Source organism: Eucalyptus grandis, chromosome 11, assembly GCF_016545825.1.
Source record: "Eucalyptus grandis isolate ANBG69807.140 chromosome 11, ASM1654582v1, whole genome shotgun sequence".
Lineage (NCBI taxonomy): Eukaryota > Viridiplantae > Streptophyta > Magnoliopsida > Myrtales > Myrtaceae > Eucalyptus > Eucalyptus grandis.
This window is the reverse complement of record NC_052622.1, coordinates 48,870,101-48,941,585: the sequence shown is the minus strand read 5'-3', so window position 1 is coordinate 48,941,585 and position 71,485 is coordinate 48,870,101. Positions and strand designations below refer to the sequence as shown.

At 39.1% G+C, this 71,485-nt stretch overlaps 5 protein-coding genes and 2 long non-coding RNA genes across 9 annotated transcripts; 4 read left to right on the top strand and 3 right to left on the bottom strand.

Annotated features, from left to right (window-relative positions):
* The first annotated feature begins 7,976 nt into the window (after window positions 1-7,976).
* LOC108955926 lies at window positions 7,977-8,570 on the top strand. Its single transcript, XR_001982121.2, has 3 exons — window positions 7,977-8,210; window positions 8,291-8,391; window positions 8,511-8,570. It is a non-coding gene; the product is annotated as an uncharacterized LOC108955926 (long non-coding RNA).
* A 10,372-nt stretch (window positions 8,571-18,942) lies between these two features.
* LOC104426801 lies at window positions 18,943-20,760 on the top strand. 3 transcript variants are annotated; one of them, XR_005547554.1, is made up of 5 exons: window positions 18,943-19,003; window positions 19,366-19,482; window positions 19,570-19,827; window positions 19,933-20,189; window positions 20,353-20,760. It is a non-coding gene; the product is annotated as an uncharacterized LOC104426801 (long non-coding RNA). The 3 variants fall into 3 exon arrangements; XR_721895.3 differs by having other exon boundaries at window positions 19,933-20,091; window positions 20,353-20,756; XR_005547553.1 differs by having other exon boundaries at window positions 19,933-20,760.
* Window positions 20,761-27,116: 6,356 nt separating this feature from the next.
* LOC104426800 lies at window positions 27,117-27,680 on the bottom strand. Its single transcript, XM_010039963.3, has one exon. The coding sequence runs from the start codon at window positions 27,678-27,680 to the stop codon at window positions 27,117-27,119; it is 564 nt and encodes a 187-aa protein (XP_010038265.2).
* Window positions 27,681-37,980: 10,300 nt separating this feature from the next.
* On the top strand, window positions 37,981-39,033 carry LOC104426799. The gene has a single exon (XM_039304104.1). It carries the CDS (start codon window positions 38,057-38,059, stop codon window positions 38,672-38,674), a length of 618 nt encoding a protein of 205 aa, XP_039160038.1. The 5' UTR covers window positions 37,981-38,056; the 3' UTR covers window positions 38,675-39,033.
* Window positions 39,034-40,130: 1,097 nt separating this feature from the next.
* LOC104426798 (protein FAR1-RELATED SEQUENCE 11) lies at window positions 40,131-44,755 on the top strand. The gene is given in 6 exon segments (XM_010039960.3): window positions 40,131-40,368; window positions 41,426-42,283; window positions 42,286-42,408; window positions 42,411-42,427; window positions 43,100-43,543; window positions 43,631-44,755. Coding segments are annotated over 5 exon segments (2,247 nt in total). The 5' UTR covers window positions 40,131-40,368; window positions 41,426-41,457; the 3' UTR covers window positions 44,468-44,755.
* A 1,537-nt stretch (window positions 44,756-46,292) lies between these two features.
* Window positions 46,293-52,690, bottom strand: LOC104427979 (heparan-alpha-glucosaminide N-acetyltransferase). Its single transcript, XM_018865882.2, has 13 exons — window positions 52,386-52,690; window positions 51,739-51,876; window positions 51,130-51,211; window positions 50,956-51,032; window positions 50,364-50,470; window positions 49,220-49,340; window positions 48,229-48,345; window positions 48,039-48,130; window positions 47,875-47,941; window positions 47,655-47,733; window positions 47,491-47,582; window positions 46,959-47,102; window positions 46,293-46,526 (listed from the first exon to the last, which is right to left on the bottom strand). The coding sequence occupies exons 1-13, from the start codon at window positions 52,620-52,622 to the stop codon at window positions 46,386-46,388; spliced, it is 1,494 nt and encodes a 497-aa protein (XP_018721427.2). The 5' UTR covers window positions 52,623-52,690; the 3' UTR covers window positions 46,293-46,385.
* A 1,589-nt stretch (window positions 52,691-54,279) lies between these two features.
* Window positions 54,280-56,586, bottom strand: LOC104426797. The gene is made up of 3 exons (XM_010039957.3): window positions 55,909-56,586; window positions 54,957-55,334; window positions 54,280-54,860 (listed from the first exon to the last, which is right to left on the bottom strand). The coding sequence occupies exons 1-3, from the start codon at window positions 56,321-56,323 to the stop codon at window positions 54,496-54,498; spliced, it is 1,158 nt and encodes a 385-aa protein (XP_010038259.2). The 5' UTR covers window positions 56,324-56,586; the 3' UTR covers window positions 54,280-54,495.
* Between the last annotated feature and the right edge of the window lie 14,899 nt (window positions 56,587-71,485).

The following is a 71,485-nucleotide window of genomic DNA, read 5'->3' as shown; positions in this document are numbered from 1 at the left end:
GGAGTAAAAAACAAAATGTGATTGCTAAATCAAGTGATGAGACTAAATTCAAGACAATGGCAAATGGGATATGTGAACTTTTGTGGCTCGGGATTGTCATTGAAGACCTCAAAGTGGAAAACGAAGGAACTGTGAGACTTTATCGTGATAACAAATCAAAAATCAACATTGCTAATAGTCCAGTTCAGCATGATCGAACCAAGCATATTGAGATAGATAGGCATCTTATAAAGGAAAAGCTTGAATCTAGTTTGATTAGTACTCCCTACACTCCTAGCAAAGATCAGCTAGCAAATGTATTGACCAAAGGTCTATCAATGTCAAGATTTTAGGAGACTATCAGCAAGTTGGGCATGGAAGATATTCACTCACCAACTTGAGGGGGAGTGTTGGAAAACCTCCTATAATCTCTCCCAAATCATTTGGGATATTATGTGATATTATTTGATTTGATTTGATTTGATTTGATTTGATTTTGTTAGGTGTAAATTAGCTACTGACAGAGATTGGGTCCTCTATTCTTGATTTCCTCACCTAATTTAGATCTTCTATTCCTATATATATACCGTGTACTCACTCGATGATGATATGAGAAAATTCTTTTCGACAATCTTTATATAGAATTTTTACCCATTTTCAATTCACATCAGTTTTGACCAATTATCAAATTTAAAAATGTTGAATTTCATGTATGAGGTTGAGTATGATGAAGTATTAAATTGGAGAGTATGTACATCTCACACGTGCATTTCATGAAGTGGCACATGAGATGCACAAAAGTGGCACAAGAGAGGCACAAAAGTGGCTCCAATGTAATCAAATAAATCATACATGCATGCATGTAAAAAAGATTAAAGAGATAACCACATACCACTCCAAGAGAAGCGTGAATAGGGTGGTGGCTATGTGGCGAAGATCTAGTAGTAGGTAATAAGCACAAGAGGGTCCATGCCGTCATCCATGGCTAGCTACAATGTGAGGCCCATCCTTGCTTATCCTATTTGCAGCGGCACCATCGCCAAGAATGGCATTTGAACAGAGCACGCCATTTCTTCTATCTTCGCTCTCGATCTCGAGTTTTATTGATCTTCTTCAATTGAAAGGGATAAGAAGAGAGACACGACAGAGGCTTAAATTTAAAATTGACCCCTAATTTTCTATGCAATAAATAAATGATCGGATCGCCAAAATTTAGGTGTCAACAGTATATCCCTTTGCAACCAACCTTGCTTTATACCTCTCCAAGGTGTCATCAGCTTTGTACTTAAGGGTATAAACCCATTTACATCCCACTAGTTGCTTGCCTTTGGGTAAAGTCACAACTTCCCAAGTATCATTCTTCTTCCATGCATTCATTTCCTCCGTCATAGCTTGTATCCATTTCTTATCCTCAAAAGCTTCATGTACCGAGTTAGGAATAGTAATTGAATCAAGAGCAATAATAAAGGCTTTATGTTGAGTAGATAGTCTATGGTATGACACAAATTGAGAGATATGGTGTTGGGTACATTTCTTGGTAGCTTTTCTCAAGGCAATAGGTAAATCCAAATCACTTAACTCAGGTTCATTAGAAGAAGGGTGAGTGATTTCATTACTTGATAATGGTTCGAATAACAGGACTTGATTCAGTTCTGGATTGAGCTTCATCCATCTTGAGTAAACTTGCAGGTTGGTTGGTTCATTCTTAGAAGGACTAGATGAAGATGATGATGAACTAGGCAGAGGACTTGACAGGAAACTAGGACCAGTCAAAGGACTCAATGGACTTGATGAAGGACTAGGTGGACTAAGAGTGCTAGGGCTTGATAGAAATGGTGAAGGAGATGAAGTTGGATTGGATGAAGTGGGGTTGAACAACGCACTAGGTAGTGAAGGCAGTGGTTCAAACCCACTATCTTCATTAGGAGTCTCCCCTTGGAGATAGTGGTGGGAAGTAAAAAACGATTATTTTTAATTAAAATGACATCCATAGAGATAAAAATTCGATGTGTTAAAGGGTCGTAATATTTATAACTTTTTTGAGTATTAGAGTACCCAATAAAGACGCACTTCAGAGCATGAGGGTCGAGTTTGTTTCTGTTGTGATTATGAATATGCACAAATGCAACACAACTAAAGACACGAGGGGAAATGTGATATTTATGGGAGACATCGGATAAAAGGTGGACATGAACTATAAGGGACTTCTATTTCCTAAGGTTTTGGAAGGAATCCGATTAATAAGATATGCTGAAGTTAAAACAGCTTCCCCCAAAAATGCTTTGGAATAGACATTTGAAAGAGAAGAGCTTGAGTAACATTTAGGAGGTGCTTATTTTTCCTTTCGGCTACTCCATTTTGTTGAGGGGTATCAACACAAGAAGACTCATGAATAATACCTTGAGTTTGGAAAAAAATGGTCAAGATACTAATTGAAATATTCTTTCTCATTATCAAACCTAAGTCTTCTAATTGACACCCAAAATTGATTGACTATCATTTTATGAAAGTTTTGAAAAATAGATTGAACATTAGATTTGTCTTTCATAAGATATAGCCATGTAGTTTGAGTACAATCATCAATAAACCACTTAGCACTGTAAAATTAGCAATTCTAGATGGACCCCACACATCAGTATGGATAAGAGGGAATGGTGTTGAAACTCTAGCATCATTATTCAAAGGAAATGAAGGGATAAGTACACTAATGGTGCCATAAGTTGTGTACGGCGCTCACTTTGGTGCCATAAGTTGTGTACGGCGCTCACTTTGGTGCCAAAAGTTTCCGTCGGATCACTTAAGTGCCAAATCGGAGGAAAAACGCTCACTTTGGTGCCACCGGCGAAAGATTCCGGCCACCGACGAAAGATTCCGGCCAAAATAATTACGTGGCTTTCTTTTTTTTTTTTTTTTTTTTTTAAATCGACAAGGCCTTAAACGACGTTGTTTTGCCGTCCTACATGGATGGCCTCACAAAAACGACGCCGTTTAACTCATTGGGGAAGAAATTAGGGTTTCGACGGGGTCGAAGCCGTGGCCGTCGTCGGGGTTGGGGTCGGAGTCGGGGTCGAAGCTGCGGCCGCCGAGTGGCCATCATCAAGGTCGGGGTCGGGGTCAAAGCTACGGCCGTCGAGTGGCCATCGTCGGGGTCGGGGTCGGGGTCGGGGTTTGAGCCGCGGCCGTCGAGTGGCCATCGTCGCGGTCGGGGTCGAGGTCGGGGTCGGAGCTACGGTCGCTGAGTGGCCATCGTCGGGGTCGGGGTCGGGGTCGAGGTTAGAGCCGTTGTCGTTGAGTGGCCATCGTCGAGGTTGGGGTCGAGGTCGGGGTCGAAGCCGTGGCCGTCGAGCGCAAGGACCGTCGAGGACGGCGACGGCCGGAGATTAGGGTTTTGAATTGGGGGAGACACCAAACGGCGTCGTTTTGGTGTTTGGATGCTGACTCAACTCTCCGACGAGCCATGTCGGCGTCAAAAATTAATAAAAAAAGGACACGTCGGATTTCCGGCCAATCGGATCGGAGTTGGCACCAAAGTGAGCGTTTTTCAATTTTTTTGGCACTTAAGTGATCCGACGGAAACTTTTGGCACCAAAGTGAGCGCCGTACACAACTTATGGCACCATTAGTGTACTTATCCCAGGAAATGAAACACGATGATATTTTGCAAGTTCACAAACTACACAATAAAGATTTTCAACAACAACGTCTTTAAAAATGAAAGGAAACATAGTCCTAAGAAGACTAAACGGCGGATGTCCTAATCGAAAATGGTGAAGCCAAATATGAGATAAGTGGATAGGATTACAAGAGTTGTAAGAGGTATTATATCCCACAAGAGACCAACCACTTTGCTCGAATCCTCAAGGTAGTAGAGCCCATTTCGTTCCTTAGCAAATCCAATAGTCCTCCTGGTTTTCAGGTCATGCAAAATGCAATGATCAGTAGAGAAAAACACCTTACAATTCATATCTTTGGTAAGTTGATGAATGGAAAGAAGATTGGTGGACAGGTTAGGAACATGAAGGACATTGTTAAGTTGAAGTGAGGGATTTAGAATTATAGTTCCTTGGCCAGCAATAGTAACAGGAGATCCATCTGCTATGGTAATATTCCTATTTCCTAGTGATGGTTTATAAGTTTTGAATTTAGTGGGATCATGTGTCATATGGTTGGTTGCTCCTGAATCAAGAATCCATGAATTAGGGTACTAAGAAGCTATTGAGGTTTTAGATATTAGACACGCACCCGATTGGACTAATGAACACATATCGGAAGACTTAGATAGGGAGTCAAGAAGAGCCCTAATTTTACCAACTTATTCTTTGTTAAATATCTCCTCATTGATAGGTTTGAATTGGACCATCAAGGCATCTTCACCTTCACTGGTCATGTGCGCTTGCGGCTGTCTTTTAGCTCTACTAAGCACTTGTGATCTTCCATGAAGCTTGAAGCAATTTTTTTTTTTGTATGGCGTGGTTTCTTGCAGAAACTGCATGATAAACCTTCATTGCCCGTTGTCTTAATCGGATTTGGTCTCTTGTTTTTGTAAGGATTTGTTTCCTCCTTAATTGCTTTCATGGTGGATTCTTTGATGTGTTGGTCTTCAAGCATCATAGTCTGTCGGCTTTCTTCTCCTTTTATGGTAGAAAAAACTTCATTCAAGGATGGTAGCCACTTCTTTCCGAGAATTTGAACTCGAATCTGGTCAAAGTTTGCATCCAGACCTGCCAAAAACTCAAAGATCCTATCTCTCTCCATATGGTTTTGGAGAGTATTAATGTCTTCAGGACACCTCATCTGGATATTCATATTGTGATCTATTTCAAGCCAAAGACCTCTCATGAGATTGTAGTATTCCGTAACGGAACGATTACCTTGTTTTGTTGTTGAAGCCTTCGTCTTGAGTTCATATATTACTGCTGCATCTTGGACTTTTGAATAGGATTGACGAATAGCCTCCCATATGTCCTTTGCAGTAGGGAGAAACATGTAGTTTTTGCTGATTTCAGGTTGCGTTGAGCTCCACAACTATGACATAATTGAGGAATCTTCTTCATCCCATGTCTGAAACTTGGGATCACCTTGTCCTGGACTAGTGCCTTCTAGATGGTTGAGCTTCTCTTTTCCTTTAAGAAATGTCTTCACAATCTATGCCCACCGAAGATAATTTTTTCCATCCAATCGGTACTCTTTCATGTTGGAAAAAAATCTCCAATCAATGAGTTGGATTGATTCTGAATAGAGGACCTAGTTTGGTCGAAGATAGCCTTCCATGAATCTTCCATTCTAGCAACTTTAAGGACATATTATAGGAGGAGACAAAGAAGGGATCGAGAGACAAGGGTGGTTATCACACAATTGAAGGCCTGCAATAAGGCTGGTTAAGTCAGCAATAAGGTTGAAACAGAACAACAGTGATAAGGCTGAAAAAAAGGGAAGTAGCAGTAGTGGAAAAGAAATAGAGGCAGGAAATATAGATAAGAAAACTAGACTTTGATACCATGTAGAAAATAATTTGTATTTTCTTGTATCATCATCAAATGATTATATGGTATATATATACATGAATAGATGATCTAAACTAGGTGAGAAAATCAAGAATATAGGATTTAGTCTTTGTCAGTAGCTAATTTATAGCTAACAAAATCAAATCAAATCAAATAATATCACATAATATCCCAAATGATTTGGGAGAGATTATAGGAGACTTTCCAACAAAGATAAATGGTGGCATTTTTTGATAAAGACAAAATTGATAAATTCTCTCTACTTAAGCTTCTCTCACGTCTCTCTTCTTATCCCTCTTAGTCGAAAAAGATCAACAAAACTTGAGATCGAGAGAGAGAAGATAGAAGAAATGGGGTGTCAGGTCTAGTGCCGTTTTTGGCGATGGTGCTGGTGCAAATGGGATGCGGGGCTGGGCCTCGCGTCTAAATTGGCCATGGATGACGGCATGGACCCTCTCGTGCTTGTTACCTACCTCTAGATTGTCGCCACCATCACCGCCACTCCATTTGTGCTTCTCTTGGAGTGGTACATAGTTAGTGTTTAATCATAATCAAGAACTTAGGGTATTAGCTTTACTAATTGAAGCCGTCAATTTAGTACATTGTGAGACTGTTACACGTTGAATGAATATGTTCTCTCCTTGAATTCTATAATAAGAGATAGTCCTATCCTATGAAATATGGTTAACATTGTCCAAAAGTTCCTTGAAGGTAGGAATATGCAGCTTCTTGCATATTACATTATGTAGATAGGGCCGACTAAATCGTCACCAAGGTACACTGCCCTTAATTTGTGTTTCCCCAATATTGTCGCACAACACAAATGGGATATATTGATATGGCCAGATTTCATCATTTTCATTGGGCCTAAGCCCGTCTCGTCAAGCCTAGAAAATGAACAACCTGGTTGCTCTTACCTATACATCCCAAATACCTTTATATTACAATAAGCGGTCATAATAATTTATATACCACTTCCATACAAGAAGAACCTCATATTTTAAGATCAATCTTAAATTTCTTTCATTTCATCGCCGCCTAAATTTATTTCAAAAGTAATTCTTCAAACTTATTCTCTGTCCAATTGGAACATTTCTTTTCATTTTATTAAAACCCACATGCTGTGCTTTTTTGCTAGTGTAAAAGATAATGTCACCTAGGCTGATCGGTTTTAAAGTGGATTAGCTCCCAGTCTAGAATCAAGAACTGACACTTGGATTCCTGATTCCAACAGATTGAAATTGGGAACAGAACAATGCCAGTCATTGAATTGGCCCCATTTTATGTATTCGGCCAAATTCTTAATATGAAATACAAAAGTTGCACCATACCACTGTAAAGCATTTGCTTGTTAAGTGATTATGTTGTTCTTTGCTCATATTGAAGACCATAGTTCAATTCTTGATGCTTATACAAGTTTTTTTTTTTTTTTAAAGACTTCAAAATTGATTAAACTCAAGAACTTCGTGAGACACACGAAAGTGGCATGTGAGATGCACATTCTCCCAACTAATGAAGATCTAGCCAGCCAACAAGTTTGGGGCTTTATTTCATACTAAATTAGTTGCTTCAAGGTCTTATTTGAATAAGGTTCACTCTGAACCTCTTTTAAGAAAACAATCGCACTTCATACCCCTTTTATTTGTCATTAGAAATGTTGCGACACTTGTACAATACTCCATTTATGTAAACTAGTTGTGGTTGCAGGATCAAGTTAGATAAGATTAGGGTTTAGTAGAATCCAAACGAAGATCTCTGATTTACATTACTTATTAATAATAATAAATACATCTTATTAAGTTTCATATGCGTGTTTTTAGACTCTTTCCTTAAGTAAAAGAGTCCTGTCAGTAGCCATACGTGGCTTCTTGTAAAAATTAGTCTGATAAGGAGAGACCTACTCAGTTTTTTAATACGTAAGAACTTTCTCTTCTTTGGCAAATTGAATCCATAAATACCCTTATACAGATTATTATACTATAATCGAAATTTGACTTCGAGATTATCTAATATTCTCTATAATTGTCCATTGCAGGAAGACAACCAAAGATCACATTACCAATCCTATTCCATATTTTTCTTTGTTCCATCACTGGGTAATTATGCTCCCATCTCTTGAACTTACTTTTTTTGTAATTTTTTTGGGGTCTAATATGATGCTTTCCTTCATTCATAATCAACGAGGATTACAAGAAGACAATAGATAAGTTTCCGAACATAAAATTTCCGAGAGAGGTAAAGGAGGAAAAGACATCCAATTTTGAGGGAGCGTTTTAGTCCAGTGAGCCTTTGCGAGCCAATCTGCGGCCTTGTTGACTTCCCGAGAACAATGGACCAGCTTCGTTGAATTTAATTGGGCTAAAAGTCCTTGACAATTCTCTATTATAGTCTTCACATTCCATGGGTTTTCAGCCCAGCCCAATATACTGTCCACCACGGTCAAGCTATCAGTCTCGCACTCCACTTTTTGACTTAGTACCTGTGTAGCTTCAACTCCTCCCATGTGCAACTCCTTTCTTTTCTTCAGAAACTCCAACCCATGCAGAATAGCTAGAGCTTCGGCTTGAATAGAGGATGAAGCTTGAACTTCTCACATGAAGCCATCGACGACTAGTTCGGCTTGATATCGCAGGATTCCAGCTACCGATCCGACGTATTCTCCTTGCACCCATGAGCAATCAACGTTTAATTTCATCTCCCCTCTTCCCGGTGGTGTCCATTTTCTTGGTGAGTTCAAATCTGTGGTTTTCTTTGCCCCCTTTTTTCTACTGCCATCTACTAAAGTTTTGTTGTTTTACTTGCGCTAGATCAATGATGGAGTGCGGATCTGGTGGTTTAGCTTGAAATATGAAGTTGTTTCGAGTTTTTCATACAACCCAGAGCAGCATCCCAACCAACTCGTTCTCGGGTAAGTCGTTGCTCCCTTCGAATCTCTCTGACAGCCACTTAACAAACCTGGAAGTAGTGTTGGGGTTGCATCTTAAATTGATTCGTGGGTCTTCCCATATATGTTTTGTCCATTTGTAGAGCAAGAACAGGTGTTCGGTTGTCTTCGGATGGGCATTGCAGAGCGAACAGATCGGGTCAAGTAACACCTTTCTTCTGTATAGGTTCTCTCTTGTTGGAATAGCATTTTGATAGATGTTCCAAATTAAGATTCTCATTTTCGGGGGGATAGTTAAAGCCCAGCTCTTAGTCCACAGTGTTCGAGAAGGTTGGAACGAACTTGATGTTCTGTTTAGTTTTGTTTCTGTGGTCTGGGCACAAACTCTATTATAGTTGCTCTTAACTGTGTACATTCCTGATCTGTTGCCTTTCCATATTAGAGTATTTGTCTTAGGGGTAGGGCTAATTGGGATGACAATGATTTCGTTGGCTAGACGGTCTTCAAAGAGGTTCTAAACCTCTGTTTCTTTCCATTCCCGGCTTTCTTCATTGATAAGTTCAGCCACCATTATAGGGTCATCTTTATTTGCCGGGCTGCTTGTCACTCCTGATGTAAGCCATTGTCCTCTCGTATTCATATTTGCTTCCATCACCCACCCTCCATTCTACCTCCGCTTCAATGGCCTCTCTCCCTACTAAAATGCTTTGCCAACCCCATGATGGACGTTGTCCTTTTCTTGCCTTCCACAGATCTCCATTTGGGAAGTAAACACCTTTCAGAATTCTACTCCATAGAGCTGAAGGGGATTGAGATAACCTCCAAGCTTGTTTGCCGAGCATTACTTTATTGAATTTTGTCAAGTCTTTGAATCCAAGCCCCCCTTCATCCTCCCTAGTTTTCATGACCTCCCACTTTTTCCAATGCAGTCCACTCCTTGTATCATTTTGTTTCCACCAAAAAGATGCGATTCTTCGTTCAATAGCTTTGCATATTGAGATAGGTATTTTAAAGATCAACATTGCATATTGAGGAAGGGCTTGTAGTACACTTTTTATCAGCATTTCTTTGCCTGCTTTAGAAAGTAGCTTCTCCTTCCAGCCCTCTAGCTTCATGTTTACTCTTGCTAGGATCCAGGCAAATATCTCTTTTTTTTACTGGCCCTAATTAGTCGGAATGCTGAGATATTTTCCCGTCTTGTCTATGATCGGTGCTCTGAGTTCTTGTGCCATGTTCCTCTACAGTTCATAAGGTAGCCTCTGCTGAAACATACTCTGAATTTGTTTAAATTTATGGCTTGACTTGTTGCAAAACAATATTGGTTTAAAACAGCTACTAGATTCTAACATTCTCTAATAGTCCCATCCAAGAAAAAAATGGCATCATCGGCAAAGAGTAAGTGTGATAGGGTAGGGCAATATGTGTTCAAAGTTATTCCTTTAAGGCTCCCATCTTCCATGGCTTTGTGCATTAACCATTGTTGACACCTAAATTTTGACGATTTAATTAATTAATTTATTGCATAGGAAATTATGGGTTAATTTTATAGCATATAGATTTATATTTGCATTTATTTTGGCATTTTATTTATTGACCAGTGCGAATGGGGTCAAATTAGTTGGACTAAGCCCACAAAGCGAGCTGGTTGGCCCAAGCCCATGTTTTCTAATTATCTCGTGAAAAATAAAAATTTTGAAATTTTTCCGGGATATGAATCTTTTGGATAAAGCACATGTGTGAAAAAATATTGCGATTTATCTTTGCGAGATTTGGATTTCGAGATCTTGAATTTTTATCAATAGTGATCAGTTGGTGAAAAAGTATCGCGGATGTAGATTTGAAGGGGAAATCTAAAACTTATCTCCTACCCCTATAAAAGCAATAAAGTGTACGAAGGGGGCTGGGAGAGGTTTTTCTTTTGATCGAAAAAGGAGAAAAAGTTAAAAAGAGAGAGAGAAACCGTGAAAAACAAAAGCACTGCAACAAGTGACGTAAGAGGGAGAGAGAAGGGGGCCCGCATCGTCTTCTTCGCGGAGATCCCAACACGCCGGCCGTGCGTTGCAGCACCGCGATGCCAGCCTCCACCGCGCCTCCGCCACCGTTGCGTCGGCCACCGATCTTCGAGTATTGCTTTTACAGTGTGGCTTGTACGATAATTTAAAGTGCCTTAGGACGACGAAGAGCAGTTCTTTCTCTATCCTATACACTTTATCCATTGCATAGCCCCATTGAGCCAAAGAATTCATTTCACATTAAACCTAGTTGGTGATCATCCCCCACACTGGGGCAAGGCAAGAAAAATCAAACCACTCAAGTAGCATGATTTACAATGCTGATAAAAATGGAGACTTTGTAAAAAAAAAAAAAAAAAGAGTGCAAAAGTGGGGCATGAAAAAGCAAAGTGTGTCTCAGTAAAAGTAAGGCCAATACCCAAAAAGAGAAAAATCAAACACTTGATGTAATGAGTCGTATCCCCAACAAGGTGATACTAAAAAAAAAACTCAAATGTTGAGATGTTGCAATCAATGGAGTTGTGATGTGAAGAAAATCTTCGACGATGGGGAGGAAAATTGTTGGAAATGTCAAGACGATCACCAACTTTGACCCCCTAAACACCTTTTGAGCCTAATCATCATTTTGTTTCTCAACCCATGAACTTAGCCTACGTTACGTCCCTCACAAAGTCTCTTCAGATTGGTGCACTTGAATTAACGTAAAGTTCATATGTTTGAAAGTATCGCTTGAAGAAGTGTGAGTAAGATAATTTCTGCTTCATTTCTCATGTTTCTTGATTTGTAAACCCCAAAGATGATTGTGAAATATCACTCATTTTTCAATAGCCTCGACTCAAAGGGTCTCATTTGTTAAGCCGTTGACCAAGCTCACATTACGGTCCCTGTTAAAGACCTCTCAGATTGGTGAGATCGTACCACTTGCGAAATTGCTCAGACCCTTGTTTGGCATGACGATGGTGAGATAGAGTGATTGATAAAATCCTGCATCAAAGGTCAGGATGAAATTGCCATGAGGATGAGAGAAAAAGTCCTTTCAGACCAAATGATCCCTCATTTGACACATTCATGACACTCATGTGTTCATAATGGAAATTAGGTGATGCATGATTGATAGAAATCATCATGAACCTCCATTAAATTAATGCACGTTTGTGATTACAAATGCATGTTGCCTCTCCTACGACCATACTTTGTAGGACATATCCTCGATGATCAGAAATGTTACTGGGTAAGTGTATCTCTATCCATACCTTGAATATTTGTCATCGCACAGGTATTCCCTTTTAAACATACCGACACTCGATTGAGTTGTCCCCTAAAAATTTCTCTCCAGATTCAATCTGATTAAGGCGACCGAAGAATGGTTCGGGTCCTGGTCAGTTGATCTCTGTTCGCAAGGCTGGGCGACCGAAGAATGGTTCGGGTCCTAGCCAAGCAAAACCTCAATCTAGGCGACCGTAGAATGGTATGGGTCCTAGACAACATTTATTGCTCTAACAGGCGACCGTAGAATGGTACGGGTCCTTGAAAATCAATTTTCCGTCAAGGCGACCGTAGAATGGTACGGGTCCTAAACAAAACCTATTTCCCTATTCAAGCGACCGTAGAATGGTACGGGTCTTGGAAGGTAAATCCTCGTTTAGGCGACCGTAGAATGGTACGGGTCCTAGACAAAACCTAAACACAATCAAACACTGTCATACTAGGCGACCGTAGAATGGTACGGGTCCTAGGAAGCATCTCTTTGCAAAGTCATGTTACTATTCTGGGGGCGACCGTAGAATGGTACGAGTCCTGGACATGTAATACCAACTATCTTGAATCTTTGTACCCTTCTTAAAGGTAAGTCATTCCGATAAGTCTTTTATCATCTGCATTAGCATTTCCATACATCATATAAATTGCATAAAAAAAAATGGAATTCATTTTCCAACAAAAATCATTCAATGCATGTGCATAGTCAAAATTTAGGTCTAAATTTGTTTTTGAAGGCAACCTCTACGAGCTCACCTTCAAAGAGGGGCAACTGTTGACACCTAAATTTTGACGATTTAATTAATTAATTTATTGCATAGGAAATTAGGGGTTAATTTTATAGCATATAGATTTATATTTGCATTTATTTTGGCATTTCATTTATTGGACCAAAGGCGAATGGGGTCAAATTAGTTGGACTAAGCCCACAAAGCGAGCTGGTTGGCCCAAGCCCATGTTTTCTAATTATCTCGTGAAAAATAAAAATTTTGAAATTTTTCCGGGATATTAATCTTTTGGATAAAGCACATGTGTGAAAAAATATTGCGATTTATCTTTGCGAGATTTGGATTTCGAGATCTCGAATTTTTATCAATAGTGATTAGTTGGTGAAAAAGTATCGCGAATGTAGATTTGAAGGGGAAATCTAAAACTTATCTCCTGCCCCTGTAAAAGCAACAGTGTACGAAGGGGGCTGGGAGAGGTTTTTCTTTTGATCGAAAAAAGGAGAAAAAGTTAAAAAGTGAGAGAGAGAAACCTGTGAAAAACAAAAGCACTGCAACAAGTGACGTAAGAGGGAGAGAGAAGGGGGCCCGCATCGTCTTCTTCGCGGAGATCCCAACACGCCGGCCGTGCGTTGCAGCACCGCGATGCCAGCCTCCACCGCGCCTCCGCCACCGTTGCGCCGGCACCGTTGATGAATGAGTCGTATCCCCAACAAGGTGGTACCAAAAAAAAAAAAACTCAAATGTTGAGATGTTGCAATCAATGGAGTTGTGATGTGAAGAAAATCTTCGACGATGGGGAGGAAAATTGTTGGAAATGTCAAGATGATCACCAACTTTGACCCCATAAACACTTTTGAGCCTAATCATCTTTTTGTTTCTCAACCCATGAATTTAGCCTACGTTACGTCCCTTACAAAGTCTCTTCAGATTGGTGCACTTGAATTAACGTAAAAGTTCATATGTTTGAAAGTATCGCTTGAAGAAGTGTGAGTAAGATAATTTCTGCTTCATTTCTCATGTTTCTTGATTTGTAAACCCCAAAGATGATTGTGAAATATCACTCATTTTTCAATAGCCTCGACTCAAAGGGTCTCATTTGTTAAGCCGTTGACCAAGCTCACATTACGGTCCCTGTTAAAGACCCTCTCGATTGGTGAGATCGTACCACTTGCGAAATTGCTCAGACCCTTGTTTGGCATGACGATGGTGAGATAGAGTGATTGATAAAATCCTGCATCAAAGGTCAGGATGAAATTGCCATGAGGATGAGAGAAAAAGTCCTTTCGCACCAAATGATCCCTCATTTGACACATTCATGACACTCATGTGTTCATAATGGAAATTAGGTGATGCAAGATTAATGGAAATTATCATGAACCTCCATTAAATTGATGCATGTTTATGATTACTAATGCATGTTGTCTCTCCTACGACCATGTTTTTAGGGAGACATATCCCCGAAGATCGGAGATGTTACTGTGTAAGTGTATCTCTATCCATACCTTGAATATTTGTCATCGCATGGTATTCCCTTTTAAACATACCGACACTCGATTGAGTTGTCCCCCAAAAATTTCTCTCTAGATTCAATCGATTAAGGCGACCGAAGAATGGTTCGGGTCCCGGTCGCTGATCTCTGTTCGCAAGGCCGGGCGACCGAAGAATGGTTCGGGTCCTAGCCAAGCAAAACCTCAATCTAGGCGACCGTAGAATGGTATGGGTCCTAGACAACATTTATTGCTCTAACAGGCGACCGTAGAATGGTACGGGTCCTTGAAAAATCAATTTTCCGTCAAGGCGACCGTAGAATGGTACGGGTCCTAAACAAAACCTATTTCCCTATTCAAGCGACCGTAGAATGGTACGGGTCTTGGAAGGTAAATCCTCGTTTAGGCGACCGTAGAATGGTACGGGTCCTAGACAAAACCTAAACACAATCAAACACTGTCATACTAGGCGACCGTAGAATGGTACGGGTCCTAGGAAGCAGTCTCTTTGCAAAGTCATGTTACTATTCTGGGCGACCGTAGAATGGTACGAGTCCTGGACATGTAATACCAACTATCTTGAATCACTGTACCCTTCTTAAAGGTAAGTCATTCCAGATAAGTCTTTTATCATCTGCATTAGCATTTCCATACATCATATAAATTGCATAAAAAAATGGAATTCATTTTCCAACAAAAATCATTCAATGCATGTGCATAGTCAAAATTTAGGTCTAAATTTGTTTTTGAAGGCAACCTCTACGAGCTCACCTTCAAAGAGGGGCAACCGTTGACACCTAAATTTTGACGATTTAATTAATTAATTTATTGCATAGGAAATTAGGGGTTAATTTTATAGCATATAGATTTATATTTGCATTTATTTTGGCATTTCATTTATTGGACCAAGTGCGAATGGGGTCAAATTAGTTGACTAAGCCCACAAAGCGAGCTGGTTGGCCCAAGCCCATGTTTTCTAATTATCTCGTGAAAAATAAAAATTTTGAAATTTTTCCCGGATATTAATCTTTTGGATAAAGCACATGTGTGAAAAATATTGCGATTTATCTTTGCGAGATTTGGATTTCGAGATCTCGAATTTTTATCAATAGTGATTAGTTGGTGAAAAAGTATCGCGAATGTAGATTTGAAGGGGAAATCTAAAACTTATCTCCTGCCCCTGTAAAAGCAACAGTGTACGAAGGGGGCTGGGAGAGGTTTTTCTTTTGATCGAAAAAAGGAGAAAAAGTTAAAAAGTGAGAGAGAGAAACCGTGAAAACAAAAGCACCGCAACAAGTGACGTAAGAGGGAGAGAGAAGGGGCCCGCATCGTCTTCTTCGCGGAGATCCCAACACGCCGGCCGTGCGTTGCAAAGACCGCGATGCCGGCCTCCACCGCGCTCCGCCACCGTTGCGCCGCCACCGATCGCCCCCACCCCCCGCTTGTCACCGCCATCACACGACACACGACTCTCGACCGGAACCGAGCTCGAGCCGGTCGCCGTACCTCCGAAGCCCGCGACCGCAGATCTCTCGCTCGCCATCACTGAGCATCACCGACGCTGCTCCTGCTCCGTTCGCTTCTACTCCCGCCGCCCGCTTGAAGCCACCGCCGCGCCGCCTCCGGTCCGACGCCTAGCGTTCCCCCTCCATCCGGAGCAAGACCCGACAGACCAGAATCGCATGCACCCGAGTCCTTCGCCCGGCGCCCTTGCTCCACGAGTCCTTGCTTCCCGAGCGCCGCCGCCGCTGCCCGCGACGAGCCACGCCTCCCGGTCCGAGCCGCTACTTCGCCTACCTTCCCGGCCCCCGCAGCCCGCATTACCTCTCGCTCCGCCTTCAAGGCTGCTGCCGTTGCCGATCCGATTGCCGCCTTGCTCCGAGTCCCCTTCCCGAGCTCCGCCACCGCCGCCGAATTTCTTCCCCGCGAGACCTCGATCGTCGCCCTCACCGGAGCCGGTGACCAGCCGCACGAACGAAAGCTTGAAAGGGAAAAAGAAAGAAAGGGAATCAATTAGGTAGTTCTTTTTTTTTTATTTACTTTATTTTATTTTTTAATGTTATTCTCACTTATTTACTTTTTTTTTCTTTAGTGGGATTATTCCTAAATATATGATTGATGTTCCAACATGAAAGTCCCCCTCAAGCAAGGGATTGATAGTCCGATTTTCGCGCCCGAAATCCGACTCGCAATCCCTTATAAAAATCGACAATCCAATCTCAAGCCCGAGATTTGATTTGCGATTTAAAATTAAAATTGGTCAACCCGATCTCATGCGCGAGATACGGTTAGCCAATTTTTGGATATCAATATTGTCTTGCTTGATTTGATATCGTGTGTTTGGATCAATTTTATTTTCATAAGAGAAAAAATAAAAATAAAATCAAATTAGGATTAAGTATGTTTTAGAATATTCTTAGTTTTAGGTTAAAATCGCAATCGATTTCGAATTTTTTAAATAAGAAAATAAAAAAGAAAAATCTGAATAAGGACTAGGTTTGTTTTTGTTATCTTGCATATTAGGATTGCAATCTTATTATGAATTTTTAAATAAAAAATCCAAAAAAAGTGCATTCATTTAGGTTGTTAGTTTTTTATTTGAATTGCATGTTAATTAGGTATTAATTTTAATTTCGAGATTAAAGAAAAACATAAAAAAATCATTGTGCATATTAGATTAGAATTGCATGTTTCATTTTAAATTTAGATAATGTTTTTTAGATAAATGGCATTTTAGATTTAGATAATGTCTTAGTTTAAATTAGGATTTAATATGACTTAATCCCTAGTTTAAATTAGATAGAATCTTAATCTAGCTAGATCATTTGAAATTTCATAAAATTTGTCTTAGGATAAATTAGTTGCAATTTCTAGGATAGATTGCATTTTTTTTTAAAATAAAAAAATGTCATTTGCATGTCATATAGATTTAGGTTAATGAAATGCACGTCATTTAGTGATTATTGTTAGGTTCATTTCTAATTAGAAATTGCCCATCATTAGATTATGTCATTTAATAAATGTCGCGTGACATATACCTCGCATATTAAATTGCACGTTGCATGTCATTTTAGTTGAAATAATTTTGTACGTCATTGCACGTCATTAGAATTAAGTCATTTTGGTTAATGTAGATTGCATATTTAATTATTGCATGTTCATTAAGAAATCACAAAAATTCTTATTCATTCATATAGTTTATGACATATTGTCATGCCATATCATTTCATATTAGATTAGAAGCATTGCATTGCATATGGACTATATTTTCATTGAAAAAGAGGAAATAAAAATTGAGTAATTGCTTGTTAATTAGCAACCATATCTAGGGTTCTTGATATGGATTTTAATTTAACATTGCAGATGCTTTCGTAGCTTTGGAGGTAAGTCCTGCATTATTTAATTGCTTTCTTGGGTGTTAAATTGGTGGTTTGCGCACCTGCATGAACACCTCACATGTTAGGGAAATAGGTTTAAAATCAATTCAAATTGCTTGCCAAACATTTTTTCAAAATAAAAAGAAAGGTACCAAAAGGGCGTTAGAGAAATCTAACGTAACCAAGTCCCCGTACCCTTAGTCTCTGGTTCGTAGGAGTAAAGTAATTCTCAAATTATTTTACTTAGGTGTCTAATCGACCTACCATAAACTGATTAGTGGCGACTCCTAAATAAAATCAATTTGCATGTTAAGAAATTTGAATCTAAGTCGCGAATTGGTATGGGCTTGGGAGAGTCCGAGCTAAGCTTAAAGACTTAGTAATCCATTAACCTAGTTTTAGGTGGTCACCCCGAAAAAAATTGGTCGCGACAACCATGATAGAACATTTGCCACTAGAATAAAAAGGTAAGGGGAGAGAGGATCACCTTGTTTGATTCCCTTTGATGGTGTGAAGTATTGCATAGGCTTCCCATTTACCTTTACACTAAAAGATACTGTTGAGACACATTACATGATCAATGCTACCCACCTTTTATAAAATCCCATTTTCAGCAAGCATTCTCTCAAGAAATCCCACTCGACTATATCATAAGCTTTTTGCATATCCAGTTTCAGAATAGCTTGAAACTTCTTTTTTCTCTTCTTAATTCTGAGCTGATGGATAACATCCTAAACTATTAATATATTGTCTTGTATTTGCCGGCTTTGTACAAAGGTACTTTGTTCAGGAGTAACAATTTCTGGGAGCCACTTCAGCCTATTAGCCAACAGTTTTGATAAAATTTTGTAGTTGAAGTTGCATAGGCTAATAGGTCTAAACTGGCTTATATTTTTTGGATTTTTGACTTTTGGTATTAGAGAGATATGCATTTGGTTTAGGATAGGGTCAAGAGTACCTGTCTCAAAGAAGTTTTGTACTAGTTGAAACACTTCGTGCTTTAAGTCCTCCCAATAATGCCGGTAAAATTGCCCATTTAGTTCATCGGGGCCTGGAGCTTTAAGTGAATCCAATGGGAAGACCGCTTCTTTTACTTCTTCAATGGATACTTATGCCATCAGCTGTGCATTAATTGTCTCATTTACTAGAATGGGACACTCATCTAGGACTAGCTGAAAATTCCTCGGACCCACAGATTCATAAAGTGTTCGGTAAAAGTCCCCAATGTGTTTCTTGAGTGCATTTGGCTCCCTACACCAAGTTACTTCGTCCACCTTCAGTATCGTGATTCTGTTTCTCTGCCTTCTTTGCATTGTTGTGGCATGGAAATACTTTGTGTTTCTATCTCCCCACTGAAGCCAGTTGATGTGCGATCTTAGCCCCCAATATTTTTCCTCCTGTCTCCATAGTTTGTCAAGTTGGTTGACGATATTTTGAGGTTCCTCCTTGCTGAAGCTACCTAAAGTTCTATTAGTAATCTCTGTTAGTGTTCTCTTCAGCTCCCATATGCGAATAGATGCGTTGGGGAACTTATCTTTACTCCAGGTTGCTAGTTCTTTAGAGACTTCTTGAATTTTGTCTGAGAAGCTGTTTTCATTTAAGAGATTTCCATTCCATATTCTCTTTATGATCTCCCTGCACTCTTTATCTTCCATCCAATAAACTTTGAACTTGAATTCTTTTTTCCTTTTCTTACTTTCGGGATGCAAAACAAGAAGAAGCAGACTGAGGTCTGAGTCGAAGCTGGTACAACCTGAATTTCAGCATTTGGGAAGGTAACCTGCTAGTCCATTGTGCATAGAACTCTATCTAATCTTTTTTTAACCAATTCCTCTCCTTCTCTATTCTTCGCCCAAGTATAGGCACACCCTTTACTGTCTATATCCATTAGTGGTCAGCTTCCCTCTTTCCTACCTTCTCCCAAGCGTATAAAATTCCGTTGAAATCTCCCATACAAATCCATGGGAGTAGGTTATGTGATTGAATATCCCTCAATTTCTGCCGTAAGAGAAGTCTCTCCCCATAATTCGTAGGAGCCACCATGACTTTTTTTGTAATTGATTATGTTGCCATTGTGTTCTCACTTCAAACTCCTAGCGCCTAAAGAATCTTATATGGGCTCAACCGAATTGTGCAGGGCTTTTGTGAATCCAGCTTTCATTTATATGGACCTGAACGTTTCAAGTACCGTGATCTTGAACGCAATGACAAATATCCTCCCAGCCCTGACATTTGTGTTCGCCCTGATCTTCAGGTATTGTACCATTGGTATCCTTAGTTTATTTGTTCGAACGTGTTCGGGTTCTACTTTTCTGACTATGCCCTGTTTTTGTATGATCAGTGAAATAATTTTGGATGGGGCAGAATCACTCGATATCAAGACAAAGATGGGGCAAACCAAAGTGATCGGAACATTGCTGTGTGTGGGCGGAGCGATGCTGCTCTCCTTTTTTCATGGGCACACCATTGCTGGTAGTAGCACTCACATTCACTAGAGATATGGAAAGAACGTGACGCCCACCCACCAAAGCCACTCCATCTTGGGCCTTGCCTTCTCCTTTGTGGCGTTTCTGGCTCAGCATTTTGGTTCATTATACAAGTAAGTGAAGCATTTCGTTCTTTTTGCTTCTATCGTTGTCTTTTATATCCTTCTTTTCTGAGAGTTCGCTTCGATCTCCTAACGCTTGTTTTGTATCAAATTTAGGCGAAGTTGAGCCCTATATTTAAAGCTTCTTACACTGCCACGATGCCAATGTCTCTCATGGCCAACATCAAGTGTGCGATCATTGGTGCTGCTTTAGAACACGATCTTGCAGCATGGTCACTGAGATCCAAGATTTGGCTCATTACAGTTGTCTATGCGGTATGTATACTAGAAAATTAAATAAACTTTACATATAGTGGAGTTGCCTTATTGTGGCTTTTCAAGCATCAATAGCGTGGGAAATGTTTTGTACGAAGGTAATGCTGATGGTTATTCAATTTCAGGGTGTTGTGTGTTTTATGCTAGCGTTCAGCATTATGACTTGATGTGTAAATAAAAAGGCGCACTCTACACCTCTGTCTTCAGTCCTTGTTTCATGGCGCTTTCATTGACAGTTCTTCGTTTCCTTTGGAATTCCAGATTGATGGTGGCCGTGTTGATCATTGCCAGGCTCTACTCTGTTATGTGGGCGAAGGGCAGAAGAGAGGAAGAGCAGGCAAGAATTACTGTGCAAGCAAGAATCACCGAGGAGATGGAAGGTGGCCAACCCTAACTCTTCAAAATCATGGGCTCTACTAACCTATTCACTAGTTTATCTTGCTTTTTTTCTTTTTCAAAGGACAGTAGGAATCAGCTTCCTTTTCATTCGAGTGACCCTCGTGATAGATTGATATCTTAATTATACTTATCAAAAATGCGAATTCGAAGTGCCTTCATGGGATTGCGAGTAATTGCTCGCTTATTAGTTAATATATGTATGACCCTTCTCTAAGAGAGGCAAAGAGAGAAGTGTGCTTATTAGTTATTCATGGCTACCACATCTTAATTTATTAGTTATCTATACTTAATCTCAAATAAGACAAGGAACTCATTGACCAAATAAATCATCACGAGTTGGAGAGTATGTGCATCTCACAAAGTGGCACGTGAGGTGCATGTTTTCCCAAAATTAATGAAGATTTGGGCAGCCAAATCTCAAATTATAATGTTGATATGACATCAATCAATCAACGTCTAGTACTCATTTAACCAAATCTTGTAAAGGAACATAAAACCAGTTCTGCATCGTATCACCTCGTCAAACGAACTCCTCGGACCATATAAGATAGTCTTCCGAAATTGAATTCCACATTGATTAATTTCATATCGGCATTGCAAATTAATAAATAACTTCATCCTTCCTTAATTGCTACAAACGTCTTAGGGAAGAACTTATTCGACTCTAGCTGTAAAATAATTCCTTTTGCCCCTCTTCACAAGTCGAAAAATGATCAAGTATATACGATGATTCTAACTACGGATCTCATGGAGTATCTTCATGGCTTGTCTTTGTTCTTTTTAGGGTGTTAATGGAATGTTGAATTTCATACACACAGTGAAGTATGATTAAGTGCTAAATTGTAACTTCATCAGGAAATATATGGGGTTTCTTACTTCCAAGACGCTCAAGCATTATTTATAGATAAATTTTAAGTTAATTAGTGTGTTGTACGTGAATCTATCATATTTACAATTTCAATGGAATTTTTTTTTTTGAATAACAAAAAGTCAAGACTAATCTTATCTAAATTAATGTAGCTAGATCTAACATCTAGAGATAGGGTGAATAGGTGTTTAAAGAAATTTTACCAAACTGTTGCGGAATAAAATTAAATTTCCAGTTAAGTTTGAAAGAGGAATAGAAATAGTTTCAAGAGATACCAGACTTCTAATCAGTAAGTAAGCAACATACTTGAAATAAATAGAGTTGAAGGAAGAGAAAATTGCACACAAATTTTATAATGATTTGGCTTAAATTAAACTTACGTCCACTCTTCCACACGGACAGCATACTAATTGGATTTCACTATAGAATCAATAGAAGATTACAACTTATTATGATGGCAAATATCTTGCTATTTTGGAAGGATATTGTGATGCCGATTGGATTTTGGATCTAATTAATCGAAATCAACTAGCGAATATGTGTTCATGCTAGGAGGTGCTGCAGTATCTTGGAAATCTTTAAAGAAAACTCTAGTAGCATGCTCTACAATGGAATAAGAGTTTGTTACTTTGGATAAAGCTACTAAAGTAGTAGAGTGGTTTTGACAGTTTTTAGAGGATGCTTTGTTTGGGCCAAAACCTATGCCTATAGTATGCATTTACTGTGACAATCAAGCAATGATTGCAAAGGCATCTAATGTAATATAAAACGGTAAGTCTAGACACATTCATTGTAAACATAATATCATCAGACATTTGTTCTTGAATGGAATAATTTATTTAGATTTTGTAAAATCAAAAGAAAATATTGCGAATCTGCCGACAAAAGTTTTGTCAAGAGAGCAAGTATGCATTGAGGGAAATATGGTTAAAAGCCTTAATTAAATAAAGAGATTCCAAGGTGGAAACCCAACCTTGTGATTGGAGAACCCTTGGACTAAGTTCAATAGGACAATGCAAATTTTGGATACTCTAGTGTGAACACTATCCTCCACTCCTATGATGCAACAGTGACTCCTACAAAATTTTAAGGGTACGTTATGCATTTAATCATTCCCATAGCTTGGATTTTAAAATCCTAGTAAGATAAGGTAGGATACCTTTAATAAGAATGCACCTATATGGGTAGAGCTGACCAACTTTATGAAAATCTTTAAAGGAGAGATTTTTTGAAGCACACATGAATCTTGAGAGGTTCAAGACCGAAAGAATGAATACAACCGAGAACCAATCTTGATTCGGTGATACTTTGTGTACGGCCTATTGTTTGGGCTTATATCAACAACTGACAATTCAAGGCTTAGTCCATCGACTAGTTAAGTAAGATAGGCTTTCACTAAACAAGATTCAAAGTGAAAGCTACTTATCTTGATGTTGTTTATCTCCATAGGCACACTTGGAATTCTTCGAGAAAAAAAAATGTTTTGTTGAACCATTAATGTGGGGTACTATTGAAATTAATGATATTAATGGCTCAACATAAGTTTGTACATTTCTTATTCAACCTTCGGTGTTAATGGACGATTTTGTGGATGCATTCCTTCAGCAACCCTAGTGCATCCGTGAAACAGTTTTATGGACGAATTAATTGATGCATTAATAGACATATTTCTTTTACCCAATGCAGCAATTTTGCGATGCAATTGTTTTATGACGCAATTATGGACGAATTAATGGATGGACGGGGACGAATCCCTTCATCTTCGTGTAGCAGATTTTCTTCTCATTAAGGGACGTGTTGATGATGGATCTTCGAGACTCTCTCTACATCAATTCTCAATAATCATCAGCTTGCGAAAATCTTTTTTTTTTTCCGAGTCTTCTTTAATTCATGGCAGATAATGTCATTCAAATATTAGAATTCCTCTTCGAAAAAACACTCCTCCAAGTGTGCCGGTTTCTAGAAATGTTCGACAAAGTCCTATTTTGTATAGTGTTAATATAAACAAGTTCGAAATATTATATCTTGGGATGCATAGTTCATGAAGCTACTTAATATCGTTGGCATGAACTAATCGCCTTAAGGAGATTTGGTTAGCTGTACCTCATTTCCTATTTAATTTCCTATATATTTTATTACAATCAAACAGTTTTGTATTTTGGGTTGTGATTCAACATCTTTATGTGTAAAGATTATATAAACATTGGTTTGATCGTTATTATATTATTGATATCATTCTTTCAGATTTGCTATTTTTCTGATTCCTGCAAACAGTGTTACATATTTTTCCCGATACGTGAATTTTTTTTTTTCAATACGTGATAATTATTTTTCCAACAGTCCCAAGCCCTGTGGGCGACGCTGGAGTCCCCGCTTGCCATTTTCGGACACAGAACGTGTTACAAGGACGGTGAGGATGGTGAATCGCAAGGATGCGGAAGCCCAACGGCGGAGAAGATGCTCTCTTGGCAATGGCCTATATAAGCAAATGCGAGATGCGAAGGAGATGGGGAAGTACTGGGTAGCCGTAGCGACGAGTGGAGTTGCGAGTCGAAAGAGCAGTGTTTAGCTTCTTTTGAACTTCTCACTTAGGGAAATGGCAAGCGTGCGATGCTGTCGTTATGCGATGACTGTGAAGTGAAGAGGAAGCGAACCCGCCCTCACGCGGATTAACAAGCTGGAGTCCAGCTCACTGGCCTCCCATGTTTTTCCTTCAGCGTGGACCCCATCCCTTGATTTATCTTGGGCTTTCTTATATCATTAGCTGTGAAATCATGTGAGGCTTCGCCTGATTTTCAGGAGATACCGGTGTACATCCCCGCGCGTGCGTGCGTTGAGATTACTCCGGTCTGCCGAGTCGAGCAGCAGATTAGGAACAGCTATGTGATGTTGGGGGTAGAATTTATATTCCCATCGATGGGGAGGCATGGATCCTGATCCCTAATGAGTAGGCGGGGTCTGGGCCACCGAGTCGCAGGGCAATGTTCAGACCATTTAAAGAATTTTTATAGTGCGAGTACATATTTTATTGGAAATTTGAATTTGGATTTTTTGGATAAACTAAGTATATGTATCATCTCTTAGCAAAGTATTAATTATAATGTAATTCTCTGTTAGATGTAACTCTAATTTAAAAACAAACAAAGGTAAATTTTATGTCTAGATTTTTCTTCCTCACTTTTACTCCCTATTTCGTTGTATTTGAACTCGTAATTCTAACACGTGGTTGGGTCATTTGAATTCTACAGCTAATGTGAGGGATCGAGCATGTCCCATGCGCCAGATGTGCACAAGGCAATTGGGGATCCATCCGTATCGACATCATTCGAGGTCCGAGGGCCTACCCCCGGACGACCCATGCACTGTACAATTACTAAATTGAATTTTATAACATGTATGAAAGCAAACCCTCTAGGTCAAGGTCCGGAAACTTCGTTTGTCTGGCTTTGGCACGTCGCTATGTTTTCACCTTACCCACTGAAACGCGACAAAACATCTTCCAAAAGCTTTCAACACGGAAACAATTTAACACACAAATTCAAAAGTAACTTTCATACCATTGACCGCCGCATCGCTGAAAATGAATTTCCTTGAAGAGCGCGCTCATTAGCTGTAATGCACCGATCATTCCCGTGACATGTGTAATCAGTACCTTGAATATTGAAGACTTTCAATTATGCTAAACAAGTATTTCGGATCTATATGAATTGAGAAATACGATATAATCTATCACATTAGTGACGCTCAGGTGTCCGAGGGAATGTGATTATTAAGTACCTGAGATCTTTTCATATGTACAATTTTATCATTGTGTCATTACCAATTTTTTATCTTAAATTCTGGTTTAATATAAATAAGGACATGGTTTAGTTTTTGAGTACTCATGACCCTAGGAAAAGATATTAATTGGATCATAGATGACCCCTCGATAGACACCTGGATAGCTTTTGCCATCTTTCTAACATGAAATTTGTCCAAGTAAACGTCTGGTCGTCTTTTTAATCCAATTAATCAATTTTTAATCGGGTCATTATATGATTCTATAGAATTATTTTCTCTTTTTATTTATTTCATTTTGATATTTTATAGATCAATCAGCTTCAATTTTCACCGATAATAATAGAGGTCACCGCAAGGAGCAATCAAATATCATTTATAAAATAGTATCCCGAAAGTTAAGAGCCAAAAAATTAGATTATATATTGTCAATTTTAGAGATATTTTTGCACAAATTATCTAGTTCATTATCGATTCGAGAGTTTTAACTATGTGAGTTTAGCACTTCCTGCATAATTTGTGCGCGTATGTGGATTTTGTTGGAGAAATGCGGAGTGATGACTGTTTTTAGGTCCCGGCAAATAGAGTATGAACATTACAGAGGCATCGCTGTGGATGCAATCCATGTGAGCCTCATCTTCTCTTCTTGGCAAATTTTGTGTTTTGCTGCATTTTCCATTTTCTTGTCAGGTGCTGACTCCATGCGTAAGATTTCTATTCTATGTTTTCACGTACATTCACATCAGATCATTGCCCGAGTATTAAACTTCTGATCTGCGATCGGATAGTATTTCACAGTTCGTCAAAAAATGTATAATAGCCTAGAGGGGTTTCTTAATTCATTCGGCAACGGCATAGGTATCTTGAGAGTATTTCACCTATTCATGTAACGCATCTCACATTGAAGCGGGTAGTATCAAGCCAATAAGCCTTTCATTTCATGACTCGATAACTGCAAAGTTTCTAAATTTTAAAACATGGGATGATATAATTGATTTGGTGATATCATGCTAGCTGACATGTAACATTAGATACATGATATATATTTAACGGAAAATTTCAAACAATGGTTTGAAGTGTCGTCATTTTTTCAAATAAGAGCTTAAAGAGAACCTTAATTTAAATAAGGGTTTGAAATGATCTCATTTTCTCAAATGAAGATCCAAAGTGGTTATAGCTATTTCAAATAAGGGCCTTACATCGCCAGCTCGTCGATCGACTAAATATTTTGATCGATTAAGGGCATTTTTGTCTAAAGGCAATTTTAACCTAAATTTTAGTTAAATTAGATTAAAAATTTAAAAAGATAAAGTGTTTTTTTTAAAGCAAAAATATAGGTGGGAAGGTTGACATGGTGGGGCAGTGGTGATGATTGGCGACCCTCAACTAGATCAAAGAGAGGGTGAACCCTCTCTCGATTTTTAGGGAGGGCTAGGGCTCAGGCACCAGCCTACTGACCATCATTAACGTCCAAGGGACCGGTGGCCTCAAGCGAGGTTGTGTGTTTCTTTTTTAGCATTTTTTTTCTTTTTTGAATTTGTATAAAGGAAAAAATAAAATAAAAAGACAAAAATATTCTTAATTGATCGGTGAGATTAAGTCTTTTTTTGAGACTGATATGGTCACTTCAGACCTATATTTAAAATAAGGTCTATTTTAAGCTTTTTATTTGAGAAAATAATGGTGTTTCGGGTCTTTATTTGAAATTTTCCTCATATTCAAATGTATGGTATGATAAAATAACAAGCAAATAAGGATGGATAGTCAAAAATCGGAAATTGAATACATTGAGGTGAACGAGGAAAAGTAAAAACCGTGAGTAACCAGACTCAATGCCCAAGATTTGTTGAAGCTCTAGTATGTACAAAAGCGTCACGCGCTTGGCAAAATTATTACAACGCGAAACCGAAAAAACCGTGGTGCAGAGTGGGAAATTATTGCTGTCGGAAACAGAACGAGGGAGAGATTGGGGACTATTGATTCAGCTCGTGGCTCTGCTCAGCATCTCAGTGTACTGTAAGTAAGAAGTCTGCCTCTGCAGCTTCATCTGCTCATAGAACTTCCCTATGAACTCCTCTGCCCTCTCATCAATCCCTTCTTCCCTTTCTTCTTCGGACGATCCCGACGCCCTCTCGCCGTACACGCAGTCTCCTCCGTCTCGTACGGCGACCAGGCTCTTCCTCTCGCAGTTGCCATCCTTGTCGTCGTCAAAGAATCCGTACTCGAAATCGACGTCCGGGCTGATGCAGGGGATGCGAGGGAGGCGGAAGTGGGACCTCCTGGATCCTCTGGGACGGTGCATCTTGACGTGGAAGATTGGAGTCTCGTCGAACGAGAGCTCGCGCTCCTCGTAGCGGATTCGATCCCGGGCCATTGAGCTGCCGTAGCCACAGCCGCCGCCGATGGTCTCGACGAATCTAGCCACAGCGAGACGGAACTTGACTGCGAGGAGCTGCCTGAACGCGCCGCCTCTCCTCGGCCACAGCAGAGCTAGGTGGACCACGTCCCAAGCTCTGCGGCCAAGGCCCGAGTCCCCGCTCACCATTTCCGGACGTAGAACGTGCTACAGGGACGGTGAGGGCGGTGAACTGCAAGCGAGCGGAAGCCCAACGGCAGAGAAGATGCTCTCTTGGCAATGGCCTGTGCAAGCAAATGCGAGAAGGGAAGGAGATGGGGAAGTATCCGTGGTAGCCGTAGCGACGAGTGGAGTTGCGAGAGCAAAGAGCAGGTGTTAGCTTCTTTTGATCTTTCTTACTTGGGAAATGGCAGGCGTGCGATGCTCTTGTTATATAATGACTTTGAAGGGGAAACCAACACGGCCTCACGCGGATTTACAAGCTGGAGTTTACCTTACTGGCCTCCATTTTTTTTCTTAAGCGTGGACCCCATCCCTTGGAGTAATCTTGAGCTTTCTTATATCATAAACTGTGAAATTCTTCGCCTGATTTTCGAGAGATAGTGTTTTACATTACTATGGTCTGCCACGGAGGTAACAGTCACTCGTGTTGTTGGAATATAATACGTAAAAATGGCAGGAATTTGTAATTTATGTTAACGCGAAATCACTAGAAAAATAAATAAAAAATAATAAGGACACCGGCAAATAATCTATTATAATTGAAGAATTAGAGTTTACAATTGCACATACGCTCGAATATTTCTCATACCTAAATTTAAGCCTAAATCCAAAGTATTTATAATTAAATAACTCACTTGAACATAAACTCACAATACAAAATTAATATGCTTTCAAACTCAAAACAAAATACTCTACATATGCTAAAATTAAAAACTCTAGCGTTTGTCTTTGGTCCGCGTACGTACGGCTTTGCGTTCTTAATCAAGGCTTCACGCGGCTCAAAGGACTCAAGGACTTGCGGCTTCAGAGATCGTGGACGTGCGGCTTGGTAGGGTTTCGGCAGTCAAAAGAAACCTCCCGGAGACTTCCGCACTTTATATATGTGCGCCCAAGGAGAAGAGTTTGACTCCACTTTGGCTCTACGTGCAGCTCTCCTTTCTCGGCGTGGAATATGTGGGCCCAAAGTCAACCACCATGATAACGTGCGGAGGAATTCAGCAACTCCGGGGAAACTTTTGCTCCGTTTTATTTTATTTTTATTTCTTCCTTTTTTTTTTTTTTTTTTTTTTTTTAGAGTCCAAAAAAAAAAAAATTTACTTCTTTCTTCATATGATTTCCAATCCTTAGAAAAAAAAAAAACTTTATTGACAAATTTGATTTAACAAATCGTTATCCAAATTCAAACTTAAGACATTAATTTAACACATGTAATATAGAGATATAATTTACACTCCCTATCACACGTGATGTTGGAGTATGATTTATACTTTCATTGATAGAGAGGCACAAGTTCTCGCTCCCCATTAAGCGGGCGGGGATCTAGGGCCTACTGGCTGTGGTTTTGGAGCAACGTCCCCAACTCAACACTTTTATAGTCTGAACTCATATTTTATTCGTAATTTGATTTTGACCCATAAATAAACTTGATATTTATATAATTTCTCTCTTGTAATTAAGGATTATAATATAAAGATGCGTAGTGCTAATAATAATGGCATATTCTGTTGAATGTAATCCTAATTTATAGTTAAATGAGATAATTCTAATGTCTCGACTTTTTTTTTAGCTTATATTTTTTATTTTATTGTATTTGATCACCTAATCCTCACATGTGATCGGGTCATTTAAATTCTACGGCTAATGTGATGGATTGAAGCTGTCCCGTGTGTCGGATGTGCACGCGGCAGCTGGGGATCCATCCGTATCAACATTATTTGAGGCGTGAGCGCGTTCACCGGACTACGCCTGTACAGTTCCATCGCTTGATTGAATTTTATGTACGAAAGTAAACCCTCTAGGTCAAGCTTCGGAAGCTTCGTTAGTTTTGGCTTTGGCATGTCACCTATGTTGTCACCTTAATGTTCCCACTGAAACAAGACAAAACATCTTCCAAAAGTTTTCAACACAGAAACAATTTGATACGCAAATTTGAAAGTGACTTACCATCACTCCTTACTTTTAAGACAAAGTATCTTTCGTATCATTGACAGCGGGCACGGCTGAAAGTGGATTTCCTGTTGAAGCGTCGTCATTAGCTAGTACCAATCATCCTTGTGATATGTGTAATTAGTGCATTGAATATTGAAGACTTCCAAAAATGCTAAATAATGATAAGAATAGCACAAATACCATAATTTTCTTATGCCATTCACTAGAGTGTCACAACTTTTTTTTTTTCATTCACTTAAGTACACAATTTTAAAAAATTTATCACTTGTTTGCCATTGGTGATTTGTGTGGCTAGAAAATTCGACATGGATGCCAGTCGTTTTATGTGATTTCATCGACGTTGACGTGGACTATAAATAAAAAATTCAAAAATAAAAATACATGTTGAAATGATAAATTAATAAAAAAAAATCTATATAAGATGATTTGTTGGAAATAATACTTAAATAGTCGATTTTACTTTGATTTGATACTTAAACAAAAAGAAAAGTTATGACACCTAAGCGAACGTGTACAAATCCTTATCTTGAGCATTTTTATTTGTAAGTGGAAAGATTGGGGAGGGCCAATCAATGTAGCTGTCCCTTTCAACTTTACCAAAAAGGTCCCACGTAGACAAATGTCTTACATTAATTAACTCTTTATAAGACATATTAATAGATTTTTTTTTTAGCAAAGACATATCAATAGAAGTTGGCAACATATATATAAAACTAGATACTTCTCATGAACGATGCCCATTGAATATAAAATCCAAAATATTTTAAATTTAATTTTCAAAAAGTGTCCCGAGTCTATATAATTTGAGAAATATAAATGTAATCAGTGCATTGAATATAGAACTGCTTCGGGTCTATATGCTTTGAGAAACACAATAGTCTATCAAATTAGCGACCGCTGAAGCGTCCAAGGGAACGTGGATATTAAGTATCCAAGATCTTTTTTAAGTGCACAATTTTATCATTATGTCATTGCCATTTTTTATCTTAAATTCCGAGTAAGTGTAAATAGGAAGTAGTTTAGTTTTTGAGTACTCACGACTCTTAAGAAAAGATATTGATTGGATCATCAGATCACCCCTCGATAGACAACTAGACGGCTTTTGCCATCTTACTAACATGAAATTTGTCCAAGTAATAGACAATTTATTTCATTTTGATGTTTTATTGATCAATCACCTTTACTTTTCACCAAAAATAATAGAGATTACTACAAGAAGCAATCGGATATCATTTATATGATGGGAAAATTGTCTAAAAAGTTATACATCTATTACACTTTTATCTAATTAGTTATAAAATTTTCAGTTTTATTTAAATTCTAAATATTTTCACGTTTTGTTAATTGAGTTCATTTGGCCAATTTTGATTGGAAATTGCTAACATGGATAACACCCGTTCTACGTGGCGCTGTCGGCATTAACGTGAATAATTTTTCATAATATTTAAATTATTTATTTATTTATTTTTATCCTTTTCTTTTTCTTTTCCTTTTTTCTCCCCTTCCCTTCTTTGTCCTCTAGCTTATGGTCACTAGCCCTCGGCAACCGGCTAGAGGTGAGGGCTGGTGAGGTCGACCTCGCTAGCCTCGAGCGAGCCTCACCCGCCCCTAGCAAAGCTTTATCTCACCCAGCCACGATGCTTGCCAAATCTGGGTTGGTTGAAATTCTGACTGTGTTGGCAAGTGCTCTTACAATTCCGACTGTAATGTTTAGTTTGAGTGCGATCTTCAAGTCTTGACCTTGAATGGCATTTCTTCATGCGTGCTCGTATCTGTAACTCTCCGCCGTGTAGCCAACTATGCTGAGAAGGCTAAGACTCCAGATTTCTCATATTGAAAGGCTTTATTGCCATCTCAACCGAAGCTATGCTTTCGATTCTTCTTATTCTTCTATATCCGTATCTCTCCAAAGTGGCCGAAAAGAGCAAGCCTCCCCCAGCTAAAGTGAGGTTGGGCCTTGTTGGCCCGAGCCTTTGGCCAGTCACTAACGGTTAACAACTGGCTAGAGGAGAAAGAAGGATGGAAAAGAAATAGCAAAGAAAAATGAATAAATAATTCAAAAAAATATTAAAATTTGTCCATATCAGCGTTGGCCATCATACTTGGCATGACCAATATCCACTTTAACAATTTTCGGTCAAAATTGACAAGATGGACATAATTGGCAAAACGTAAAATGGTTTAAGACTCCATTAATAAAATTAAAAAATTTAGGATTGAATTGGCAAAAATGTAACAAGTTAACGACTTTTTGGACAATTTTCTCTTTCTACGATAGTATCACAAAAATTAAGAGCTGAAAAATTAGATCAAGTATTGTCAATATTAGAGAATTTTTTTGCATAACCAATTTTTTTTTTTTTTCCTTTTGTCATAGCACAACTTATCTAAGGCTAAGTTTAGTTGGACTTTTGGGGAAATCTTTTGGGAAGATGCAAAGGATTTTGAGTTATAAGGATTTTTCAAAATGCAAATTGTGTTTGGTAAATTGTACTCTAAAAGTCCACCATGGAGTACCTTTGAGCAAAGTAGTATTTTGAGAAATTATATTTACAAAAGACTTTTGTTATTAAAAAAAAAAAAGGCCAGTGAAGGGCAAGCAATAACCAGTGAAGGGCAAGTGGCTATCATCTGAAGTTGCAAGACCTCAAGTGGTGTTGACACCTAAATTTTGGCGACCCATTTAGACATTTAAAAATTAGGGGTTAATTTTATCCCTGAAAAAATAAAATCACATGGCATATAGTTTAGGAACATTTTTATTTATTTGGACCGTCGGCGAGTGCAAAATTCTTCACATATTTCGTTGGGATTTTCATATATTTAGGCAATATATACCGAGTGATATATTTTTGACAGAAAGGAAATTTTCGAATGAAATATTTGAAAATATTGCGCGGGATAGAATGATATATTCAATAGTATCGTGCACAGGAAAAATTAGAAATGAAATATACCACGAAGATACAATTTTTTTGGCCTATAAAAGGAGTCCTTTCCGTCGAGTAAAGGGGCCGGACAATTGAGGACGAAAAGTTGAGAATCGAGAGAGAGGGACGGATCGTGAGGGAGAATCGTTGGCGAACGTGTGCTGCCCTTTGATTTTCGATGATCAATTGACATCAGTGATCCCCACACGTGCCTGCAGCTCCTTCTCGGTGCCTTTTACCTTCGGAAGTTCAAAGGAGGCTCCATCGACATCAGTGATCTCCACGTGTGCCTGCAGCTCCTTCTCGGTGCCGGTGTTTTGTCCGTGAAGGGCGCCCAACGTCAACTAATTTGCTGTTCCCATTGTTCTGCCACGTTAGTCCAAGGACGCGTCAAGGAGGGCTGAGCATCACAGCAAATTCCTCAACTTCTCCAGCAAATATTTGGATCTTCAAACGTTGACTATTTGCTGTCCCAATTGCTGCCCACGTCCAGGTGTCGAGGTGTGCTTCAAAGTGGATTGAGCAGTATCGGTGTAGGCGTGTCCGTGAGTTCCTCAGGCTTGAATCGTGTCCATCACGACCCAACCCAATATCGGTGAAGCTTGCTGATTTTGCTGCGTCAACGTTGCTGTTCCATGTTTAACTCGACGCCACATTGATGTCCCGAACATTAGCCCATCGAAATCGTCACAAATTGTGCCAAGCCAAGCCGAGATATTGCCACAACCGTTGCCCTAAAGCTGAGCCGTGCCGTGCCGTGCCCATCGTTGGTCCGTTCTACCGATTGGTTTTTTGGAAAAATTCAAATTTAGGTATAGATCTATTTTACTTTATTTGATAGGTTTATCTTTTAGGTAGATTTAACTTATTAGGTAGATTTGTTTATCTTGTTTGAGGTTTCGATATTTTATCTCTTTGATTGATTTTTTTTCCAATACATGATCGAAATTCCCTAATGTAGCATCCAATTCGCAACCGCACGAATTTTTATTCTATCTATAAGGCTTTAGATGGAATAATGGAAGTAAAACTGATATCTTGATCTTTAAGCCTTAAGATCAATTTATCGATTTTATTAGCGAGATAATCAAATTTGAATTTCAAATTGAGTGATGGACAATATTCTTGACGATCATGGTTGGTTTGATGTTTATCTCATATTTTTTCTATTTATCCCGAAAATACAAAAAAAAAATCGCATTCCCATCCCATGTAGATTAGGATTGATTGCATGATAGGTTAGTTAGTTTTTTTTTTAATGCATGTTTAGATGATATCTAGGTTAGATGATATCTTTGAATTAGATTGCATTCATCTAGGATGTTAGTTTTAAATTTGAATTGCAGGTTTAATTATTTGGCCATTTTAATTTTGAATTTCATAAGAAAAAAAGAAAAATTAGAATTAGGGCATTCTTTGCACATCATTGCATATCATGATAGATTGCATGCTTATTAAGAAAATAAAAAATCACGTGCACGTCATATAGAATTGGGTTCATGAAATGCACGTCATTTAGTAATTGCTAGGTTCATTTAATTAGAATTTCCTCGTCATTAGAGTTAGGTCATTTGGTTAGTTTAGATTGCATATTTAATTATTGCATGTTCACTAAGAAAACACAAAAAATCATTTTTTTTTACTTATGTCATATAGTTTAGGTCATATTGCTATGCCATATCATTGCATGTTAGATTAGTATATTGATTGCATGATTCTCATTAAAACGAAAGCAAAAATTGAGTGATTGCGTGTTAATTAGAAATCATATCTAGGATTGCTGATGTGAATTTTGATCTAACAACGCAGATGCTTTCGTTGCTTCGAGGTAAATCCTATAATTTATTCACTACTTTATCTGAGTGTTAAATTGGTGGTTTGCGCACTCGCATGATTGTCTCACATGTTAGGGAAATAAATTTAAAATCAATCAAAACTGCTTGCCAAACATTTTTCAAAATAAAAAGAAAGGTATCGAAAGGGCATTAGAGGAATCTAGTATAATCAAGTCCCCGTACCCATAGTCTCTGGTTCATAGGAGTAAAGTGAATCTCCCGTTACTTTACTTGGGTTTCTAATCGACCCACCAAAAAATAGATTAGTGGCGACTCCTAATTAAAAAATCATTTGCATGTTATAAACTTGAACCTAAGTCGCGAATTGGTATGGGCTTGGGAGAGCCCGAGTTAAGTCTAGGCTTAACAATCCATTAGCCAAACCCTAGGTGGTTTAAACCCCGAAAAAATTGATCGCGACAAGTGGCATTCGAAGACCATCGACGAGGGTCGCCTGGGGTCGGCCGACCCTCGCGTAGGTCATCACGACCTAGATTGCGCAGCCCCCGGTAGAGGTTGATGCGACCAAATCACACAGCCCCTTGTGAAGGTCGCATGACCCCCCAGCAACGATCACTTGTGTCACCGTGACCACACCAACCCCTCTCTAGCCCATCGTTGGCCTCTTGCAACCACTCGCAATCACACTGATTGACCTTAGTGGAGAAAAAGATGAACAGTCATTGACTGCATTTGAGGGCAAAATTGGAGAAGAAGGTGAACAGTTATCGGGAGCAACACTAAAAAAACAAAAAGTTAGTGAAGATAATTTTGAAAGGAATTTCTTTATAACTCTAAAGGCATGTCGAGAAAGCTGAAAGTCCAAGGCAACTTAGGACCTGTATTGAGCTTTTAGCCTTTTGGAGGCCAACTTTTACAAAACGGGATTTCAAAAATATTTGCCAAACACTTATAATTTAGTCCAAGTGGCTTTGGACGTCCAAGGGACTTTGGAGACTTTGGAGAAGTCTTTACCAAACATGCTCATTATTGATATGACAGTTTCAACCACCCGCTTCTTTCATTCGTCAATTCATGCTATAACTATTCAAGTGAATCTTATAGGAACTTTGCGAGAATTTCTTGAGATGCAAAATGACAACTATGAATGAATCGAACCCTAACATGGATATATAATAGTAGATTAAATTGCTACAGTAATGTTTGCTATAATATGGTACAGCAAATATGACACATAATATATTCCTACACGATGAAGTGGGGGAGCTACACTGACTTCAACAGGAATGAATTTGCGTGCTTCTTTTCAATTCCATTCCTAGCACCGCAAAAGGAAATTTTAAAAAAAAAAAGACAGGCGGAGGTATTTCAATTGGAACTTTGGGCGGTGCCACTTGTTTTTGATCCCTATTATCGTTCACTGCATTGAAACAGAAAGTTCATCAAATTTGCCTACATTTCGTGCTTTCCATAACCCTGGAGCGGGCGTGTAGGCCCGGCTGCCTGAAAACCCCATGAAACAGCTCGCAGGCCGCACACATTGTTAAGATCGTATTTATTACCTGTTCAATTGACCTTGACATAGAGTAGTTTGTACGCAGTTTATTGGATTCGAATGGGAAACCTCCGGTTCCTGCGCTAGGAATTCCCTTAATTGACTCGACTTAAGATGCCAGCCCTGAGATTGAGATTAACGAAGCTGTGGCGATGGATGGTGTCTTATTTATATCAAAACGGCTAAGAAATGTGTACGTTTTTTGAATGATGAAAAAATTGCCCACTTCAATTAAATGGGAAAATCCCGAGTGAACGAAATATGTTACCAACGAGATGCGAGCGAATGACTCAGCGCCGAACGTTGGAAACATAAGATGCAATCACATGGGCTCGATGATACAAAGAATCGAGTCATAAACCTATTACATTGGTACCAATTCAGTCCTAAACTTTTTAATTGGACCAATTCAGTTCTAAATATTTTAATATTAGTACCAATTCAGTTCATCCGACCAATTTTGGCTGGCCGACACTAACGTGAACGTCGGCGAGGCCAGGGCAGAGGCAAGGGCTGGAAGCCCTCGCCAGCCGTCGGTGAGGGTCGCGGCCCTTGCTAGGCCTTGACCAGGGCCGCGGGTGAGGTGGCTTAGCTTGCAGCTGTCAAGGCTAGGGCGGGGGCGAGGGCCGCAAAGCCCTCGCTAGCCATCGGCGAGGGTTGCGGCCCTCGCTCAGCCTCGACTAGGGCCACGGGCGGCGGCTTAGCCCGGATCGGCCTCGCCGGCCACGGGCGAGGCGACCTTGCCTAGATTCGGGCTAAGCCGCCTCGCCCCGGCCTAGGAGAGGCGGGCGAGGGCCGCGACCCTCGGCTGGCGGCAAGTGAGGGCTTTGTGGCCCTCGCCGGTGGCTGGTGAGCCTCACCGGCCACCCTAGGAAGAAGAAGGCAGAAAAGAAAAAAAGAAAAGAATTAATAAAAAATCAATAAAAATTAATAAAAAATTCGAAAAAATAATTTAAAAAATCATTAAAATTGCCACGTCAGCGTCCGGCTATTGGTCGACGTCCACGTCAGCGCCCGGCCGGCCAAAATTGGCCGGATGGATTGAATTGGTACTAATATTAAAATGTTTAGGACTGAATTGATTAAATTGAAAAGTTTAAGACTGAATTAGTATCAATGCAATAGGTTTATGACTTTTTTGGTACTTTTCCCACAATTTTTTTTCGTGGAGGAAGGAATTTGACACGTAAGTTTTGCTTGTGCATGCGAGCTATTGCGAATCACTGGCTAATAATGGGGAGAGAAGAGAGAGAGAGAGAGAGAAGGCAGTTAAGGAAGGCGGCAAACAATAACGTTGAGAGCAGAATCGCAGGCATAAGAAGCGGCACTGCCCAACGATTAACCACCTCTTGTTTCCGACACAAACACCCCCCTCTCTCTTCCTGCAAGAATTTTGCCATACTGAATGCACTTAATAATTGTGGACAAATTCGCATGACCATTTTTACCCTTCTCCATTTCTGGTTAGTTGGTGCTGCTACTTGGTCTCTCCTTGTGTCATAACAACTGCCAAAGGAAGTAATGAGTCTATTGACCGTGTCTCGAAAACGAAGGAAATGAATTAAAGAAGAAGATGGGTTTTGTTTCTGAATTTTCGCTTTCGATCATTCTCTCAGCACGAACCCTATGCTTATATAGTCACTCGGCCTCGTCTACCATAGGACCGCCGCATCCAATAAAGATGAACCCGAACATCTCATTGTCGTGAAAAACCAAATTGTACGTTCCCTACCCTTCGGCATCAGCACGATTAGCAATATCTTGATGTTGAGTTCTCCACAAAATTCTTATTTTCTATCTCTAAGGGATTTTAATGTATGGTAAGCCAATTTAAGTTTAATCAAACTGAGATGCCTAATTTCGTCAATTTACCAACGGCACTGCTAAACTGAACCCCTTAGAATATTCTTGAACTACAGTTTGGCCAGCTCTTTTGCGGACCACAAATGCCAACTTAGCAAACGAAACTGGAGACCCCAAATATGTATATATATATAACGCCATTGCTGGGAACACCATCTCGCAAAGTCCTCCCAACTCGCCCTGCATTTTTGCAGGGCAACGTAGACAATCGATCTCCATCCTCTCATTGCTTTCCCCTGATTTTCCCACATGGAGAGCAAACCGAACACCATCACAGCCGCCGCGGTCCCAGCCCATGCCATCGTTGTCAGAGAGGAGAAGAAACCGCCGCAGGCGCAGACCAAGAAGAAGCGTGGGGCGATGAACTTCCTGAGGGCCACGTTGTTGCTGATACGCCGTGGATCGGGCAAAACGTCGAAGCCGTCCGTCCAGATCGAGGTGGCCGCGACCGGCGTGCTGAACAAGGTCGTAGGCTCGATGCGTCCCCTGCACATGCAGAGCCACCAGTCCCCGCCGCACGAGGGCACTGCCCCCGCGCTGGTCCATGCGGTGTCCTCTCCGGGCGAGCACTTTGTCGATGTGCTCCCCGCATCCCCCATGTCGACCCCGGCCAGGCCGTACTCGCCTTCTCGCTCGTCCACCTCTGGGAGCACGAGCCGTTATGCCTCTGCGGTCAATCTGCAAGACCTCGTCCAGGGAAATTCTGATGACGACGAGGATGACGAAGATGGTGCCTACGATGGGAACGGTGGTGATGACAAGATCGATGCCAAGGCCGAGGAGTTCATCGCCCAGTTTTACCGGCAGATGAGGGCGCAGACTTACAGCGAGAAGACCCGTCGGCGCAGCAAGCATCACGCTCCTTGACAATCTGTTTGGTACTGACGGACGTATATGTTGCCATGCACGCACTTCATCATTAGGGTTTTCAAGAATAAATGACCATCTTAGTTTGTGCCTGTCATTGTCCAAAAAAGAACTTGCATAGGCCGACAGACGTCGCGTGAGATTGAGGAGATTGGATTGAAAAAGAGGAGACGATGGTATCTATTTATATTTATGTATTTTCATTTTTATTGTTACGTTGGTGTTGGTGGTTGGCTTATTTTTTGCAATTTTTAGGACATTAAATTGAGGAAGGAGCACATGAAAATTGTTGAGAACCAGGGGAGGAGCCGACTTTGTCTTTATTCTAAATTCTTATATAAATGTTTGTTCTTTTTCCATCGCACTTTTAGTTATCAGAGAATAATATCATCTTCCTCACGTCCATGTCCCTAAATTATAGAAGAAATCATGAAAAGTTTTATAGCCGGATCAATTTACTTATATAGAGTAAAACTTTGTTTCAATATGGAATCGAAACTCGTAATGTTGCCGCAGGTTAAAAAAGAGCGTCTTTTTGGGAAAGATCATGACTCTGGTTATGACATATTGTTTGGGGAGAAGCTGATTTTCGCAAGCAAATCATAGCATGCATGGATGCAATGAAATTCCAAGACGAATGGAAGAGGCGATTGCCGATAAAAATTTGAACCCGGAAGTTTAAGTTATCAAGACATGCAAATGAGATGGCTGTAGCTCCTCATCGTTTACTTCCACTAGAAACATTTGATATGAAAGTATTTTTCTGGTTAATTGTGATTGTGAAGGCTTTAACTTGCTTACGCATTAATTTTATTTAATGTTGGTTAGTAAACTAAGTAACTTAGGACATTGCATCCGGACGGATAGCTAAATAGATCGTATTCAATGGAGAACCGAGAAGTAGGTGTTAGAGGGCGATAGAAGTGACTTTTTCAACTAATATATCATATATATATATATATATATATATAATATTTTTGAAAATTTATTTACCCTTTAATATAAATGTTATGTTAATCTAAGTGGGTAGCCCCCTAAGTCCATTATTAGTAATGTCGCAAGATTTTGTGAAATTAGTGAAATGCAATCCTCCAATGAGTGTTGTGATGAAATGATGTGGTACCTTGCAGTAATATTCTATCAATTTCTCATAGCACGAGTCAACAATTAAAATTATTAATTTCATTTCCGTCATATAAAGAGCTTCCTACATATATTTAGTTTGCATATAAAAACAGGTATATTAACGACGTGGCGGCAAAATATTTACTTTTTTTCAGCAAAAAAAAGTAAAATGACGAGAATTTTTTTTAATTCTTTGGTTTTGTGCGGCGTTTTTATCGATTTTGCTATGTGATTTTGCATTATTCTATGGGCGGGCCGGCCGGGCATTGGATCACCCTTCCTTCATCGCTGATAATTTCGATCCGACGGCCGATAAAAACCTGCGATCGATCGACGAATCAAAGCACCGGCACCGCCTCACGCTCAGCGCAAGATAGCATTTCCCCCTATTCGGATGCTATCCTCCTCCGTTGGATGCGCTCTGCACGCCTCCGTCTCCCGAATCCGCCGCGCTTGTTCTTCGTCGATCTCCGAAAGATTCCCTTTCCGCGCGAAGATGGAGTGAATTCGAGATTCCGCGCAAGCTCTCATCTTTCTCTTTGCCGAGCCGCTCTTCTGCCGTGCGGCAGGTGAGTCGACTCGTTCCGATTTCTCGGCGGCTTTGTTGGGCGCCGATTTCGTTTCTAAGTGTCGATCGAGTGATTCGGAGTGACGAGTTGGTTTGATCGCGCGTGGAGGAGTGTTTGGTGGTTTGTCGTGGGGTTATGGTTTGATCGGGTTTCGCGCGTTGTGTTGATTTTTTAGTTCGATTCTGGGCTGTGGGGAGCTGTGGGGAGCTGTGGGATGAACTTCACTGGAATCGATTAGGAACAATCAGGGCTTCTTTGTTGGACAGTCTTGTGGGAAGGTTCAAATGTGCACTGGCAGTTGGGTTTTTGAGATGGCATTGAAACCGAAGCGATGTGGTGTGGCTGAATTCACGTCGGGGCACGTTGGACCAAATTATGCGTTCAATTGTAGTTAGTTTATTGAGTGGAATGTAGTTCGGATACAAGTAATGCAGGCAAGATACTCGTTTATGAGGAAAATCTATCTGGGTAACGTGAGACTTTGTTTCATACTGTTTTAAAGTATTTACAGTGAGATGAGAATATGGTGGTTTTGTTCTGGACAGGCTCGTTTACTTCAGGCGCGAAATTTCACTGCAAAATGAAGTATTTAGGTGTTGTCCCACTTGTTTTTTCTGTTCAGACTGGGCTTTTGTGATGTCAGCGTGAACGATAACCCAGAATGATCCTGAGAATACCATGGGATATTCTGTACAGCAGCATCAGTCTTAATACAATCAGCAATGTATGCGTGGGGAAAGTGATAGGAGGTAACTGCAGTTGATGTTGTGTGGAGAAAGTGGTGGCAGAATATCCCTTAGTTAACTTCTTTCCTTGAGTTTTGTCACGAAATGACCAAAAGTCATATTAAAAGCCAAATGCAAGTCATACCAGAGTCTTTTTTTTTCATTTATTTTCGGGGCTTGTATTCACTCTTACAAGATTTCCTGCGAAGAATGTACCACAGTAACGGTTGTATTAATGTCATGGGTCACTGCTGTTAACATCTTCTGTTTCATATTAGTGGTTTATCCATGTCATATTCATAGTATCACCATCTTCATAGGTTTTCTTGCAGGTGTGTTCCAGCACTGATTTATATATGGTGCAATGATGTCTGAATTAACAAGTGTGATGAAGGAAACTTCTGACAATAATACGGATTCATCCCCAAATGATTTTGGTACCATAGAGGAATCGCCTGAGGAAACCATATTGTCACGGCAAACTTCAATTAATCTCGTCCCATTTATTGGCCAGAGATTTGTTTCACAAGATGCTGCATATGAGTTTTATTGCAGCTTTGCAAAGCAGTTTGGCTTTTCAATTAGACGGCATCGAACTCGAGGGAAAGATGGGGTGGGGAGGGGGATTACCAGAAGGGATTTCACCTGTCACCGTGGTGGCTATCCACAGATAAAGCCTTCTGATGATGGAAAGCTGCAAAGAAATCGAAAGTCATCTCGTTGCGGATGTCAAGCATTCATGCGAATTGTTAAAAGGGCTGATTTTGACATACCTGAATGGCGCATTACTGGTTTCAGCAACATCCACAATCACGAACTTTTAAAATCAAATGACATGCAGCTGCTTCCTGCTTACTGCACCATGTCTCCAGATGACAAGAGCAGGATTTGCATGTATGCAAAAGCTGGGATGTCAGTGCGACAAATGTTAAGATTAATGGAGCTGGAGAAGGGTGTCAAGCTTGGTTGTTTACCTTTCACAGAAATAGATGTCAGGAACTTGTTGCGATCTTTTAGACCCGTGGATCGTGATAATGATGCTATAGACCTTCTCAAAATGTGCAAGGATAAGAAGGATAAAGATCCCAACTTCAAATACAACTTCCAGCTAGATGCAAATAACAGATTGGAATATATTGCATGGTCTTATGCTTCTTCCATTAGATCTTATGAGGCTTTCGGAGATGCGGTAGTTTTGATACTACACACCGTTTAGAAGCTTATGATATGATCTTAGGAATTTGGGTTGGAGTTGATAATCATGGGATGAATTGTTTCTTTGGTTGTGTGCTTCTTCGGGATGAGAATGTGCAGTCTTTTCGTGGGCATTGAAGGTAGGCACTTATCCCATTTCTAGAAGACTGATACCATTATGGACCATTTTTTTTGTCATTGTGCTATTGAATATATGATAGAATCTGGTATCCTTTTTTTTTTGGCTGTTGCAGTACATTAAGATTGCAGTCTGGCCAAATGACTGAGCTTTAGGCTACTTGAATTGCTTTTCATGTTGACAAGTGAAATTAGAGGCACACTTCATATTTTCTTAACGTGCAAGTAAGTATTGCCATTTGGCTAAAGCAATCATATCATGAGCTTGAGTCACATGTTTGGGTTAGGGATCTAAAGGACCTGGGGTGGTGGGGGTGAGTAAGAGTACATTGGGAGTTAATGTCCTCTCACCAAATCTAACCCACCCCCCCCAAAACAACCAAAAACTGCCTCTCTTCTCTCTCTGCATTTTCTGAATTCATGCTGAAGAATAACTCTTTCTGTTCTTGTAGCTAGTGAATCTTAGTCTAAAGAGTTATAAAAACCTATACCGGTAATGCTTCTACATGACAAAAGACTGGGTAGATCTATTCTCAACCATTCTTATGATATAGCCATGTTCCTAGCATCTGGATATGAGACATAACAGTTTTCTGACTCAACTGTGTGCAATATCTTGTACTTCTAGTTTTCATGGTTATCTCATTTTTAGCTTGACACCTTAAATGCGACAGACGTTCTTGGGTTTCATGAATGGAAAGGCTCCCGGAACAATTTTGACTGACCAGAACATGTGGCTGAAAGAAGCAGTTGCGGATCAGATTCCCAAGACAAAACATGCTTTCTGCATCAGGCATATCGTTGCGAAGTTCTCTGATTGGTTTTCAGTGCTTCTTGGGCCACGGTATGACAAATGGAAGACAGACTTTCATGAACTCTATAATTTGCACAGTGTGGAAGATTTTGAAGGAGAATGGAGCAAGATGGTCAGCATGTATGGGCTACATGGAAATAAGCATATCAATAGCTTGTACGCATTACGTATGTTTTGGGCCCTTCCATATTTGAGGTCTTACTTTTGTGCGGGAATGACCAACGCTATCCAATCTGAGGCAGTCAGTGCTTACATCCAGAGGATTTTAAGTGCTCAATCTAATCTTGAAAATTTAGTGGAGCAGGTGAATTGCAGTAGCCTCTTTACATTCTCCATATTTTAGAACTTACAGTTAAGTCTACTGCATCCTGATATTATACTCTCGTTACAGGTCGCTGCTATAGTTGAGCTGAAGGATGAAGCAGGAGCAAAGCAAAAGTTGCAACGGAAAATCCGCAAAGTCACCCTCAAAACTGGATCTCCGATTGAATCTCATGCTGCTTCTATTCTTACACCATATGCATTTACCAAACTACAAGAGGAACTTGTATCAGCACCACAATTTGCCTCTCTAATGGTAGATGAAAATTATTTTATTGTGAGACACCACACACAGTTGAATGGAGGATACAAAGTAATCTGGATCCCTCAAGATGAGTTCATCAGCTGCAGTTGCTGCCAGTTTGAATTTTCAGGTATCCTTTGTCGGCATATTCTCCGGGTTCTATCAAACAACAACTGTTTTCACATTCCCGACCGGTATTTGCCTCTCCGTTGGTGTGGTGCAAAAAGTAGCATGAGGACATCTGGGGAGTATGCTGGAAAAGTACAGCTGTTGCGGTCTATGGTTGCATCACTAATTTCAGAACCTTTTGAGTCAGAAGAGTTCTTAGATGTTGCCTGTGACCAAATAGGTGCAGCACTTTCCCGCATCAAAGAATTTTCTGGGAATCCACACGAAACTGATGAAATTGGCTATAATAGTCCACCAGAGTCATTGATTCTTCCAGAGGTCGAAGAGTCAGTTCACGGTTTTGCAGTTGGGAACCCTCATGAGTCTATCCCCACTGGAAAAATGAAAGAGAGAAGAACAAGAGATGGTATGGATCTCTATAGGAAAAGGAGACGTTGCTCCGTGCCTTGCTGTGGGCTGTTGGGACACGATACAGCCGAGTGCCCAATGATGCAGGGTGATGATTTGAACGGAGATGGGCTTGGCTTCCTATAGCTGACAGAGGCATCATGGACTACTCTCTTGCGGCGATTCAAATTTTGTATATGCGGACCTACTCTTGTCCTGAGGTTGAATAATGATCTTGCAGGGATTCGGTTGACTGTCTACTTATAAATCGAGTTACTCAATAGATGGTCGATACTAACAAGCATTTTTTAGTCAGTAGATGATGCTTTTAGTTGGACTACGGGTTAGCTTGTAGTATATGTACGAACTGAACTGATCACATCACAAAAAGTGACATGTAGAATAATATTAGATACAGGTTTTTTCTTCCTCCTACTGCTTACCTTATTGACCTTTGCTGAACAAACATGGACTCGTCACTTTCTCCAAAGAAGCTTATGTCTTCAAGTGATGAAAGGGGGGGAGAAAATGATAGGTTTGAACATACAGGTTACAATCCGATGCTCACAAATTTCCACGTGTTCATTACTTGTAAAACCTAGTCTGCCTCGTTATCCCGCAGCAGGAGGCAGCAGGAATTGATAGGTTTGAGTACACAGGCGATAATCCGGTGTCTTCTACTTCAGCTCTGATACTACCGGAGTGCTGATACGCAATGCATCACGAATCCCTATTTCATGAAGAGACTCGTGCCAAATTTTTTGCCCCACCAGTAAGGGCAACAACAAGCCATATTTTAAATGCAGTGATATTGATAAGCACAGAAACAAAGCTCTCTGAAAGTCAACGCCCTCTGACTAATACGTGGAGGGAGTCTTGTTGGGACTAGCAGAACCAGTCGGGTATTTTCTGTACTCTCCTGACCGGCAACTAAGGCCTTATTCCAATTTCTTTCTTTTGTTTCCGAAACAAAAAAAGTATATATATAAATTTATTTAGTAACGTCAATTAATTTTTTTATTCGGCCGAAGAAAAGATTTGGAATAGAAATAAGAAGTAGAAAAAAATAACTTTTTATTCTCAGAAATTAATTTCTAGAAATAAGTTATTTTCTTATTTTCTTTTCTTCTTATTTGCTGGCTGCCACCCCACTTTGCTGCCTACTCCTGCCTAACTATTGTCGTCGACCGATTGCCATTGCTGCCCACTACCGATTGCCATTGCTGCCCACTGCCGATGACTGTTGACACTGCTACCCATCGTCACCCACTGTTGATGATCATCGACTCCACCATCGCCTGGCTTCCACCACTGCCGTTGTTGTCGCCGCCAACCACCGACCTCCGACCGCCACTGCCAATTGGCAATCAACCTTGACGGTTGGCGTCTTTAGTGGTCATGGACAGTGGGTATCAATGGCGGGCGGCAACCATCAGCGGTGGTCAAAGGTCAGCCAATGGCTACAGCCGATGGCATTAAGAAAAGTAAGAAAAAAAATTATAAGAAATTTTACATTACAAATTTTTTTATGAATTTTAAAAACTGCATTCTTATTCTTTTTATATTCTGAAAATAAAAATTTTGTGTAGTTATTAAACACGTTCCTTTATTAAGAAATTGTTTCGGGAACAAAAAAAGACTATTTATAAAAAGAAATTGTTTCCCGTAACAGAAATGTTACCAAACAGAACTAATAGAACAAAGATGCAAAAGTCAATTTTCCATTTCAAAGGTGGGTAGTGAATTAAAACGAAAAGCATCTAGCCTCGGGATGAAACTTCATAACCAAAAAGTAGGAAGCACAACACATGTACCATATGACCAAACAATTAGCATGTCAACATCCATGACTATATGTTCCAAATTTGGCTTGTTTAAACATGAGGTGAGTTGTTTGGTGAAATTAAATACAAGATTAGCTGATTTTCTGGGTTATTTGCCGTGCATTATTATCATAAATTGCAAAATGAGATTCGTGACCGGAATGATATTTACCTTTTAAAGGGGGAAAATACACAAAAAAACCTTTCTCAATGACAAAGTTAAAACTTGAACATTGCTTACACTATAGTCTGACATATAAGCGTTTCATATGAAGGAAACCGGCAACGCATCCCCAAAACAAAATCTCAAGCATTACAAACACCAAAGTACCCCACTTCTTCGAATGAAATGCACCCTGGAGTAACCTCTCAGCGATATCAACCTGCAATACATATACGGCTTCAAGTTATTATTCACTAAGGAACATTCCAAACATGATCAACCGTATCATTTCAGCATTCAGTAGATGCAAGATATGATTCAGTTAAATGCTAAACTCCAGCCATCTTGTTTGACTGACTGTTGTTGCTCAAATGTTCAGCTAAATAACTCTTTACGCAGACAGAAAATGTCACATTCGATATAAACTTCTCATAACTTAAGCTAGTCATAAGATATTAGTGTATAAATGGAAGCCTTCCTTTTTCTCTTTCAGTTTTGGCTTGAGGCACCAATTTCAGACCAAGTTCTTCCCTGTCTGTGTTAATCTTGAAATTCCATATACCGTTAACAATCCAGTCCCAATTTCTTCTGTAAATGGAAAAATAGGCAGGAACAATAAAATTGTGACAGCAGATAAAGAAGAAAATTCTACCAAGTTGTTTTCAGGGGAGCGCCAATAGAATCCTTGCATGGCTGCAGGGAAAAGCTCACAAGCTGCCAAAGCAAAAATGATGAGAGCATTCATTCCCATCCACTGAAGAAACACTGTTGGCATTCTCCAGTGCTTCACATCAACCTGCACCAAGTTTTTATTGACCAATTCATGAGAAAGAGTTCCTCAACCTTAGAATTCATGCTATTACATTTACACACAAGAAGACATCAGATTACCCAAATTGGAGGTGGCAAATGACTGTTCCATTTAGTTCACGTTTCGTTTTTCCTTAATAGGATACCTTTACTTCAAGATCTATTAACGCATTAATAGACATGTTCATGGTGTAAACATTAAGCACTACGCTCTGCCCTTTTGTGCAAGTTTTTCCACCATCCATACAGGACAATAGAACAGGAGGAGGATAGCCCCGTGTCCAGAAAGAAAGAGGGAGAGAGGAAGAAGTGGGATGAAGGAAGTTGCTCGAACATTATGGACCAATGAAGAATCCATAGAAAGATTAGCTTACCAGGTAAAAAACCACAGTTAACACCAAACCAGATACTCCAGATGTGATGCACATATAGCTAGGTGTATATAGCGGTTTACAAAGAGGAATACCTGTCGTAGCAAAAAGCCACAGCTTAGAAGAAATGAGGATTTTCTAATATAAATTGAGTTAAAAAAATATACCTAGGATCTCCAAAACATATCCTGACAGCAGTAGGGGCAAGGACAACATGGACCAGAAAAGCATCCTCTGCCCGTGGCTCTGTAGCAAAGACACAATATGATAGTCACCATTTAACCAAAACATCTACTAGCTGGACAAGTTTCAAAACCAAAAAAGGGAGGGGGGAACGGAAGGATACATTATAGTATAATTATCAAACATTAGAAAGTAACATCATACCTTGACATGGACAAGAATGTGTCCATACTGCAAACCCACAAAACATGTAACAGCAGCCATCAAAGAGCTGGAGATTCGCTTATTAGGACCATGAGGCTATTAAATGTATAAGAAACTAAATCTTAATAATCCCAACATGAGTTTGTAGATCATGACAATCAAACCTCAAAACACCCTCCGGGTCAAATGGAGCAAGGCACCAACCAGGTGAATTTGCTGGTAAGGGCCCATAGTCAGGAGAATTGACACTACATTCCTGTTGACAACAAGAGATCGCATGTAAGACAATGTCTATGAAGGTAATTAGGAAGCATTATGCAAGAAATATGACAATTTGTTAGAGCTAACTGAAACCTTTGATCTTCTGTAGACAGGACGCTGATAAAGATGATTCTCTCCAAGAAGATGTCGATCGACAAAGCCCACAGCATTGCATGGAGGTTCAAGACTGCCCCTAGTCTTGCAGTAAACCTATCAGATAGCATATGGGGATATAATATTATATTGCAATAATTCGACATGAAACTATAATCAGGCACATACTCCAATCAAAGATCTAGACAGAATCACATAAAAACTAAAACTGTATTTTGATTTAGTTAATATCTCATCTATTATTCTGACTAATCCACTGATATGAAACTCATATAATCATCAAGCAAACTTCACTTCATAGAGAGAACTACCTTTTGAGATGAATTAGGTCATATACTGCCATAACTAATTTTGTAATGATCACTCAGTCTTTTGTTTGAAAGTGATAAACTAGCCTTAAAGGCCCAGAGTTACATGATCACTTAGCCTGACTCTGTGTTTTTTTTTTTTTTTTTTTGGTAAAAGACTCTGTGCTTTCATTTGTGCTTTTGTGCATAAACCAACATCCTAAAACAAGAAAAGAAGCAAGAAATGCAGCCAAAAAAACTATTTTGGGCTCATTTCATGTGAAATTATTAGCAGAATCATGGTCAATCAGGATGAATACTGCTTCCTCACTGAAGCATTATGAAGAAGCTAAGACACAGTGAATGGTCAACAAACTTGAGAAACATGAAAATGTTCGCACTCCCATTCATTACTACATCACAGAAGATTAAGTTGCCGCATGTTATCTAGTTACCCCAGACACACTCCATATTAAATACATTGCCGACTAATTTACCAACATATAACCTAAGAGAAGACATGTGGCTGCACAAAACATGTTGAGGCAAGTACTTCTGCTATCACTTCCAAAACCAACACATGATGCATAAGGAATAAGCCAAAAGCAGGTAAAGGACAGAATAGCAAACAGATGAACAACATAAATCAGGAAATACTGACAATTATTGTCGCAAGAACTCACATTTTGAAGGCTGGATTGATTGCTAGAGAAGCTCATTCCAACTGCTTGATACTCCCAGTCTGGAATATAAAGCCCATAAACCATGCCCATGTAAAGTGCACATAGCAAAATAGCCATTGTCCTGCACAACATATGAAGAGCTCATTTGGCAACAGCAGGGACACATTCCAATCAGTATACTTAGCTCTTGACTTCACTCCCTATTTCTTTTCTTTTCTATTCCAATTCACATACTTTCCTTACTTTCTTTAGCATAAATCTTTATGTCGACTCAGTAGATTGAACGATAAACCAAAAACTGGGTTGTTCTTCATGTAACTGAAACTAAATTATTATTAACACACATTGTTGTTCCCACAAGGTAAAAATAACTTTAAATGAGTAAGCATGTGCATACTTGGGAGTGGGGAAATCCTAGATAAGCATCAACACCACCTATAGCATGAATGTATGCAACACTATCAATATGAAGCACGAGAGGCAAACTTCCCATCAAAGAAAGTGCTTTAAGGTTGTGGCATGCTTAGCCAACAAGCTTGTCATACTTCTTTGATATGATATATCAATGGAAAAGAAAGACAAAGTTGTCCTCTGTGATGATAAATTTGAAGGATAGGTGATTAAGGCTGCAAATAACTACATCAATGGTACATTCTATGAGGAGAAATGGAGAGAGTGGCCACCTGGATCGAGAAACCAATTTCCATAGAAGAAAAAAAAAGCTTTATGACATATGAAGAGATTGTCTCCTATATCTCAATAAGAGAGAAGATGCATCATAAAACCCAGAGATGCCCAAATTCACTACATTTTCCAAACTCCCTATTTTGCTCCAATCCACCCTTCTCCTCTAGGTACCCTCTATGAAATTTTCTCAAACTCTGGATAATTAATAGATTTCTAGTGTTGTAGACATTTCTTAATGAAAGAACCTCTCGTCTTCCTACAGTCTGATAAGTGTAGTGTGAAAATCTATGAACCACACATTTCTATGCTTTGGTGAAATCCTGCATAAACAGTGAACATGGACAGTTTCGATATCCCCTGCTGCCCCTTTTCCATTTTTCTTCAAAGGAACAAGCAGCAACTGGAGGGAAACAATGGTAGCCACAGCTATAGTAAAGGTCCAAAAGTCCGAACTAACCACTGAATATAGTATTTCCTTAAAAAGGCCAGTGTTGAATCAACCGAGATGTTACTAACAAGCCAAATCTCTGAGATTGAAGCCAAGAAGTATCCAATTGATATCCTCTGCAGATGCAAAAATCATGGTGGATAAATAATTCTGCTCAAAGATTGATTCTAAAAGCTAGATTGCTATAAGTATAGATCATATGCTATAACCACTGTTTCTAAATTCCAAGTTAAAATCCTAACAATTCAATCAGAAACTCTGGCAGGCTAGACATAAAAGTATTACTTGAGCCAACCATTCAATGTCGTTGCCACTGTGGATGTAACCAACTAAAATCAGTCACTGGATAGGGATAACATGCTAATGCGTTCACAAGATATGATTGAAGTGGGAACTGGAATTAAATTAGAGTAAGTTTGCAATAAATGTTCTTAAGGTAACACATTCAATGAGTTCATTGCGGTGATGAAAGAACTCCCTATCATCTCCAAAAAACGTGATACTACATTTCAACTTTGAATTTTAAACCTAACACACCAAAAAATATTCAACCAGAGAAGATCAAGGCATGCAACAACTGAACATAAGTCAGAAGTGCTACCTGTAACACTCCTAACCAACGAATCTTGCCCACATCAACTCCATATGTCAACTGATTGCGCCCATGGAAGTAGCCACCTAGTATACCAGAAATATCAAGCAGTCTTGAGTTACCACAGCAAGCATAATGTGCAATAGCGGTTCAAAAAATGGCATGTGACTAGGGAATTTTTACCTTGCAGTAACAAACCCAAAAGAAAGAGCTTAAGAGTTCTTATTATGACTTTCCTTGTGGCCAATGGTTTGCTAGAAATTTTCTGCAGAGAGGCAAAAATAACAAGAAGTGATTAGTAAATTTTTTAGGAGAAGGAAGTAGCCCACTAACGTAACTTTTATGGCGCAAGCCAACTTGCAGATTCTGAGAATTGGAAGTTTGCTATGGGTTGGCGTCTAAAATTTAAGGGTCCAACTCAAGAAGCAATTGATTTCTTTTCGTAGAGACAAGCCGTAGAACTCTTTCCCCATTTCAGTATGCAGCTTAGACTACATTGTATCATCATAAATTGTCCTTGTTCATAATTAATTCCACACTTCATGTTGTCAATTACTTAGAATATGATTACTTTAGTGTCCCAAACTAAATCGTGGCTATACATTATACACTCGGTCTATGTTAGTTTACCCAACTAAGTGAACCTTTTAACTTTTATGACATTATTTCAAATAGTTGAAAGGCATTCGATTTGCTTCATGTCCATCATCCATCAAAACTGATGTGCATGATCAAAGTATCTCTCTGTAGCTACGATCCTCCTGGACTTTCATATTCGAAAAGCGTTTGCACCTTAAAAACTAGACCAACGGAGACGCCCACTCCAAAGAGGAAGAATGGCATCACAAAATCTGCGAGTGTTACGCCAAACCAAGGTGAGTGATTGATTGCCGGGAAAGCCCCTCCCGCATCATCAACTAATATCATCAACTGCAAGATATAGAAACACGAAGGAAGATTAAGATCAGAAAACAAAAAGTACGAGCGACGTTGCCGACCTAAAACTGCAAACGCCAATACAGTAGTGACACGATCAGACTCTCGCCTCAAGCTAAATCGCTAGGAATCGTAAAAGATACCGCGAGCTCGATGACTGGAGGACCAGCACTGCGTCGATTAATCGCGCCAACCAATTCGCTAACGCGATTATAAGCACACGCATTCTATCCGCTAAAGCTAACGGAAATAACTTCCCGAAATACTCAGTCTGGCGATGCATCAGCTGCACGGGGCTACTCGATAACTGAATCGCGCGACGAGAGAAGGCTATAAACCGCTAATTCAGCTGAAGCACGACAGAAGAGTGACAACCGCTCAGCCATAACCTAACCGAGCACTTCAAACGCTACCGATCAGCCATAATCGGGAAGCGGTCGAAGCGACGGAAGAGGCCGCTGGCGCAGGGCATAAACGAGACGGAAAAGGTCAGAGAAGCGTACGGCGACGGTGAGGCCGCGGAAGACGTCGAGAGAAGCGAGCCGCCGATCGGAGGACGGGGATCGAGCGCCGCGCCCGTCGTCGTCGCCGGGCGGCGTCTCCGGCGCGATCTCCGGCGCGGCCTCATCGCGGGGGTCGGGCGGCGGAGGGGAAGGCGAAGAAGGATGGGGGAGGAGAGGCGTTCGGTGCTGGCGCTCGGAGTCGGATGCTCCTTCCGCGACGTCGATCAGAGTTGACATCTCTCTCTCTCTCTCTCTGCCCCTCCGCTCCTGGCGCGCTAACTTCTAGTCTTCGGTCTGAACTTACACGACTTGGTGATTTTCCTAATGAGGATGAGGATATATTTGTCATTGCCTTTTTGCATCCGGCCTGCTCCGGCTACGAGCTGAGGTAGTTGGCACTGGCTATGGAGCTCGAAATTCAAGCGGCTGATGTTATGTCGCAACGTCACAAATCCTAAGGCTTACATGGAAATTCATTCGAGAGTGCATTTATCTGAGGGGATGTGTTTTTCCATCTTTCACTATTTAACTTGCTGAAAATGATTAATCAACTGAAAATATTTTTGAGTTAAGGAAAATTTTCAGTATAAAATTAGACAAGTGAATTCCTAAATTTAAGAAGGTGAAAATACTTTTCGAAAATGCTCATATTGAATTTTTTAATATTTAATTTTCTTTCTAGAAAAATGAATTTTTAATTTTTTTTTTCTCATTTCTTGATGGAGAAGGAAAAGAAAACAAAACAAAAATAAAAATATCTAAAAAAGGAATTTTTTCCCTAATTGAAATCATTTTTCAAATGAAATCTAAAAAGTAAAAAAGTACTTTAAACTACAGATCATCAAACAAAGGAAAACTAATTATTTTCTTGAATTTTTTTCTTAGAAAATATATTCTTTTTTATGAAGCTTTTTTTTTTTTTTTTTTTCAAAACAAAGGCTCAAAAATATTTTCATCATTTTTGACGTTTGGTTATTTGAGAAAAATAAGTGACGAAAAATATTTTTAACTCCAATGCTCATTTTCAAGTCGATGCTTGATCTTGGGTCCATCAAGGCTAGGCCAATGATGCTCATGCTCAAGCTCAAAGCCCTAGTGCACATGCTCAATGCCCAGCACTTGAGCTTGGTTCACGTAGGTAGTAGTCAAGTCCCTGATGCTTGAGCTTTGGTCCCCAGCACTCAAGCCTGTGTCCACAAAGGTTGTGCGTGAGCCCTTGGCACTCAAGCTCGGGTGCTTAGTTAATGTAATGTTTGTTCTTATGAAAATAATTAAAAATTTAAATTTTTAATTATTTTTTATTTTAATTTTCCATTTCCTTTGCGACTGACCACAAGCAAGGGATGAGCTCGCTCAAGGCTAGCAAAGCTTGACCTCAAGGTGGAGCTTTGCCTGGAGTTGACTCAACTCGACTCATTGGAATTTGACAAGTTCAAAGCTCGTCAATTTGGCAAGGCTCAAGCTCGCAAAAATATGGCGGGCTTAAGCCTTGCCCACCTTGGGCGAGTCATCCCTTGCTTGTGGCCGATCACCAATCGTCACCATGGTTGGCAACCGACCAACGATCAACAACTAGTCAATGAAGAAAGAAATAGAAAAAGAAAAAGAATTAAAAAAATCAAATATTATGATAATTTTCTCCTAGAAAATTAAATCAAATTTTTTTATATCAAACGACGGAAAATATTTTCTAATTCATTTTTAGGTTTCAATTATATACTTGAAAACGATTTCTTGGAAAATATTATCTAAAGATATAATATTATTTTTCGCAAAACAAACAAAACCTAAAATGTATTTAATTTGATGGAATCAACCCGCTTCATATGTGTGATCCACCATCTTCAATGATTTGCATGAACAACGAATGTGTGCCCCGGATTCACTCAGTAACTTTTCTAAGCGCCCTATTTAGATTGAACGCGTTATTCGAATACGAGATTCTTCAGGGACATTATTACATTCTCATCTCCATCACAATCACAAGGGAGACAAAAGAAGAAGGAAAAAAGATCAGTCAATCAACTAGGCACATCAAACTACCTCAGTTAGCATCAGCACAGCTAAATCCTACACCTGAGAATGAATCTACAATGCTTATGCCAGCGCTTCAAATCCTAAACCCCTTTCGTTGCTGCCCGAGCTTGTTGCAGATAACGGCTAGGAAACCAAACAAGGCGCCGAAGATCCACATCAGGCACGAGAACGCGATGCACACCCAGTCTCGGAAGTTGTTCTTAGGAACGTGGTCTCTGTCTGAAATCAGCAACGCCCGATAGACGGCTTCGGCCAGAGTATAGGCTGTGATGGGGTCTGCCTCCTCTGCGAGAAAGCCGTACTCCGTGAGGCACACGAGGTCATAGACTCCGCTTGACTCCGATATGCCGAGGCATTCGCATATCTGGAGACGGGCCTCGATCCTCTCCTCGGTCGTTAGCAAATCGCCGTGCGTCAGGATCAAGAGGGGACTCTCATCTGCAACCACCAGAGGCATCCACATAACTGACCAATGAATTACAAATGTTCTAAAGACAATATGAGAAAACAATGCAACTGAAGCCAAGGACTCACTGCATTTTCTCAAAGCAGGGGCCGAGAACAGCTCTTTGGTCGCTCTTAATGGCTGCAAATCGCCAGCTTTCATCGCTTCGTGGACCTCGGCTATGTTAACGACCACCATGACGCAATTCACTCTCCTCTTCGCAAACTTGGCAGAAGCCCTCGGTGGACAGAACTCAGATTCGTCATCTGAGGAAGCTCGATCCCCCGGCCTGGAGCAGAGCTGGTTGTGGTGAACGCCTTCGGTCATCCAATCGGACAGCTCCTCCAAGGCCTCACCAACACGGCCGTAGTCAAAGCCTCTCGAGTCGTAGACGCAGAAGCCGCTCCGCATCGACCTCACCACGTTGTGCTCTTCGAGATACATCGTCGTGTAGTTGGAAGATTTCCCTGCAGAGACATGAAAAGGCTTATGCTTACATTGTTTTCCCCTGAGAAATATTCTTGAAGACGTTCTCATTCGAGTGGAAAATAACTCCAGAAGAAAATATAATATTACACTGGAACACCTCATGTAGAAAACTCATCACTTTGACCCGTCAAAGGCGTTTTCCATAAGTCAATCTTTATCTTCTTGAAAGGTCTTTCTGTAAACTAATTAAAAACAAAATGTCGCTATTTAGAGTCTTTCTACTTTTTATCAAGCAGTGCTGATACTAACACTAAACTATATTCCAATACCAGTAAAAATTCCAGCTTCTAATCCTTTCTAACCAATCAGCATGATACCTTTGACCAAAATAAAAAAATAAAAAAAATCAACATGACACCTAGAATTTCTCGTTCTTTTTGCAGAAAATTGAACTTCATTTCAGTGATGCATCGATAAGAAATGTGAAAATCTTCTATGAAATGCAATTGCTTTCTTTTTAATAAAATTATTTAGTTACATTACTCTTGTTTTTGGCGAAGAAGAATTAAAGATGAGAACTAAATAAATCAAGGGTAAGTGCGGCTTCCTCACCACACGAAGTCTGAGCGAACGGGATAAGCCCGGCCCGGCCCAACACGCTGTACATGAGATTGATGAGCGAGCTCTTGCCGGAGCCGGCGAAGCCCGTCAGGAGCACCGTGTTGGTGGCCGGGATGTCCATCTCCTCCTTGCTCAGCCCCCCAGTCGGCACCCAGAAGTCGCCGGCCCGGTACAGGAACAGCTTCTGCCTCACCTCGTCGAGCCCCTCCGGCGCCACCATCGCCAGCCTCTCCATCTCCCTCAGCACCCTCACCCTCGGGCTCAGCCCGCTCGCGACTCTCGCCGCCACCTCCGGCTGTCCGGCGAGCCGCGCGCACTCCTCGTACCCCGCCGCCGACCGCCACCAGAGGTAGGCGGCATGGTCGTCGCCCTCGTCTTCGTCGGTGGATGAAATCCGGCTTTTCATCTGGGGGGTTCCTAGAGCATTTCACTGTTCTGCCGGGAGCTTAAAAGGGCGGAGATGGACGGGCCCAAAATGGTCATTTCGATGCGTGTGTGCGGGCCTATCTTGTTTCTTTGTCGTCTCAGCTTCTCAATAATGCCCAGAAACTCCAGAAGTGGAAGGAGGAGGGTGGTTCGGGGGAAGTTTCTCGAGGTTTGGACCCATTACTGGTCTCAACACGTGTTGTTTTGTCTCTTCTCTCTGTGACAGAACGGGCATGTCCCGTAGAGACTCGCGATGTTCTTCAGCCATCATTGGGAGATTAATAAGAGAAGATGAAGGGCTAAGCTGCGGGTTGCGACGTGTAACCAGACAGTTTTCACACAGATTCTGTCGTACAGAGAAAAACTGGTTTTGTCAGAGGACAGTTTCACTGCACTTGCTCGCTACCGTGCAACCGGACGACACGAAGTCGCGACGACCCTTCGTCTCTAATCCAGTTTCGTCCTAGGACCGCTGTTTCTAATTCTGGTTATTAATCGACGATGTGTGGACTCTTGTTCTACTCGCCAGTCACTATGCTTTTCTTGCATGATTGAAGAATGACCAGCTACGAGAGGTCCTAGTTGCGTCGCCAAGCCGGTGTTGTTGATAAGGTCCCACTCCTTCATGGTATGTCCTATCTTCTAACGGGCAACTTGCAATTAGGCCACTCTTAATTCTCATTGCAGAAGAGTTTCAAAGATTTTTTGAGGATGAAGTTCAATTGCAAGGGTTGAGACGACCCAGAAAGCTCTTTCTTTTAAGGATTGCGTGAGAACATAGTCACAAATTCCTTAAATGCATAAAGTGCGTCACCTTATTATATCACGTTCCATTTTAATAAATCAAATTTTCTAAGGGGGAAAAACTCGGGTAATTTAGGACTTTATCCAACTTTTTTTCTGTTAGCTGAATGCATAGTTTAATATATAATTGTTAGATATGATGATCTTTCTTGATTGATTCTAATCGATTTTATTTGATATTGTAATATTTTATTACTTTTGATAACTGTTTAGAACAACCTATAAATAGACTCTTATCATTGGTATCACACACATAGAAATATACAAATATTCTCTTTTTCGCTTTATTCCAACATGGTATCGGAGTTTAAAGTCTTGAGTTCAAATCTTATCAGACTTAATTTGCCTCATCAATTAAATTTTCACATTTAGTACTAAGCAAATTACCAAACTAAGCATGATGGGGAATATTAGAATATTTAAATAATAAATCATGCATTCATCCAATAGCTTAAGTTTTTAAAATAGTTGTTAGTGGTCTTAATAAATCTCACATGATATTAGAACCGTTAGATGGAAGCGTGATTTAATATTTAATTATATTCTAACATTCTCTAACCCTTCATTAGAAAATTGACACCTAGCAATTGCCCGATATTGGCCAGATCAAATTAATCACATTCTCTCTATTAAATTGCCATTACTCACTCTATCTTTCTTATGCCCTATCTCCTTGACCAGCAATTACCTCCATTGATAGAGCCATCATATGTATTATCACTAAGGCTCCGTTTATCTCATGAAAATAATTTTCGCAAAAACATTTTCTCATTTACTAACGTTTGGAGGAAAATGAGTTAATAGAAAATATTTTCATGATCAACATAAAAATTATATTTAAGTTCAAGAAAATGATTTCCTTATTGAAAAAGTCAAAAAACTTTTTGAAACTTTACGCTTGGTACCCTAATATTGGTTCTCAAGTCTTTGGCACCCACCCCCAGGTCCATCAAGGTCAGGTTTGAACCCTTGGTGCTCGTGCTCGATGCCTTAGCACTCGAGCCGAGTCTATAAAGGCCATGCTCGGGTCCCTAATGCTCAAGCTCTGGTCCTCGGTACTCAAAACTTGGATCCACAAAGGTCGTGCTTAGGCTCAAGTCCTTTGTTAATTAAATGTTCATTTTTATAGAAAAATTTAAAATAGTTATATTTTATAAAAAAAAAATGTATTTTAGATTTTGATTATATTTTATAAATTTCTTATCTTCTCTTTCCTTTCTTTTGCTTCTTCCTCGGCTAATCGCTACCATGGCGACGCAGGTGACCAACCACAGAGTGAGCTCAAGCTTCACCCAAGGTTGTCAAATCCCACGAGATGGAGAGGAGATCCAAAGTGAGAGAGACAAAAGTGAAGGAAGTTGTAGTTGAAATTGATGAGGAAGAGGATAGACTAAAGTAAGGTGTGAGAAGTTTGCTGCTTCCTCGACTACCATAAGGTCTTAAGCTTAAAACTATTGGATCACCCCACGACGACACCTCGAGCTTGTCGACCTCAAGTGGCCTCGCCAAATCGGCCGAGATGGAGCCTTGTCAACCTTAGGTGAGCTTGTCCCTCTCCTGTGGCTAGTGACTGGTCATCGTTGTGGTTGGCCACTAGCCAAAGAAATGAAAAAAAGAAAGAAAAATATAAAAATATGGATTAATATCCTGAAAAACTCCAAAGTGATACATTTACAACAAACTTACCATAGATTAATTTTTTGACCATGAAAAATCCCAAATTAGTACATCTATGACAAATTTACCCAAAATGACCACAAGTACATTTGAGACAATTTTACCCCAACCTAATATGTTCAAAGCCAAAAAATCAAAATAATACATCCGTATTTTTCGTTAAATTGAATTAATACCACAAAAATCACAAAAATTATATAACTGTGATAAGTAGAGTAAAATCTCAAACCGATACACCAGTCAACTGTCACATATAATCCAATTTAATAATTTGATAATAAAATTTAACAAAAACTAATAGAGGGTAAATTTATCACAAGTATACTAATTTGGGGTAAATTTATCAACAATATACCAGTTTTGGGTTTTTGGTTGTCACAAAATTAGTTTAATATAAATTTGTCACAATTGTACTAATTTGGAGTTTTTTAAGGTATCAATCCTAAAAATATAAAATAATTAACAATTTGAATTTTTGTAATGTTACATAAGAAAATCAAATTGAATATTTCATACTAAACTACGAAAATATTTTCTAATCATTTTTGGTTTTTAGCCAAAAATTAAAAAAAAAAATAAAACTTATCAATTTCCAAAAATGTCACATTTTTTGCAAAACAAATGGAGCCTAAATCATAATTCAATTGCCAAACTACCATAATCTCTATCTCTCATGCTGTGGCACTTAGACCCATCAAAATGGGTTATTGACCCAATTTTTTTTACTCATATTAGTGTTAAATATATCATAAATGTGCTAGTTATATTAGGTAAATGGGCCATAAATGGTTTAAACATAATATGGGTGTTAAATGGGTCACAAATGGGTTTACAACTTGTTTAGACTCAACCTATATTTATAACTCTATCTTTATTCTTGTCTTCTCTCAATCTTATGCTCGCTTACTTAGCATTTTCACCTTAATTTGGGTATGAGTTTTCATAGATTGAGTTAAATTTGGAAATATTTTATATGGGCGGGTATAACTAAATTTGCATTATATTGAAATGGGTTAAGACGGATTAAATGGGTTTACTTGAGTCGGATCATTTTCGACTAGACTCAACTCACCCATTTGAAGGGTCCAACGACACCATATATCAACGTATGGTCCTCTTTAGATCTTAATCTGAGCTGGTCACTGCCACCAATGGCGGCAACACCAAATATTGAACCAAGATCCAATGGAGACGTTTATAAATTGTGACTTAAGAGATCTAAAGGCATTGCCACTTGGTCCGATCTTCCACTAGCAACGATTAGGAACAAAGCCTTGCTCCCCTTCCGTACATGTGTGAGCGCACACATAGAGGCGTGATGGATGCAACTAGTACGTTACTAATTTTCATACTTGCTCAAAAAAAAAAAAAATCATAAACAAAATGCCTAAAATAGTGAAAATTGAGAAAGCTTGAACTCCCTAACCTTCTGCCCTTAGAGTAAATGATTGCATATCTATAGAGATGTCAATATGGCTACAAATCCAAATTTTTAACTCACTTTTGGTGGGCCAGGTTGCATATGAATTAGAGGTGACCAGTTTCAAGATGAGAGATTCCTAATTTGTAACCAAGAACTACCCACTAAGGACAAGTTTCCAAAAAAATTGGAAGCGCTCCACAATCACTACAAAATTGAACGTCTTGATGATCTTACGGCATGTCAAGGAGGAATGAAAGCATGCCATTTGTGCAAATGTCAAGAGGTTAGCATCCTACGAGAACATAGCAACTATGGTTGGAAATGCCGGCTACACAAAAATAAAATAGTACTCAAAGATGTCACCAACATCTTCTGTGATAATTTATACTTGAACTGTGTCAATACTACCAAAGCTCAGGTTAATGCAAGGCATCCTTCTCTGGTGACTCTATTCTTCGCACAAGGAGTTCATATTTGTTATGAGGTAGTGACTGGTTATTTATTTATATTACGAGCAATTCAGAGAAGTTGAGGATTTTATAATATGGACCTGAGAATGCTTTGTCCATTCTCCAAATGGTTTTTTTCTTTGAGCTGATTCCATGGCTCAATTTATGTCCAGTATTTTACACTTTCAGCTAGTTTTATGTTCCAAGTTTGGTGATTCATGTTGCTAATTGGCATATCAACAAGCAAGAGGAGAGGTGTATATATACCAGTATGATCTAAATGGACAATTCCATACTTAGAACAAAAAATCGGACCAGTATTCACCAATTCCAGTAAATTAGAATCGGAAATCAGACAAGTCCTCATGAGAACTACCGGTTCAATCCGATTCTATGCGATTAAGGCAGTTCCCGGTTCCTTTACACACCCCTAATATGAATTGCTTAAAATTTTATATAAAAAAAAATGTGTTTAAAATATCTATGCCCAACTCTATATAGGTTTTTGTGGGTATACATGGTGCCCATATTCAACCTATTGCACTACCAAGTCCAACCCACAATCCGTGAGGATGAAACTTAGTCGGGTGCAAGAAGAGACCCTCGACGAGGTCATCCTCAAAGCGATGGAGGTTCTGCAACCGGCTTTACCGTAGCAACAACAATAGGAAGGAACCGTTCATGTTCTTGACTCTAAGCTCGATGTCGAGAAGCGGCAACGCAAAGGGAACAAAGGTCAAAAGGGGAAGCTAAAATAAAGACAAGTCCACCGTTTGATCCAATTGTTGTAGCTTGTGCATCACCACCGTCCCCCTTCACTTCCAGACCTTTGTCATCACTCATCACTACCATTGCTCGTCCATTGATGCCTTCCCTTTGTTCTTGTTTTCATATGATAATGTAAGAGATAACGTAATTCTATAATGCGGAAAATACAAAACACAGAATCTTAGATCATCATGATTTTTATGATAAGAGGGATGAAGACATACCTTTATCTATAGTGATACCCTTGAAGATAATTGTTGTGGAAAACTGAAAAGATGAAGAAATCTAATTTCTCTCCCTCGATCCACTTTTCTTTAACATATTATGTCTAATGGAGGATTGAATATAATGTTCTTTTCACATCGTGAGCAAAGAGAGGATCAGACTCTTATTTATACATGTTATTAGGAGGTGTCTTCCATTAAAGCTCTTTTTAATTTCAATGAGAGTTGCCCCTCTTCGAAGAAGAATAGTAACTTCTCAATAAAGATTATACCATTTCATTAAAGTCATAACTTCTCATAGCCAATACATTTTTAGCATTAAATATTGATTAAATCATCAATTAATAATATTATGTGGGCCACACAATAATTCTTACATTCTCCCATTTGGCCCATATAACCTTACTTTCATGGTTTAATAAAGACTATAATGTGCACAATAACATAATAATAATATCTTTCTTAAATTGATTATCACATAATAATCACAATTAAGTAAAGAAAACAAATGCGAGTCATGGCAGCTGTTTGTCATTAATCGACATTGTCCCTTCCATATACTACAACATAACTCTCTACTTAACATGATCTATAAATGAGAAATACAGTAATGGTCCAACCATAATGTCTCCGTTAGAGACTATCCTGTTTAACATTCATCTATTTCCATAATATATACTGAATAGAAAATAGGAAATATCATAAACATATAAGTTAGCTCCAGTGTCAAATATATAAATTTAATGCAATTGTAATACAATTATTAATGACGTCTTATAATCCCCATCCTTTCAACATGTTCCTTAAATGTCTTAAGCAGCAATCCTTTTTGTTAAGGATTTGCTATCATAAGGTTGATGCTAATATGTTCAATTGACACTCTTTTTTTTTGAACTTCTTCTTTAACAGACAAGTATTTAATTTCCATATGCTTCATACCCTTAAAATACTTGTTGTTCTTTGAGAAGAAAATTACTGTGGAGTTATCACAATAATTTTTTAGCGGCCTAGCAATACTATCGACAATCACAAGCCTTGAAATAAAGTTTCGAAGTCATAATCCATGAATAGTGGCCTCAAAGCATGCCACAAATTCAGCCTCCATAGTAGATGTAACAATAATTGACTGCTTTGCACTTTTCCATGATATTGCTGCTAACCAAAACAAACAAGTAAGCGAATGTTAATTTTATGATATTAGCACATTCGGCTAAGTTTGAATTTGAATATCTAATTACCTTAAGATGATCAAATCTTTTATAAATGAGTATATGACTCTTTATTTCTTAAAAGTATTTGAAAACTTTCTTTGTAGTTTTCCAATGATCTAATTCAAGATCACTTTGATACACCTTTCAAAGATTCGACAACAAAACTAATGTATGGTCTAGTACAAGTTTGAGCATACACAAAGCTCCTAACAACATATGCATAAGGAATACTTTTTATTTGTTCTCATTTCAATTCACTTTTGAGACATTGCATAAGGCTAAATTTGTGATCATTCTGAATTGGAATTATTCATACTAAACATTTATCCATCTCTAAAATTTTCTTAATGTTGACTTTATAAGACAACCATAACAATCCTTGTGATCTATTACGATACATACGTTGTATCTCCCATATCCTTCATTTCAAAATTCTTAAAGAGAAACTTCTTAGATTCATGTAACAAACCAAGATCATTAGTAGGAAGCAAAATGTCATTAATATATAGGAATTAGAAAAATAAACTTGCTCCCACTGATTTTCATGTACATATAACAATCAATGATATTTTCCTTAAATCCATATGAAATTATGGTATCATTAAACTTAAGATACCATTGTCAGAAAGCTTGTTTAAGTTTATATATCGATTTCTTTAATTTACACAGTATGTATTCCTTTCCTTTAATTGAAAAGCACTTGGGTTGATCCATGTAAACTTCTTCTTCTAAATTCCCATTAAGAAAGAATGTTTTGACATCCATTTGTGTAACTTTAAATCACAATGAGCTACCAAATCCATAATAATTCTAAGTAAGTCTTTTTTAGAGACCGATAAAAATGTCTCATTATAGTCAATGCCTTCTTTCTTATTAAAACCTTTAGCAACAAATCTAGCTTTACACCTTTTGATATCGCCTTTTGAGTCGTGTTTGATCTTAAAAACCCATTTACACCCGATCTTTTACATCATTTAGACTATTTAACAAAGTCCTAGATTTGATTTTGATACATAAATTTTAACTCTTCTTTTATGTCATCAAACCATCAATTAGAATCTTCACATTCTATGACTTGAGAAAATTAACTTTGATCATTTCTAATTCCTAAATTAATTTATGACTCTTATAGATAAATCACATAATCATTGAAAATAGCCAATCTCCTTTCTTATTGAGATATTCTTTACTCTTTCTTGTGACTCAACTACTGTAGGTTCAATGTTGACATCTTCACTATGGAGTGTTTGATCATTAATTTGTTGTTGTTGGTTATTGTTGGGTTGAATTGTATTGGGAACAACAACATCATAAGTTTTTGGTATAGGAACTTCTACCTTTGCTTCTGAATGCATTCTTCCACTCTCATTGATGCCGTCATTTTCAATGAACTTAGCATTTCCTGATTCAACAATTTTTATACTATGATTAGAATAGTAAAATATATACCATTTTGATTTCTCTATATAACTATTGAAGTAACCATCGGTTGTCCTTAAATCCAATTTCTTTTCATGTGGATTGTAAATTCTTACTTCTATTAGACAATGCAAATATGTAGATATCGTAAACTGGGTTTTCTTCCCGTTTATAGCTCAAAGGAAGTCTTTGAAACTATCTTACTAGGAATCCTATTTACTAAATACAGAAGCTTTTAATGCATATATCCACAAAGATAAGGATAAAGATGAATAATTCATCATATTCTAACAATTTACATTAAAGTATGATTACACCTTTTCGTTATACCATTTTGTTATTGTGTATCCGACATTGCGTATTAAGCACAAATGCCATGTCTTTCAAGAATTTAGCAAATGGACTCGAACATTGTCCCGATTCATCATATTTTCATGATATTCACTACCTCTATCCAACTTTGCTATTTTCACATTTTATCTAATTACTTCTCAACCTCTTTAATATACGCATCAAATGTATTCACTGATTGAGATTTATCATGCAACAAAAAAAATATAATCATAACATGAAAAATTATCAATAAGTGTGATAAAATAGCTTTCTCCACCAAAAGATGGAATATCAAAAGGACCATATATATATCAATGTGTATAATTTCAAAAAATTATGCTTCTTGTGGCGCCTTTCTTAGTGTGTTTTATTTGTTTACCTTTAATACAATTAATATACACTCTAAGGTCAGTAAAATCCAAGTTTAGAAGAATTTCATTTTTCACTATTTTATTCTTAACTACTATGTGCATTCTTTCCTAAGATATATGACTCCAAATGTTTATGTCACAAGTAAGCAAAATTCTCATGGACTAAACCTCGCTTAGTACCAATATTATGATGCAAGGTCATTAATGTTTCAACAAAAGTATTATCTAGTTTAAACTTGTAGAAACCATCACATAAAGTTTTAGTTCTAATAAGATTATCATTCTTAAATAAACTAAAAGTTCCACAATCAAATTTATAAGAAAATTTCGCTACATCAAATCTTGACAAAGAAACTAAATTGCAGTAAAATTTGGATACATAAAAGGTTCAAAACAAATCCAAATAATACCTCGGATGTTTGTTAATGGAGCTGTCGTTCGCATCATAGCAGAACACTGAAGACCCATAAATGAGCCCACTCTCTGTGTTCTTACCAAATTATTTTTGTGTTATGCAGTATCTAGATGGTTGGGTCATATTCGCTGAGTATGCAAGGCCCAGGCCACCACCTGCCTCGCCTCCGAACAACGGGTTTCCTTCATACGGTCATCAATGAATTTTTTCTTTCCATTGCCGACACTTCCGCCATGCTAACAGCTGATCGGCCTTCGAGGGTGTAGTATCTCTGGCCAGAGTAACTTCTTATCGGCATGCAATTTTCTGATTGTTGGAGATCAGCCTTGTATGAGGGGGGGGGGAGGAACAAAATCACTGAAATGGAGGCAAACATTTTCCAAATCAACGAGTCTGTTGTCTGCTGAAGTTCTCATCTGCTCTGAGTCTCATGATCTTTTCTTGCATAAGAGCCCAAGAATCACCGCAAGGTTTTAGGATTACATGTATCCAAAAGAGTTTCATTGGCTGTACTTATGTGATCAATGCAAAGTTAAGTTCTTTTTCTTGCACTAGTTGTTGCAGCAAACTTTTTTTCTACGGGATAAGAGCTAATAAAGAAAAAGTTCTGCATGATCTTCAACTCGCCATTCCAAAGAATTGGTAGGATTTGCACCATTATGCTTTCTTTTATTAATAAAGTTCAACGAGAAAATGGTATAAGTAGTGGAGAACAAGAACGTAATAGGATAGTCGATTGGGGTGTCTTCGTACAAAGTTGTCATACAGCACCCACGAAAGATTAGTAGAAATTTCATGTGCATACTCCCAACCTTTTTACCTTCCCTCTCAGGATCTGCCAGGAGGCAAATCTATTGATTAGTCGAAACAGAAAGAAAGAAGAGGAGGAGGGAGGAAAATCTACCGACGGGAGAAGAAACTCTCTTCGGAGACGTCGCTGTTAGTGCAATGCATGTGGGCGCAATGTAGGAATGATGATCTGGCGCAAGTATCATCAGTCGCTATGCTGTTGTCACTGACTCGTGCTATGTGTGTGGCCTGAACTCGTACACTAGGAATATCAGTTTTGGAATATGCAGCGCGAGCAACACACCAATGGGCATTTGCTCTCTCACGCAAGCAACGAGAACACGCAGAAAAGAAACGAAGAGAAGCTCTCATTAAGATCGATAGCAACGTAACGCATGGATATTTTGGCTTCCTTCTCAACCGCGACAAATGCACGCAGTTTTGGGTAGCGGAAGAAGACGCTTCATGGCGTCTTCGTTTCTCGGCGGCTATGAATGTGCCTTTTCATCTATTCTGGTGACACGACTCGTCGTGCCATCAATTACGAAGGTGATCGCCAACAGATTCCGCGAGCACTGCTCCTCTTCCTGAAGTTGGATGATGAGGAACGAAGGGAAATTTCTAGAGGGAAAAGATGGGACGACGTGCGCTCCTGATTCTGGAAATTGTTGTGGTCTCGATCACGTCTGTGCGGACGTGTCGGGTCCATTTTTGGCTACGACCCTCGCGCTTGTAGCCAAAGAAAGAAGAGCTTGCGAATTCCTTAAAAGGTCACAGATGAACCCCGACCAGGCGAAGTTGATTGAAGTATCGAGAGATTTCAAGCTCAAGAACTAGAGAGCTTGCAAATTCCGCCTATTGCGTGCAAGAGTCCTTGGTCAGGACCGCCGTGTAGATCAAAGACTTGCGCTTAACCGACTCATGAGATTACAGGGCGTGTCGTGGAGTCGACGAATATGTGGTAACTGGGTCCTCTGTTCCTGTGTCCTTGGATTATTAGAAAATGAAAGAGTTTAACAAGTCAATGAATGCGAAATACGAGTGTGGCCGGTAGGATCAAAGTTTATATATTATCACATAAAATTAGTTTGTCAAGTTGATTTTAAGATTCAGCAGGGTCAGTAGAGCCACCCTCACTGAGGTCAAAACAGCCTCGCCAATTATAAGACCAAATTATTTAACCGGATTAGGGTTGTTGAGAAACACGTAATGAAAATGACTAGTTTTCTCATTTGCAAAATGACTTAGGTTGTGACGTAAGGGTTATTATTGTTGTATTACTTAATTTTTTCCATGAGTGACGTGACAAATTAGTCAATTAAATTAATTGACCAATCAGGCAATATCCTCGAGAATTGGATGCACGTTTGAATTCATTCCCGTGTGTTGCGCAAAAGCGTATTTTCTTTCCCTGGGGAAGAACACTCAAACGAAAAGAAGAAGAAGAAGCTCAAGATCCAGTGAATAGAGTCGCAACGTGTTTTCCATGTTTGAAAACCAAGTACGAATCGTAGTCAGAAAACGCAGGAATCGACTCACATGTTTGCCCCGACAAGATGTCCAAACTCCTACCCCAGTTTCGAACGATTTTAAGGGTTTTGTCTTCCTCCCGTGAGGAGTAAAGCTAAAAATTTTCTTCTCGTCCGGTGGGAAGCAGCGATTGCTGTCTTGGAGTTGGGAAAATTACCAAAAAAATCATAAATTTATTACAATTATGTAAATTCAATCCTAAATTTATTTTTAATCAATTAAGTCTAAACCTTATGATTATTCTGATTATTAGGTCCACCCATCCGCCACTACGGCCGGCACCGACGTGGCAGCCATTAGCTGGTGAGTTTTTTTAATAATATTTTTATTTTTTGAAATATTTTATTAATTTTATTAATTTGTTTCCCTTTTTTTCCCCTCCTCCCTCCTCCCTCCTCCTTCCTTTGGCTCCGACGACTGAGGGGTTGGCTGGTCGCCCGGACCGAGGTGATCCGGCAGCTTGCCTCGATCGGCGAGTGCCCCCAAGAACGATGTGGGCAAGCCCCGCCGGATCCGGTGAGGGCTCGCCTGGTTCTTGGGCGAGGCTAGCCCGCAGGGACGCGAGCAAGCCCCTTGCTAGATCCAGGTGAGGCCTGGGTGAGGTAAGCCCGCTAGATGCGACGACGGGGAGCTCGCCCGCCGATTCTTTGGGTGCGAGCTCGGCGGCTAGTGAGGCGAGCGCCACAAATCGCCTTAGCCTGGCTTGTCGCCAAAGCTAAAGGAAGGAGGTGGGGGGGAGGGAGGAGGAGAGGGAAAAAAAGGACAAAAAAAAAAATATTTAAAAAATTAATAAAATATTATTAAAAAAAGTTCGCGACCGGGTGCTACCACATCGGCGTCAATCGGCCAATTTTAACCGGATGGACTGATTGAGAATAATTGTAAAGGGTTTAGAACTCAATTGATCAAAAAATAAGTTAGGATTGAATTGATACAATTACTGATAGATTTAGGACTTTGGTAATTTTTCGATCAGTGTGGATTGGATTCTGGCATCTGTCTCAGCAAGACAGAGCTAAGCAAATTCGATGACTTCAAAGGGATAAATAATTGACCATGGCTTTCGAGCCATAAACGTGGCCTGCAATACCACACACATTTTATATGCCCCCTTCACATGGACATAATATTCGGACAAGACAAATGCACTATTATGTCATGCGGAAAACGACGCAAGGATCGCGTATAACGCCCGTCGCTTATCTTCAACTGAATCTTATTTAACTTCGACTGTTTTTTCTTGAGGGGGAGTGGTGCAAATTTTGTATGTAACACGCCAATCCCAAATTTCTCTTTTGTTTTCGAGGTCAACGGTGAGCCAACATCCATTTTGAGAAATTGAGCGAGTGAATCCTCTTCTTTTCCTTCATAGATTTTCTTGGGAAAATTACTCCAAAAAAGTCCTAAATATATATCGTATGTGTCGATTTAGTTCTAAATATTCTAATTTGATCAATTTAGTCTTAAATCTTTTGATAATTTATCGTTGAGTCATTCTAGTTAATTTCGGCCGGATATTATTGATGTGGATATTGATCATCTCATATATACTACCAACACAAACGTGAAAATTTCTTTATATTTTGAATTTTTTCATTATGGTCGTGTGACTTGCCATGGCTAAGCGAGGCCATGATACCTTCATGTCCTTGCCCTTGACTAGTGGGACTGTGATGCCAAATTTAGGTGAGGCCCTTGTTGGCGTTGAAGGTCCTAGGTGAGCTACAATTCACTGACTGCAAGTGCCAGCACAAAGCCCTCACCTTTCGTAGCTACAAGCGAGGGGCTTATGGGTCATCGCTGGTCAAAAACGAAAGGATAAAAAAAAAAAACAAAAAAATTATCAAAAGATTTAATATTAAATTGGCTAAATTAAAAATGTTATAAACTGAATTGATATAAGCATGATAGATTTATGATTTTTTTTGCTATATATATATATATATATATATACATATATTTTTAGCTGTATTCTTCAAAGCAAACGCAAGAAGATATGGAAGTACTCTCTCTCTCACATAGCAAGTCTAGGAATTAAATTCCCCAACAAAGTCCACCTAAGGATGCGATTATTTAAATTCTTTGGTTTTTTTTTTTTTGATATAATGTTCATATGTATAGATTTCTCAATTTAGTCAACTATCAATTCAATAAACATTTATTTTCTGTGTGGTTAGTTCAACTACACACTTTCCGAATTGATAAAAGAGTTAATATCCTGAAAAATCCTAAAACTAGTACACAAATAAATTTACTTTAAACTAATCTTTTAACTACCAAAAATCTAAACTGATACCTTTGATAAATTTACCCCAAATTGATATATTGTGATAAATTTACCCTCTATTAGTTTCCATTAAATTTTACTATCAAATTATTAAGTTAAATGACACGTGACAATTGATTGGTATAATAATTTGAGATTTTACCCTCCATTTGTCACAATTTACAATTTTTGTGATTTTTTTGTGGTATTAATCTAATTTAACACGGGGTATATTTATTACAAATCTATTACTTTGAATTTTTTACGGTCGAATAAATTAGTTTGCGGTAAATTTATCATAAATATACCAATTTAGAGTTTTTTTTATAGTCGTCGAGGTAAATTTGTCATTTGGTGTCTTGGTTTAGGTTTTTAAACGATAAAAAATGTTTTTGATAAATTTGTCACACGCGTCATCTTGGCCATGATTTTTCAGGATATTAAACCTTAATAAAATGGGTGGTGAAAATTTGACGGCTGCAATTTACTTAAGAGCTTCTAAAAATGAGGCTTAAGGCCTTCATGAGCTTACTTAGGCCATGGACCGTGATGGCGATGAGTCACCACAATGCGAAGATAATAAATAATAATGGGCCTCACAAAAAAGATGACGCTGTATAGGGCTATTATTGTTCACTAGACATACTGGTGAGCCACATTGATTAGAGAAATTGATAAAATATTGCAACGTCATATTCCGGACAATCCAAAATTGGAGTTGGTACTTAGTTGTTTTTTTAAAAAAATATTACATAAGTGATTCGATAAAACTTTTGCACCAAATGAGTGTTGTATGAAACTTTGGCATATCTAGTGTCCTCATGTCAAAAAACTTGACTAAAGATGAAAGTGAAGTTTTATGAGAAAAAAAAGTAATCATATTTTCTTATTTATGAACCCGTAACAAAGAAAAAGTTGGCAATTTCTTTAAAAAGGTGGCCAATTAAGAAAACAAAAGAAAATATCAATAAGTAACTCAATAGACAAGTTGGAAAAAAAAAATGAATGTTGATAAGTAACTCAAATGAAAATTAATATTCTAAAGTAGTTTATAATTCAATTCGATAAAAGTTGGTAAACCATTCTAATTTAGGTTAGCAATTTCATGTAAAAGTTGACCTATTTGAAGTTTTGGCACACTATGCAAATAAAAGCAAGTAGATTAGAACAAAAATCATTAATTTGCAAATCATCATAAAATGGATAATTTTATAAACGTTTCGATAAGTTATGGAAAGTTACCTACAAAAACAGTCACGCATCATTTTCTGTACAAACTAGTTTTTTTTTTACACTTTGAACTTATTGAAATTTTCGTGCAAAAAAAAAAGACTTATTGAAATTTACAGGCACCAAAAAAATCCATATTTTACATGAATCAATAGAGTTCTGCAAGACAATGTGATGGATTATGGCCAACACATCAAGGATCATACCATACAATAAAAGCTCCGACAACATTA

What these genes read in the sequence shown, in the direction of transcription:
- LOC104426800 (XM_010039963.3), bottom strand. Translation starts at nt 27,680, where the DNA reads ATGGTGAGCGGGGACTCGGGCCTTGGCCGCAGAGCTTGGGACGTGGTC.
- LOC104426799 (XM_039304104.1), top strand. Translation starts at nt 38,057, where the DNA reads ATGGAGAGCAAACCGAACACCATCACAGCCGCCGCGGTCCCAGCCCAT.
- LOC104427979 (XM_018865882.2), bottom strand. Translation starts at nt 52,622, where the DNA reads ATGTCAACTCTGATCGACGTCGCGGAAGGAGCATCCGACTCCGAGCGC. An exon ending in TCCGCGGCCTCACCGTCGCC is followed by an intron (nt 51,877 to 52,385) that starts GTACGCTTCTCT and finishes TATATCTTGCAG; the next exon opens with TTGATGATATTAGTTGATGA. An exon ending in TAACTGTGGTTTTTTACCTG is followed by an intron (nt 47,103 to 47,490) that starts GTAAGCTAATCT and finishes AACTTGGTGCAG; the next exon opens with GTTGATGTGAAGCACTGGAG.
- LOC104426797 (XM_010039957.3), bottom strand. Translation starts at nt 56,323, where the DNA reads ATGAAAAGCCGGATTTCATCCACCGACGAAGACGAGGGCGACGACCAT. An exon ending in GTTCGCTCAGACTTCGTGTG is followed by an intron (nt 55,335 to 55,908) that starts GTGAGGAAGCCG and finishes ATGTCTCTGCAG; the next exon opens with GGAAATCTTCCAACTACACG. An exon ending in CCCTGCTTTGAGAAAATGCA is followed by an intron (nt 54,861 to 54,956) that starts GTGAGTCCTTGG and finishes TGGTGGTTGCAG; the next exon opens with ATGAGAGTCCCCTCTTGATC.